The 72,089-nt window shown below is 41.9% G+C and overlaps 2 pseudogenes; both read left to right on the plus strand.

The window, feature by feature from the left end:
* The first annotated feature begins 4,496 nt into the window (after window positions 1-4,496).
* On the plus strand, window positions 4,497-24,936 carry LOC134390197 (transport and Golgi organization protein 1 homolog; annotated as a pseudogene).
* Window positions 24,937-40,140: 15,204 nt separating this feature from the next.
* Window positions 40,141-41,046, plus strand: LOC134390198 (mortality factor 4-like protein 2; annotated as a pseudogene).
* Window positions 41,047-72,089: the final 31,043 nt, after the last annotated feature.

Consider the following 72,089-nt stretch of genomic DNA (forward strand, 5'->3'; position numbering starts at 1 on the left):
GGGCAGACAGAGACAGATGAAGAATCTCCAGCTGGCTTAAGGAACCTCACAAAATGGTGTTAGCTTAGCTGGAGCTGAGCTGGAGCAAATTCCAAGATGAATTCTGCTTCCAGATTGCATGAGTAGATCTAAGCTTCACTGTCAGCTTTTACGTGGGGGCTCCACCCCCCTTCCATATACCTGTCCCACCACCCAACTCCCCAAGACAGCTTCAATAGCAAATACTATCTGTATTAGCTTGCTACAGTTATCATGGCAATGTTCCTCAAATGGGTGGCTTAGAACAACAGCGTAATTGTCTCCCAGTTCTGGAGGCTAAAAGTCCGAGGTCAATGTGTCAGCAGGGTTGGCTCCTCCTGAAGGCTGGGAGGGAGAATCTGTTCCATGTCTCTCCTGGCTTCTGATATCTGCCTGCAGGCCTTGGTTTTTAAATGTAGCACCCAATCTTTACCTTCATATTCACATGATGTTCTGCCTCTGTGTGTGCCTGTGTCCAAATTTCCCACTTTTATAAAACCACCAGTCGTATTGGATTAGGGTTACATCTTCAATAATCCTATTTCAAAAATAGGTTACATTCTGAATTACTGCACGTTATGACTACAACATATAAATTTGGGGGCGACATCATTCATGGGACCATAACAGGTCCCATGAGTAAACCATCAGAGACCACACTTCAACAACATGACTCTGAGGAGAGGAAGCACATTGGCTGGCTCAAAATTCACACTAAGGGTGAGCAAGTTTTGGAATGAGAGAGAAAAACCTAAGGTCCTTTGCCTCTAGAATTCAGCTGAGGTCCAGGAGAAAAGGTTGTAAGGAAAGAGAAGACGGAAGGAGAATAATAAACGCTCATTATAGAATATGGGAGTAAAAGAACACAGAAAAGAGTGAGAAAGCCACAAGACAGGCTTGCTAGCGCCACAGAAGGCCAGGCCCAGTCCTGAGGCTGCAGGAATAGGGACCGTTTCCAAAAAGTCACCCAGTCTGCTGTAACTTCACTGTCATTTTCTCAGTTTGGAAACTTAAACCAACACACACACACACACACACACACACACACACACACACACACAAACACACACACACACACCCCTATTGTCAAATAGCCAGTCCTCTCTAACAATCTTCCATTTGATGCAGCAAGAGCCAGTTTCTCTTCCAAATCCAGGTTCTTCCAAAAATGGGAACTTCATCTCCAACTCTGCCCAGGACTGAATCAATACTTCTTAACTATATTCAGCAAAATCCTGCAGCATCTGCAGGCCTGCATATCAGAACCCTCCTAATAAATAAGAAAACAAGCTGAAATTGCTACAACTTTCTGAAAAACAGCAATCGATTTAGAACATCTTCAAATATATTCCAGCATATAATAAAGTACATACAAAAAGGCAGATGGTATTTAAAATCCTATGAAGAGCCCCTGAATAAGTTATCACCAGTCAACCTCAGCACCTGTAATCTTGTCTACACTCCTGCTTCGGTAACCACCTGCTATGGTGTCAGCTAAGTGCTTGGATAGCAGAGGACAAAGTACATGCATGTTCCCATGGAAATCCATGTATTTATTAATGGCCCTAAATGTTCATCAAACTAGCAGACTTTAAAAATACATTAACGCTTCTGTTCTTTATCCATAGATTTGTTCTTTCATAAATGTGAGCTCGTAGTAAGGAGCTATTAGCATATCACAATTGCTGTTTGGAGGGATCTGGCAAAGTGATGAATTAGATGGGCTTTTACTTTTCTGAACCCATGTGAGTTGAAATCTTTGCAAGGCAAATTAACCAAGTTTTGTCCAGGTGTAGAGCATCATGGTTTTGAATGGCCCCAGCACTACAGAATAATAATTGCCATAAATAAATACTAAGTACTCTTTGAATCCTCCCAAATACTCTACAACATAGGTGCTATCATTATCCCCATTATATGGTCTTAGTTCCCAGGCATATTGGATTAGGGGCCCAACCTACCCCAATATGAACTTATCCTAACTTAACTAATTACATATTCAATGACTCCATTTCTAAATAAGCTCACATTCTGAGTTACTGCAGGCTCGCACTATGCTATGATTTGAATGCCCCTCCAAAACTCATGTTGAAATTTAACTGTCATTAAAATTGTATAAGGAGGTGGGACTGTTAAAAGGTGTTTAGGTCATGAGGGCTCCACCCACATGAATGGATTAATGCAAATTATAAAAGAGCCTGAGGCTGTGAGTCCAATCTCTTGCTTTGTCTTATACGTGCTCTTTTGCCCTTTCTCTCTCCTACCACAGTATGACACAGCAAGAAGGCCCTCGCAAGATACCAGCACCTGGATCTTGGACTTCCCAGCCTCCATAACTGTGAGAAATAAATGTCTCTACTTCATACATTACCCAGTGTATGATATTCTGTCATAGCAACATAAAATGACTGAGACAGACTACAGCATATGAATCCTGGCAGGACGCAATTCAACCCAATACAGGCCCATGAGTAGACCTTCAGAGGCTATGCAGTCACTAAGAAACTACAGCTGCAGAAAAACAGCTTGACTTCTGGATTACAGAGCAAGTTGCTACATGGAGGGAAAAAAAGAAAGATGAGGACATTTTTTTTTAAAAAAGGAGAAATGGAACTTTTATCCACTTTTCTTTACTGATGCCAAGTTAGAGAAGGAAAGGAGAAAAGGCAGTGGAGTTCCACTCCTTCTCATGGTCAGCATCTTTTAGCTGCTCCTCTTCTCATAGTCTCAAGTCCATTTCTTCATTTCTGAAATTACAGACTCATGAGAGATGCTGCTTTTATTCCCTGTACACATCTTCCTACTTGACAAGGACATTTTCAGTGTTGCTTTGCCTCACAAAGGGTGATGGAGATACAAAAAGGATAACTCAAAGCCCATCTCTTCTGAGCAGTGAGACACCCCAAAGGAGTTCATTTCCTGGAAACCTCAAGAGAGAGGCATTCCTCCTTTGGGAAATTAACCCTGAACTGGGGTTGTGCCTTGGTATTTATTCTCGAAGCCAGAAAGTTACATAAAAGGAACATAGGTGGAGTAATGGTTAAGTATAGTTTAACAATAGAAGCTGGTAACATAGGTGTAACAACAAAGTGACATTCCATAATGCAATTTGCAAAAGGTTAAGTTGATCCACCAACAAAAGCTTGTTCTTAGCAAATACTGTGTTTTCCTACAGCAGTTTCCTCAATATTTTTACATAACAAATGCCTGCTGACCCTCCCATCCTGCTGTTGAGTTTCTGACTCTACAAGTGAAGAAAACTATTTTATCACTTCCATATGGTTATCTAGATATGCCAATACCACATATTAAAAAGTCTGTTCTTTGAGCGGCCCCATGGCTCATTTGGGAGAGTGCGGCACTGGACGCACCGAGGCTATGGGTTCAGATCTTATACCGGGATGGCTGGTGCACTCGCTAGCTGAGCGTGGTGCAGAAAACACCGTGCGAAGGGTCACAATCCTCTTACCAGTCAAAAAAAGAAAAAGCCTATTTTTCTTCAGCTGATTTTTACTGTATCACAGATGTCCACTGCAGCGGGGTCTGTTTCTTGATTTCTGTCCCATCCCGTGGTTGGTCTGTGTCCTTGGGCTGGTACCCTACTGACTAATGAGAGGACCTGCCCTGCCCTCTCACTGTGCCCTTCATTGCTCTTCTCCTTAGGATTTCCCTGCTTCATGCTCATTCTTCTGAATTAACTTTATATTCACCTTGAAGACATCTCTTCAAAGATCTACAAATACTTTTTTTCTTTCTGCAGTGTAAATGTCCCCAGTTTTGTCAACTTTTGGAGTGATTTCCAGGCCATTCATTCTCCCTGTCTTTTTCCATGAGTCAAGTAACCTTAAAATGTGGGACCCAGAACTGGACCCACTAGCATAGGGGTGATGATGGCATAACTGTGGCAGGATAGGCTTTTTAAAGGGGTGTCACCAGAATGGGAGGCCGTGTGAGCAGCTGGAGCTTGGCCAGAGTTAGGAGAGGATGGAGGGCACGGGGAAGCTCCTTTTCTGTACGGACGGGAGGGTAGCCGGGGGTCTCGGCACTTTGTGACATAGGGGCCAGCTCTGAGCAGCTGGAGAGGCCTACCTTCTCCCTGTACCCCGGCCCCAGCCCATGGTCCTCTCCCGGTAGCGCACTGGCCGCCTCACTCCGGCCCCTTGCGTGGCCCATTCTCTCAGCTGCTACAGCAGGAGACCCCATTCATCGCTTCCCCCGCTTGGATGCTTCCGCTTGGCTGCCGCGCTCACCCCCGCGCCGCTCGGTGGTTGGTGCTTTCCACGCAGGCCCCGCCCTCGCGGTGTTCACAGTGTTCACTATCGTCACCATGGTAACAGGGCTCTTAGTGTTCCACAGCCGAAGAGCCGGCGGAGGAATAGACTTAGTTCAGTCTCCTCTGTGAGCCAGTCTTCATTAGAAGAGACGAGTCGTGTGCTGTTCCACAGCGAAGCGTCTCACCCGCTGCCTTTTAATACGCAATGGAGGCAGTCCCTGCCATTGTGCCTCCAGTCGCCACGTCAGACAGGGCGCTTTGGGGACCCCTGTCAGTGCTGTACACAGCCCTCACAGCCAAGCTGCTGGAGGTGACCATCTCCGTTCCCACGGAGGGACCCCAATTTTTGCAGGCGGGTGGATGAGTTCTGAAGGGAGTGGGTGCCCTGACCGACCTGGACAAGGAAATGGAGCGTGTCAGGCCTGGGGCGCACAGGATATTGCTGTGCTGTTTAGGGAGGCTACTGGGAGTGTATTTGAAGTTTCATCCCTTGCTCATTTCTTACTGAACAGTTCGAAGTGACAGACACTGTGTTGTGTTTAAAGCCACTATCCAAACACTGAGAGCCAGTGGGTCTTTTCCCAGTAACTGCTGGCACTGTTGGGGGATGGGGTCAGTATGGCAGTTAACTCAGGTACTTGTACAGGGCAGCAAAAACTGTGTGGAGCAGGCAGGTGTTTAATGGACTATCTCCCAGGAAACATTTGAAATTAAGGTGCCGAGTTTTATACAAGACAGTTAAATTCAGGATTGATCTAGACCAGTTACCAGGAGCTATCTGACTTAGCATGTGTCCTTCTTTATGTAAGAGTAGAATAAAATTAAAGTTTAAATTTTGAGAGGAATAACACATCCATTACCATCATATTGGTTTTATTTGCAGCCATGAAAGTTGATTACTTATACGATATTTAAATTTTTTGTCTTATGTGGGTTTTTTTTTTGTTTTTCTTTTTGTTTTTTTAAGTAATATAAACCACTTAACCAAGAGAAAAGTGTGATCCAGAGGGACTCTAGCCATGTGTTGGACAAAATGATGTGGCAGAGTCTCTGCTAAATGGAAATATATGCTCAACTTAAAGACATTTAGACTTGTAATACTTAAAAACACTACTAGTCAAAACAAGAAATGAGACTGCCAACATCCTGTCTTTCATGAAGCAGTAAGAGCTATTGAAGTTTTTTAGGGGGTAGTTATCTGGTGGAGTTTGGCATAGAATTTCTATGGCTGACTCTTTGTGAGTGCATTATTGCAAATTTCTTTAAGGCTTCCCATTATTTCTAATATGTCTATTTCAGTTTGTTGCTACATTGCCTGATGACGTTCAGCCTGGGCCAGATTTCTATGGACTGCCGTGGGAACCTGTACTTATAACAGCCTTCCTGGGAATTGTTTCATTTGGTGTATTCTTCTGGAGAACTGTCCTTCTTGTGAGTAAATTAATTTATACTTTAACTCATAAATGCAAGGGATGTTTTATAATCACTGGCGCTTTTCTTTGCTTCTTTTTCAGTAACATAAATGCTAATTAATGATTATAGTTCAAGCTATCCTTGTGAAATAGTGTAATCTTTCTGTTTTAGACTTAAGGGAAGAAGATAACATGTATAAATTCAAGTGGCAAAGTTCAATTTATGAATCCCTTCTATCAAAACCTAAAGATTAAGAATGAGGAGCGTGCATATATGCACTGTTAGTAGAATTGGGAATTCATACAGCCACTCTGAAAAGTAGTTTAGTGATATGTATAAGAAGCCTTACAAATGGTCATATCCTTTTATATAGTATAATATCATGTCAAATTATCTGTCCTAAAGAAATTACCAATCATGCATTAAAGATCAAACACAAGGGCATTCAGTGGAACAGTACTTATTAGAGTGAAAACTTGTCACAACCTAAATGATCCCTATGGTAGGGGAATTGTTAAATTATTGTATATCCATATAATTGGATATAAGGTGCTTTTACATATTTCAAAGACATTGGGGCACAGAAAGTGCTCACAATTTAACATGAAGTGGACAAAAGCAGAAACCAAGACTTCAAAGTATAGGTAAACTGTGCATTATATTAAACACATATGTACACTCGCACCCACCCAGAAAAAATAATGCAAGGAAATACAATAGAACGATAAAAATTCTTATATCTATGAGATGAAGTAAATTTTCAGGTTTTTCCCCTTACATATACAAGTGTTTGCCAGATTTTCTGATTAGATCATGTGCTCAGAAAATATCTTATTTGGAAATACAGATTATATAATTTTCAGACACCATTAAACTTTTGTATCCTTTTTTTCTGTACAGGATTTGACTTTCAGACATATATATGTATGTATATGTGTGTATACTCCTACATATTTTTATTGTACTGTATGTCATTCTGCTTCACACTTGTTTCACATAATTGGGGGAAATTATTCTGTGTAAATGAACTGTGCAAATGAAAAGTTTTCATTTGAAACTTAACAGTTAAAGTGGCCAAAAGCATTCAATGCAATTCTTTCTAAAACTTAGTACTGTATTGTTTTATTAATTTCTTAACTATATTATATTCAACATATTATTGTTAATAAGTTTCCTCCCCTTGCCCAATTGATTGTAAAATCACTCCTAAAAGAAGGATTTCTTTTGCCTGGATTCTCCAACCTCATGAGGTTTTTCCTCAGATAAAAGGAAAAGGGGAGAATAAAAGTGTGAACAGAAGGGGAAAAGGTGAAAACATTTTATATTTCCTACATTTCTCTCTCCCATTCATAAAAACCCTAACACCTGTTTTGATTTGCACAAGGTTATGTAGTCTCTTTGTTCTATTGCTTCTCAGCCTTAGCATTTGCCTTTTGGAAACCTGGTCCCAATGTGACTTTTAGTTTGGGTGAAAGGGAGCAAAGGAAGCTTACTCTCTCATTAGCTAGGCTGTGACAGTAAAGAAATAGTCATTTCTTTCCAAGTTGGAATTTTCTGAATGCATTTTTCTAGAACAGCATTCTTGTAAGTGGTTTTTAGATACTGTACTAATAATGAGATACCATGGATGATTTTGTGGACTGGTCTGAAAATCCTATCACCATTTATAACATTTGAAAGGAGAAACGTATTTGGAGTTCTAAAGAAATATAGTAGTATTTTTTTTAATTAGTTACTGCTTAGATTTTATTATCCTGAACATTTAGAGCGTCTTCAGGGGGTGATTTTGTTTTTGCCCGTTTAGAAAGATGTTAGCAGTTATTTCTCTTGTCTCATCTGCATTTTGCTCTAGCAGTCTTCCCTTCCCTTTCAGATATATGATCACTGTTTATAATGGCTTGGGAAAATTAAATGATCTAACTCATGAGATTTTTTTTTTTGTCTAAATGCCCTGTTTATTTGGCAGACAATGTTCAGAAATGTACAGACACAATTTATAGGCTGAGAAATCTCTGTGGAGTTGTTACTTCACAACTACAATTCACAAAAGCAGTAATGAGAGCTTCTCGGCACATTAACCAGTCATTTTTTGTTTGAAGTGAACACAGAGAGAATGGATTATAAGGCCTATTGCTCTAACTCAGCATCAACTTCTTTTGCTCTAATCTTTAAGAACAAGTGGAGCCTTCACTTGATCAGCCACCTCCTTGATGCTCAGCACCTCAACAATGGCAAGAATAAACTCAAATCAGGTCCCAGGACCTCGGCTTGTAAGAATCAGGCCGTCCTTTTCCACACAATTCTGAATGGCTGTAATGACTTCCATTCATCATTTTGTTTTTAGCAAGTGGGTATGTTGTAACTTTGCTTTCAAAACCTATTTGATGAGCCAACAGAGCAGTAGGACCTGCACAGATGGCAGCTATGAGGCCCTTCCTCTTTTCTTGTTCCTTCAGTGTCTCTTTCACAGCAGCAGACTCAGATAAATTCTGTGCACCCAGACTACCTAGTGGAGAACCACCACATTATATGGTCCTTGTTTTTTTTTGCACCTTCAAGACTGGCATCAGGACAAATGACAACATCATGGCTACACTGTACGGGGTCTTTTCCAGCCAGACCTGCAATGGTGACCTTAATCCCAACGTGTCTCATGACATCTACAGGGATGACTGTCTCCATTTCCTCTGCTCCCTTAGCCAGGATGACCAGAGCTCTTTTTGAAGTTCCAGAAATATTTTTAGGTCATATTTTTTAAAGACCCAAACCTGATTGAAAGGGACCACATGCCCAGAAGTATTTCTAAATTCAGCCAATATCCAACTTTGAATAAGATTTCAAAGATGTTTTCTGGTGAATGAAATAGGCATATCTTAGTACAAGGATTATACCTTAATTTTGTTTCCTCAGACTCTTTTTGAACAGTCATTGTTTCTAGACCTCATCTTGGCTATTTTTGGTTATTAAATAAATGATTTTAGGTAAATAAGCATTAGCATAATATGAAATATTAGCCATATCTGTTGTTAAAATGATGTTCATTTTGTTAGATTGGTACTCATTTCATAGATATATAAACATATCTTTAGCTGCAAGGTATATTTACCTTAGTGCTTTTGTCTATTGAGACTATTTATGAAGTATCGCCACCAATTATATTTGAAATTCTTTCTAACCTTTTCTTTTTTTTAATCCTTTGAATTCATTAGGCTGAATCAAACCATTATTAAACTCTCACTTGGTTGTGATTTTTCACCGTTATATTACGAACTATATATTTTTATTAATAAAATGTTTAACATCAAATTTAATTATATTTCTCTCTCTTCCAGGTAAAGAGTAGAGTTTATCAAGGTAAAATTTTAGAATTATTTTATCTATGGTAGTGTTTCCTCTGTATTGGTGTTTGTCATGAGTTTTATATAAGCTAGAAGTAGATATAATGACTTCTTATGTCTGATTGACTTATTAGCTCCTGAAAGTTTTAGTTTTCCTGAGTTGCTAGGTTGGATGATGGAGTAGATGGTGGTGATACCAATGGAGAGGAGATGAGGATGAGTTAATTGTGGGACTAGAGAGAAGATGATTAGTTTAATTTGGGGCAGCCTGACTTTAAATGTTGATGCAATGCAGATTTATTACAGGTGAACAACGTTCCTGTGCTAATGATTTAATCAATACATGAAACATTTATTCAACTAGATAATTTGAGGAATAGAAATATCAATCAATATATTTGCATTTTCATTCTGTTTCTTTTTGTAAATAACATGTATTTGAAGGGATCCCATTTTCTGAGAAGAAATGTGCTTCATGCAGAAAGGAACATCAAGCTATAACGTTTTACTATATTTCCCATTTTTGAAATATATTTAAACTAGAATCTCATTTAAATAGCCATTCTATTATAAGAATATTTTTCTTAAATTTTAATAATATTTTTATATCCTTATTGCTGTTTACTACAGATTGCTCTTTAAGTCATAAAACTTTTGAAAAGAAGTAATTTTTCCTCATAGTGCCAAATAACATGTCTTTGCTGCTAATACATTGGGTAACAATTTTATTTAGTGACGTATTGATTTTTGCCCCCTTTTTAGTCACTGAACAGCAAATTTCTGACAAGGTGAAAAACATCACAAGAGAAAATAGAGAACTTGTTCAAAAGTTGTCAGAGTATGAACAGAAGGTATAATGATTTTTTAAGTTTTGTTCCCCATTGTTCCCGCTTGAATTATTTCTGCCTGTTTTACAGTTACTATAAATTTAGTTATTATAGTATTGTTAAATCATATTTTCTTATTATTTGCTACCAACCATTCAGATCTTAAGCAGTCATCATATGTGTAAAGCACTGCTTCATTCTGGAAGGGGTCACTTATTTGGAATTAAGTTTTGGTAGAACTATAATTTATATTTTTGAATTCTGAATGCTTTATTTTATATAGATCAAGGAATCGAAGAAACATATTCAAGAAACCAAGAAACAAAATATGATTCTTCGTAACGAAGCGATTAAATATAAGGTAAAATTCCCTTCTTGGGATTACATTCTGAAAACAGAAGTAAAAGTAATGAGTAATTATTACCAATCTTAATATCTTTTTTTGTAGGATAAAATCAAGACACTTGAAAAAACTAGTAAAATTCTGGATGACACAGCTAAAAGTCTTCGTGTTATGTTAGAACATGAGAGAGAACATACTGTCAGGAATCAGGACTTGGTAAGAGTTTTGCTGCTAAGTGTCACTGTAGTGTAACACTTTTAAATATTTTGTATACTGCATGAGCTGAACACGATATTTTCCATGCTGTTATCTAAAGTAAGAGTGGGAGTCAGAGAAGTTGAACCTACTTCTGTCCATTTTTGAGGAATTTTAAGGACTAATATAATTTAAAGTGGTTTTATGGAATTATTTTTGTCCTCAGCTCTGTGTAATTTTCATATTACTTGGTTCTGTCCTCTGAAGCATGTAGAGCAACCAAGAAACTGTAACTGTGATAACCATAACAGTCCTTACATTTGGTTCTGTAAGTTCTTTTTCAATAAAATTTTTACTTTAGTTTTAGAATTACATGAAAGTTGCAAAGACAGTAGAGAGGCTTCCTCTATGTCATACACCCAGTTGAGCTTGACCACCTAGCAAAGGTAGTCTTGCCAAGTTTTTCTGTTATGAAATTACTCTTTTTCCACCTTCTATATACTGGACTCTTTCGAAGGAAGTTACCCACAGTCCAAGAGGGGAGAGTTATGCCCCACCTCCTTGAAGAGCCAGTATCTTCATAAATTGTTTGGAATTTCTTCTGTATGTGAAATTTATCTTATCTCCCTCAAATCCTGCCATTTTTAATTCAGGCAAGAGAATTTTTAAAGTGTTCTTGGGTTTGTTTCTTTGTTTGTTTGTTTTCTCTGCCATTAGAAAAAAATTACTGATTTGAATTGGTTTACTTGAAAGTTTGTTCATTTTCTTTGCTTTCACCTTTCTGTCTGGTCATCTAGTACATTATCTCTTAACCAGGAAGGTTGTGGATGTCATGAAATATTTGTGCACTCAATTATGGTTCCTCTTTAAGTTCTTGATTTTTCCCCTATGCCAAAATTGGTTCACATGCTTTTACATGAAACATACAGGATGGCAGGGGGATATGTTTTGTTATTGTTTCTTCTTTTTGGCACATATTCTGATGTGTCTACCAAAATTCTAATATATGTTTTGTGTTCTGTTTCCACATGGCAGATATTAGAAAACAGGAAATCTATAGAGAAGTTAAACAATGTTATCTCCATGAACGCTTCAGAATTTGCAGAGGTAAAGCTGACTACACTTCCTACGGAATAGTTATACTATGTTTTAGTTTTGTTGAGGAGCAAAAATGTGATGTGTGCTAAAATATACAGAAAATGAAAACTACATTATTTCTGGTTGGGAAATTGTAACGTGCTTGTCCTTTCGAATTAATTCACTGATAGGAATGTTTTCACATTAGGTTCAAATTGCTCTTAAAGAAGATAAGCTTAGTGAAGAGAAGATGAAGTCTGAATGCCACCGGGTTCAAGAAGAAAATGCTAGGCTTAAGAAGAAGAAAGAGCAGGTAAAAAAAAAATAATGGATGTCTAAGGTCATGTAATCTAGACAACCAAATACCATTACCTCATGAATATTTTTTCTCAGATTGGTTTTTAAGGTAATGAAATGAGCATGCAGAATTCTGTACCTGGATATGCAAAGTTAAAACTCTGCTTCCAGAACTGAGTGCATGTCTACATTCTTATCTGTTCCAGAGCTCCTGTTCTTCTGTACAATTTATGATCAGAGTGTTTAGACTTTGTCTTATCAAACATTAACCAACTACTAACTTGAGTAACTTCAAAGGTTTAATAGATTGGCTTTTTAGACCAAAGAAGTAGGTATTTTTTAACCCTTCTTCGAGTAATTAACTGCTTCATTGGCCAAGGGAAGGTTACATAATCAAGAGTCTGGACTTGGGAGACGATAGGACATGCTCTTCCATTCCTACTGGAAGTGAGTTATTTGAATTGGCCCCAATTTTCTGAAGGATACAGTGAACTGGATCAACTTCCTTGACAGATCTGGTGTTCATGCTATAGCTCTGAATGTTAAGACCACTCTCCACTTTCCTTTAGCAAGGGTTTTAACCCATAGTCACAGGTCAGGGAGGGGCTTAGTTTCTTACTTCCCAGTCTCATTCACATAGTTCTCATGTCTTCAGTGCAAAAGCCCTAACCTGTGGGAATTCACATGTTTGACCTTTCAGTTGCAGCAGGAAATCAGAGACTGGAGTAAATCACATGATGAACTCAGTGAGCAAATCCAATCCTTTAAGAAGTCTCAGAAAGATTTACAAGTAGCTCTTACTCACAAAGATGATAATATTAATGTAAGTTCATTCTCATGAATACATGCTTAATTCTCATGAATTCTCATGAAATTTGCTGGATTAAAATTGAGAGGCTCTTACGGATCCCCTTTTGCTTCTTTTCTAGGCTTTGACTAATTGCATTACACAGTTGAATCAGTTAGAGTATGAGTCTGAATCTGAGAGTCAAAATAAAGGAGGAAAGGAGTCAGATGAATTAGCAAATGGAGAGGTGGGAGGTAAGATCAGTCTCAGGAAGTTGGACCCCTTGTTGCCTTCCTGTCTTTAATTTAGTACACTGATGCTTCTTCTCCGCTGGCAGAATTTCCTCTTAAGCTTTACAGTCATAGAAAGATATCATTCGATTTCTATATATGTCTGTCTGCATTGGGTAGAGGTGGTCTGCTGGGTTGTGATATAGCAATTGGAATGCAAAGAACACTGAACTTTTTTTTCCAGCCCATTGAGAACTAGTTGACATGCATTAGAACGGTACGGGTCATGTTTTATACCTCTAAGTATTGAACACATGCAATAGGAGAAACCTGTTTCTCAGCTTCACAGAGATGACATATTGTTTTAATACTCGTCTCTGTAGCTGTGCGGTTTTAAGCCTTACAACCAGTTTTAAGAGTACTGAGGTGGTTGGAGCTATAAACTAACTTAGGCTGTGACAGTGGAGGCTATAGGGTAGCAGTGTTTGCTGATGAAGAAAATGTTTCTAAACACAGTTTCCCAAGTTGGCTATTGCTTGCATTAGTGGTTGTTTTAAACCACACCTGATAACAGATTCTGGGGGAGAACAGAGGAGTGACTCTTTCTAAAATAAGACACTTACCCAAGCAGAGATCTGAGAGAGAAGACAGAGCTTCGTCTCAGATATTTCTTCTTGCTCAAAAACAGCATGGATAACATTTTTATTGTACATACTAGGAATTTACTTTTTAAATTATATTTCTAATTCTCTTAAAAGTCAATTAGTCTCCTTAGTTCTGTTGGTTAATTTGCTTTTTTCTTTTAGTATTTGAACACGATAATTTTGTAGTTTTGAGGAAGTCAAGAAAATATATACTTAAAAAAGCAAGGGAAGAAAAAGCAATTAAAACCTTCTGTTTTATAGGTAACCAAAATGGGAAAATGAAAACTCGAATTAAGCAGATGATGGGCATCTCTCAGGTATAATCCTTTTTATAGAGTCCCATAAGTGCTTGTGAATACTAACGATGACTCACTTTTAAGAATACTTCTCTCTTCTGCACTTTTTAGACACAAACTACAATATCAGTAGTTGAAGAAGATCTAAAACTCTTACAATTTAAGCTAAGAGCCTCCATGTCCACAAAATGGAACCTGCAAGGTAGGTTGCTTCTTCAAAAGAAAGCACCACATATTGGAAAGATACAAAATATCATTGGGAAGATGAGGAATGGCTTATTGCTTTGCCCTTCTCATTCCTGTCGGCACCACCTTCTCAACCACGTTCTGAAGTCCTTGTGCACACACATAGAGCTCAACTGTTTTATCCTTTACAGATGGAATAAAGCAATTAGAAAAGGACTGCAGTTCACTGCAGTCTGCCAAAGCTGGACTGGAGGATGAATGTAAAACGCTGAGGCAGAAAGTGGAGATTTTGAGTGAAATATACCAGCAGAATGAGATGGCTCTGCAAAAGTAAGATTTTCATTGTTAGTTGTTAACACAATTGTCATGACTAAATATGTATACTAATGTAGATAATTTTATCTTAAAGATTATTTATGGTTTTTTCCATCTTTGATGGGTATGTGTTGTCTTTACTTCTTTGCATTTTTTTCCCCAGAACTTGCATTTTTCTTTCTGTTCTGACCAGCCATCAGGAATTGTTGCCTGTAATTCATGTGAGGGGAGTGGTTTACTGGTAGCAGCGGCTGCTGCTGCACACGTGCTTCTTTTCTGCAGATGCACACCCTGTCTGTAGTCCACCACTTACTCCATTGGCCTTTCTTTGTGGTCATTTATGTAATTCGGATTAGTCTTACATTTGTTTTACTAGTGCTTGATATAGTCTTTTCAAATTCCAGGTGATTTTTACGACATGTTTTTTAGTAGAATAAGAACTTCAAAAGGAATATATAGTTACTGAAAGTATAGGACTTAATAAAATCAAATATTCAGACTAATCATGATGTAATTATGGTAAGGATGTTAGGAGTTTTGAATACAGAAATATCTGTTTGGTGTGTATATTTAGGTATTAATCTTTTGAAATATACATCTCAAATTTGGAGCTAAGTATCTCTCAAAAGATGTATTTTTGTAGTCAATTTTGAGGTTTTTCTCCACAAAAATATTTGAATTCCTAAAAATAGCTTGTCTGTGGCATTGCTATTTGTGTTTACTCTTACACTTTACTCAGTCTGGGAGAAGGCCTGTATTGCTGAATAAAGGTAACTTCTTAAAAAGTGCTTATACTGCCTGATTCCATTAAACACTGAAAGCACACCGTTAACTTTCTCTAATTCTGCGCTCATCTAGCAACCAATTTAGATTTCCGAATTTTGTTCAGGCGAGATCTAACAACTGGGCCCACTTGAGAGAAACATTCCTCTTTTTATTACCTTTTCTAAGAATAAGCATGTCTCTGCCCTAATAGTAGTGTGAATCATGTAAGTGACAGTTTTTCTTCAGGACTCGGGCACTGTGGCTCTATTTTATTCAGCTCCTCCAGCCTCCTTTCAGTCACCATGTCTGGTCTGTATTCTACTGTCCTCTCTCAAAGCCACTATGTTAGTTCAGGCACATGTCATCTTTTCTGCCAGTCCCCTAACTAATCACCTGTCTTCAGTCTCCCTTTCTTATGCAACTTCCTCCACACTCTGATCAATTTTCTTGAAGCTCCAAGAGTGTATATTCTAAAATACAAGTGGGTCCATTTCATTATGTGCCTAAACTCTGTCAAGGATACCCCATTCTCTTCAGTATCCATGTTGGACTCCTCAGCAGGTATAGAGGGTGCTCCCCTTACATGGCCCCGAGCTGCCTCTCCAGGTCCATTTCCTGTAGCTCCTTCGGATGCTTCCTGACCTACAGCCACACACAGTACAGTCCCTTCATACCACTCCATGCCTCCTTGTCATCATGTGTGTGGTTTTCTCCGTGGCAAAACTGTATTCTAACTCTATTTCCACCTGCCAATCTCCTGCTTACTCAAATGTTTATGCTCCTTAAAATCTTTTCTGGAGGGAGTGGTGGCATAAATAGCCATAGACACTGGGTGAGTACTCATTTTTTTCTTATAATGTAACTGCTAAATATGTGTTTAAGTTTAAATCTACATATTGGTATTTGCTTTCCGTTTGTTGGTTTGTACTGTGTTTCTTTTCTTCTTCCTCTTGAATTGTTTGAACATTTTAAATTATTCTCTTCCCTTGTTTAAGCTTGGTAGTTAGTTACAGGTCATCTTGCTCATCTTGCAATGACATTTTGGTCAATGATGCACCACATGTATGATGGCAGGCCCACAGATTATAGATGTGTAGTAGGCTATAGCATTTAGGTTTGTGTACGTACACAGTCTGGTGTTTATACAGTGATGAAATCACTTAGCAATGCATTTATCAGAATGTATCCCCATTAACTGACACGTGACCATAGCTTAAAAGACCACAAAATTATATCCCAGACTTATCAAAAAGTCTGACATAAATTAATAGATTTACCTCTTTCTGGGCTTTATTTCCTTCCCGACTTAGGTGCTTTTGTGCTAGTGTATATTAATATTCTGTATACCTCAAACTCCACAAGACTTTTTATTGTCTTTCACAGTGCTGTCCTGCAGTGTTCATTCAATTTACACACATATTTATTGTCCCTGTAGTTCTTTATTCACCTACATCTTTGGTCTTACATTTGGGATCACTTTCATTCTACTGGAACATCCTTTAGTAACAGATTCGATGAGTTTACCTTTGTATCAGATGTCTTTATTTTGATTCCATTTTTAAATATCTTTCTGCTGCCTCTAGAATTTTTCAGTTATTGAATTTCAGCACTTTAAAGATAACCAATTGCTTATTTTCTGGTTTTAAAGTTTCCCTGAGGAATCTGTTATCATTCTTATTTCCCCTCTTTCAAATGTTTCACCCCTGTCCTAGCACCTTCAGTCATATTTCTTTTTGGTTTTCAGCAGTTTTATGGGGAGGTGCCCAAGAGTGGGGTTTTCATTTTTCCCCTTTCTCTGTCTCTCTTTTCCATTTATGCTGCTTGGATGATGAACACCTCTTGAATTTGGAGGTATTTTTTTTTTTCCGTATTAACTTTGCCTCAGTTTGTCTTCTCCTGAGATACCAATTAAACATGTCAGGCTTTGTAAAAATTATTTCCTCTATCTCCTGCATTCTCAATTTGCTTCATTCTGGATGTTTTCTTTAGACCTGTCTTCCAATGTACTAAAATATCACTTCAGTTATGAAACCTGCTGCTAAAGTCAGTCATTGAGTTCTTAATTTCAATTACTATTATTCATTTTATAATTTCTAATCCACTGCTGAAATTCTTGATCTTCATTTTCACTTCCTTGAATATGTAAGGCACAATAATTTAAAAAATCTGTGTAAAACTAATTCCATTATGAGAAGCCATTGAGTCCATTTCTCTTGTATTTTAGATTTTGATCACATTGTCTTGTCTTGTGGAGTGCCTGCTCAGTTTAGATTGAGTGACAATTATGATAATGATAAAGGAAATTTGAGGCCTAGGAGGGTGTGATCTTCCCACCGGAAATATTTGAGGTTATTTCTAGCAAGTCATCATCAAATAATCCAGTCAGCAGTTAAGGTCATTCAGAAATGTCATAGTTTCTTCAAAGGACAGTGTATTACCAGTTTAATATTCCACATATCCAGCACTTTCTACTCTCAGCTCAAAGCCCAGGGCTTTTAATAGAGTTCCTCCATCTCCAGCAGCCCAGAACTCCACCTCTTTTTTATTTGAACCAGAGACCTGTTGGAAGCTTTGTTCAGCCTCCTTATCTCTCTGCACTGTCTTCAATGTGTGGATGAACCTAGGGGAAGAGTGGCTTAAAATGCCAGTCTTACTTGTAATTGTGAGATTCTTTTTCCTACAGGATCTTGGCCATACACATGTATCTTTCATGCCTTATCAGCTCTCTGATGCCTTCAAGCACATTCTTTCTATTTTTGTCAAGATTTTCTCATTGTTCTCAGACTAACTCATCCACTATTGGAAGCAAAATTCTCTCTGGTCTTTCTTCAAGTCTCAGTTTTTTCACATTTCTTACTAAACCAGAGTTAGGGAGGGATTGTTCAGTTCTTATATATATCTTTTACATATTAAACTGTGAGCTCCTTTTTTTTAATGTGGGTATAGTACTTCACCCATACTTTTATCTAAGCACCTTACAAGGTGACTGCTGTATTATAGCCACACGTAAAATATTTCCTAAAGTACTGAATGAGCAGTTATAAAAAAATACGTAAACCTTTTTCTTTGGTGTTAGGAAACTTTTTTTACTATAGCTCTTCTAATTTTGCTTCTGATTCATAGAAAGTTAAGTTTCAATTTAAGTATCATGAATCAGAACTATGGGTAAAGAAGTACAAGGGTTACTATAAAAGGGCATTTTTAAATCATTAAATGTTGCTCCCTTTACAATCTATGTTATACTAGATTGAAATCATGAACTTGAAGGTTATTAGGTTGAAACCAGTTTCTAGTAGATATCACCCTGACCATTTGGATTTTTTTTCTGTTCAATAAACATTGCCAATACTCAGATTGGCCTCTTTCCTTAATCATGATTCCATCGAAGTAGGTAGTAGGAGTTCCACACCTGACATGTGAAAATGTTCTCCCGTTAATTGCACAGTTACATGACATGTTCCAAGGGCTCTTTCGCTGACTACCTTTATCATGTCTTGGTTTCAGAAACAGTTCATCCATAACAAAATAAGAAAAGTAACTAGTGGTCTTTCCATGGTAGAAGTAAGAGAAGTAATTCTCCCTTGCTTATCCCAAATAAGCTTAGCTATGCTCGGTTGATTCAGCTGGGTCTCCACACTGAAGTAACGTGAGCTTTCTTCATGTCCAGCACAAGAGATTGCCCACTGTGTTTTTACATCTGTTTCGTTCATTACTGAGCAGAGAATTATGAGTTAGAAAATGCAGGTGATTCTCAAACAGGCCATAGTTTGATTTTTATCCCTAAATGGCAGGTTTGAATTCCTTCTTAGACTCTGTATGTCTGTGTATTTTTGGGAGTAGGATGGGAAGTGACATTTGAATAGAGATTTCAGCTAGACTGCTGGGAAGAAAGAGAAACACTTTCACTTGACAACCCATTTTATCTTAGGAAATTGAGTGAAGAAGAGTATGAGCGGCAAGAAAGAGAGCAGCAGCTGTCAACTGCAGATGAGAAGGTGGTTTTGGCCGCAGAGGAAGTAAAAACTTACAAGTGAGTTCAGCTTCTAAAGGTGGTGTCAATGGCTAATGAAACTAGTGTTAGTTTTTTTATAACCATCTTTACATTTTGTAGAAGAAAATAATTGAACAGAAGCATAAATATCAGTGGGCATGAATACCTTCAGATCTCACAAGAGAAAAAGTAAATTTTATACCCAGTGCTGGCAAGACTGTATGTAAGGGAACTTGGTTAATGCAAACAGTTTGGGGGAGAGGGGAGTATATATTGCAGTGATTCTTTAAGAGACCAATTTGTTATAGGATGTATCAAAAGCCATTAAAGTTACTGTGCCATTTGATAGATGCAGTAGTCATAATTTTCGGAAGTTTTCTGATAATGGGGGTAAAAAAGCTTTACCAAGGAAGATATTAAAAGGATTATTTGGGAACATATTGAAGAACATATAAGGAAACTATAATTTATCAACTCATAATCTCCATCGACTCAGAATTTCTAGCCATTAAATAATAAGGAAATTATGTAGCATTAGCTTTCAACATTCTTGTACTCTATTTATATAACCATGTAAATATGTTTTTATATGTATGGATGAATTCTTTTAGGGTACAGTTGTTAAGAGTATTGGGAATGTGGCCAGGTTGTTTGAATTTTTATCCAGTTGTGCTTTAACTGGTAAAAACAAGTGTAATTCTTAGGCGCAGAATTGAAGAAATGGAGGAAGAATTGCAGAAATCAGAGCGCTCATTTAAAGATCAGGTAATAATTATACTGCCCTACAGTTGCAGAATTTTTTGGTATTGAGTACAGACTGTTCTAATGGCTATTATAATGAGTTCCAAAACATATTTTTTGATGTATCTTTTCAGATTGCTGCTCAGGAAAAAAAAGTGCATGCTAACTGGGTAAGCTTTTCTTTCTTTCCTTTACTTTGTGTGTAATCTACCACAACTGAATTTAAATATATTTTCTCCAACAGATAAGAATTCACAATGCAGAAAGGGCTTTAGCTGAAGAGAAAAGGGAAGCCGCTGACCTGAGATACAAGTCAGTGATTTTGATATCTCTATTTTCAATGCAGTTTAATTTTTTAAAGGCTGAACTATGTGGTCTCTAATAAGGAATTGATTTCTATTTCATATTTAAGTCCATGCTTTCTCTATATTCAAGATTATTGGAAATAACTCAGAAGGTGGCACTGCTGAAAGAAGAGCCTGTGACTGTAAAACCAATGCCAGGAAGACCAAACACACAAAACCCTCCACGGAGAGGTGGGAAACATTTCGTAAAACGCAGCATTCTGTTTTTTGGTGTAAAGCGTATATAAATTACTTTTTATTTTGTGTGTAATAGTTATGATGCCCTAGAAATAATTCCAAGAACTTACCAAAGAAAATTAAGGTCTTAAAGTGGTAACAAGACGCTGTCTTCTTCAGGTCCTTTGAGCCACAACGGCTCGTTTGGCCCATCCCCTGTGAGTGGTGGACAATGCTCCCCTCCACTGGCAGCACAGCCACCCGGGAGGCCTCTCTCCGATACTCTCAACCCAAGAGATATGCCTAGAAGAGAATTTGGTGAGCATTCACATGTGACCTTGAAATAAACTTTTCAAGAGTGCTCTTTCCCTCTTATTCAAGATTTCTAATGCAAATAACATTTTAGAATTTTGGATCGATCCAGTAGACAGAAGCAAATTTCTTCATTTGTGTTGGTGGATAGTCTACTGAAGATCTACTTTAGAACAGAAAGCATTTATTTATTATTTCTGTGGAGGTCCTTTTCTTGTTTTTGGTTTCTTTTAACTTTTTACTGGGAAGTATCACCCTACATCTTTAAATTTGAGGTTCCTCTCCTGAATATTATAAAACTAGCCTTAAAACTTTATAGTTTATGCAGTATATATACTTCTATATATCACCACTATAATCTGAAATACTATAAGTTTGTTTTAAAAATCCTAAATATGTCTATAATGCTAGGTAAAATATTGAAGTCCGATTATATAGTGAAACAAATCAGCCTATAGAATTTATATCAAGCTTAAATGAATTACAGGACCAGTGCTACTAATGTGCAGGGTTTATTGCTGTTATTTCAATCCACAACAGTTCTTATTTTAATTCTTTAAGCCCGTGCATAAATTACAAGTGATTTCCCTTAATTGTATTGGGAGTCCCGTTTCTAATGCCGCTTTTTAGCTAGAGTTGAACCCAGGTCTGTCCACAATTGGTTTATTTCTTCTGAAAAAATACATTCAAGGGCTCAGTTATCTCTTTCTCAAGGGTCAGTGGACAGGCCTCTGTCTCATCCTCAATGGTCTTCTGAGGTGTCTGGGAAAACCTCTGCCTCTGGAAAGAGACCTAAGTGTGTTCAAAGAGTCTAAAGTCATGGTGGAAGGTGAGTGGAGGATTTTTTTCACAGTGTACAAGTCAAAATCAGTCTAAATAAATACTCTGGCCTTTCACAGACCCAGGATCTGGTGCAGCTGCCATGATGAACAGCAACTCAAGAAGCTCTTCCCCTTCTAAGGTGATGGACGGGGACAAGGTAAATGCTGCAGCTGTTGTGAATTACAATTAGGTATTTCAGGAACATTCAGCTTTTCCTACAGCACTCTCTCTTTGCCTCATCTCCTCTTTGAGTGTTCGATTGTTTTTTTTTTTTTTTTTTAAATCAAACTGTTCCCCAAGAGCCTGAAGGCCCTTCAGTTCCCAGCATTACTTCATTGGCTGAGCATCTAGGAGCAGTAAGTACATAGAGTTCGAGGACTGGACTGAGCTTGTACTTGGTGTATTTCTGGAAAGGATATGAGGAGTACTAGTGTACTTGGCTTTAAATTGCACTGCAGTACTGATCTCACTCTTGTCCTTGATTTGGGAATGTTGCTGAAATCTGACTAGTTGGTTGGCTGTTTTTTTCTCCTCTTGCCTGTTTTGGTTAGACAATTAACCTGTTCAGAGCATCTGCTATAATTGTAATTACTCTTAAAAATGTGAAAAGTCATCATTTCAACTATATTGTGTGATTCAGTGTTGAATGCTCTTAGGGAAAGTAAATTCATTTTAAGTTGCAAGACCCATAGTTCTTATATTTTCATTTGGAAGACTGCTATTTAAAAATTTCTCCACTTGTACACTAACCAAAGCCCACTATGTTTTTGGGGTTTTTTTTTAAAAGATGACCGGTAAGGGGATCTTAACACTTTACTTGTTGTTGTCAGCACCATGCTCTCCAAGTGAGCTAACCGGCCATCCCTACATAGGGATCCGAACCCATGGCCTTGGTGTTATCAGCACCACACTCTCCTAATTGAACCACAGGCTGGCCCTGGGAAAGCCTACTTTGAATGATCTGAAATTACAGATTGATAACAGAAGAACCTTTGCTGCAAGTGAAATAGTAGTGAAAATCTGTAATTACCTGTTGATTCCATTCCCAGCAATGGCTTTAAATTATGTTCACATAACTGTATTCTCTTGTTACTTCTGTTGCTGTTATAGCTGGTAAGTCTTCTGATCATACCTCATAGGGCTTCTCTATGTTGAAATCAAAGTAAGTTTAAATATTTAGAGTTTCCAAGCCAGTTTAACATAGGAAATGATTAGTCAGTATCTTATAATATATAGAATTTCTAATGAATGAAGGTAAATATTAGAGCTGTGCCTGCCTAATCGTATATATAACATTGTTTCTGTTGGAAGATACTTCTGAGTTCCAGGGCAGGACTCCAGGAACACATATCTCTTGAGAGATCTCTTTATTGAAGGGAAGCTTGGGTTAGACCCAAAAGCCCTTTGAGGTGGAAGACTTTAGAGAGAGTAGAGACCCCTTTGTTATAGATGAGAAGCAGAGGTGGAAAGAGCAAGGGCTTGGAGGCAAACCTGGTATTGAATTGTAGCTTGGCCTCTTCCATGCTGGGGGACCTTCAGCAAATTATCTAAAACTCTGTTCTCCCATAATGAAAATAAGATGTTCATACTTAGAGATTTAGAGATCTGAGAATTCAAGATATACAAAAGCCCTTCTGAAAGTACTCTGACTAGTAGCTATTAGGACATGTGTAGAGAATGGAATTTTTATTCCTTTTTATTCTCTGCATTCTTAATATGAAAATAAAGAGCTATTGTGGTGAATGGAGAGAGTGACTGCCTTAGAGGGACATCACAGTGTGTGTGGTGTGGCTTCTTCATTAATCAGGAGTCATCTCCACTGATAACCTTTGACAGTCCTCCAGGTTTTCCCTTCCATTCGCAGACACAAACAGTAATATGCTTACAGTGAGACCGTTCACTCCTGTGGCATCCCTATAACCTCTCTAAGCTGTCATTGAGAACAAACAGGGGAGGGACAGAATTTTGTTGCACTGATTCTGTTCTTTGGACAGGTGTCTGACATCTGCTTCTTTGGGATTTACCTTTTACTGGTGTTGGTGCTTTTGTCTGTCCTACCGAAGTATTTTCAAAACTTGAATTGCTTCTATTCTGCAGGTTAATATGGCTCCTAAAGGCCCCCCACCTCCTTTTCCGGGTGTGCCACCCATGAGCTCCCTCGTTGGAGGCCCCATCCCACCACCCATTCGATATGGACCACCTCCTCTCCTCTGCGGGCCTTTCTGGCCTCGGCCATTTCCTCCACCATTCGGTATGATGATTTCAATAGTAGTAACTGACTTGTAAAGCATATTCATCTTTTCTCTCTGTTCCTCGCTAAAACAGTTGCTATTGCAGGGCTTTGCAATACAAGGATAAAGCTGACTGTGTAGATTTTAATTTTGGCTCAAGTTCTTAGGACACATGGAGTGCTACACAGTCTCCCTGTACTAAGATGGCAGTAACTATCCCTTCTAGACAAGAAAAGGAGCTCTTGATGGACAGATATATTATTTCTGCAGCTGTTTATTAAACACTCATGGCTATGTACCAGGCTCTGCAATGGATAGAAAGGTGGTTAAGACACATCCCTGAACTCAAGGTGTCCTGTTGGTCACAGAAACATAGATTCTACAACATAAAGCTTGTGATCACCCATAACAGAAGCATAAGAAATGGGTCACAGAACACAAAAGAAGGAAAGGTTAAAGCCTCACTCCTCACTTGGGAATAGATGAGGAGTTTTGAAAGAGAAGGTAGGATGTAATAGCTATCCAGTGAATGTTGCTGATTTTAATTGGATGAAGCTAGAATGTCTTCTCCAGGAGAGCAAGCACCTTGAATTTGATGGTGTACGTTAGTTCTATGCTGAGCTATTGCATGAATTTTTACAGTAGTACACAATGGGGTTTCATTTCTCTAAATTTCTTTGTTGCAGGGAAGACCTATTTCATAATCTGTCACTTTTGGTATGGCATTATGGTATGTCCAAGTACAAATTGAGCTCTTATGAGAAAAAGAAGGCAAGACTGTATAGTGGAAAGAATGCAGGTGTGGAGCTAGGTACAGCCATGTTTAAATCCTGCCCATGCTCTTTCGTGGCTGGCCGGCCAAAGGCATGTAACTTAAAAATGCTGAGTCTCATTTTGCCTCATCTATAAAACCGGGATGCCACCACTTGACGTTCTAGGGTTGTGAGAAATTAGAGAATATGTTAATGTACATGGAATCATCTTAATTTAGATATGTTCATAGGTATCTTTACATGACTGAATGTTTGTTTTCCAGGTCCTGGTATGCGTCCACCACTGGACTGAAGAGAATATGCACCAGGCGTTCCACCTGGAAGATGGGACCTGCCTTTTGACCCTTGGGGATTTGGACCAGGACATACACCATTTAGACTTTTTGGCTCTCTTGGCCCGAGAGAGTACTTTATTCCTGGTAGCCGATTGCCACCCCCAACCCATGGCCCCCAGGATTACCCACCACCCCCTGCTGCAAGAGACTTACTACCTTCAGGCTCGAGAGAGGAGCCTTTACCGGCCTCTCAAAGCAGCATTTAAGAACATGTATTTCCATTATCTTGTTTTTAGTATGCACCAGATAAATACATAACAATGGTGTTTATAAGACTGTTATGCTAAAAATGTTTAGTAAAAGATCAGTAAACTTTATCTCCCCTCTTGCTGAAGTTCTCTGTAGTAATAGTTAATAAAGATTTGTTTTATTAATATTTCCCAAGTGTCTGTTTCACTTGATTATCATGATACTTGTGACATTTGGGGAACATGTAAATCAAACTCTTCAGAACTAAAGATGGTGACTTGGCAGCACACTCCCTGTTGCTTACTGCTAAGGATTCAACCTATAAGTCACCTGTGAATTCCCTCTGGCAGGTCCAAAACACAACACAGGGATGGGGCCGAGCAACCTCACCAGCCACATGAATCATTCCTTCCCTGGGGTAGAGAGAATGAAGCGAAGCCAGGAGTACTACTTGGGTGGGAAAGTGGACTCCAGCCTCCTGGCCCCCACTGCCTGAGAGTAGTCATCACTCGAGGTTGACACAGGAGCCCCTCTAGACCCAAAATGAACTTGGAGTTATGTCTGTCAGTAGCATGGTAAGAGTTTGCTCTTGTGCCACTTGGTTAGAGACACATTAATCTTTTTCTTCCCTTACAGGAGACAGATTTTGTTTGTTTTGATGGCAGAAGAGACGATTTTGAGAATTATAATGTAGAAGAACTTTTAGGGTTTTTGGAATTATACAATTCTGCAACTGGAGTTTCTGAGAAAGCTATAGAAAAAACTTCTCTGCATGTGCATGTGGAAAACACTCCTGAAGTATCTAAGGAAAATGAACCTGAACCTAAACCAGAAGAACCTGACTCAGGGGAAAACAAGTGTGTTTCTAGAAAACACTAATGATCTCAAGGAATGGTTTATAGCTGAGGAGAAACATGCAAACAGTCAAATGCGAGATGCTAAGGGAGAGTAGTCTTTGTTTCAACTTCTTGAAGAAATGCTGCAAGATCAATTAAATTTAAACAAAGTGAAAACAACAAAACCAGCAATAGCTCTCAGATTTCCAGTGAACAGGAGAAGATTGATGTTTATAAACTTTTGCAAAAGGACATGACTCTGGAGTTGAAAACCACATTTGGCTCAACTGCTGATGCACTTGTATCTGACGATGAGACAAGCAGACTTTTTACTTGTTTAGAAGATAACTTTGATGAGGAATTGGATGCTGAGTATTACACATTTGAAAAAGAAGAGGAGAATAAAGAAAACTTTGATGAGCTACCATTACTAATCTTTACAAGTGAAGAAGATATAAAAACTCCAATGACGTCTGGAGTTGAGAAATATTCAACAGAGAAAGAGCAGAATTCAAATGGAGAGGATAAGGTTGAGATAACTTTGCCTCCTGCCATCAAAAAGGGTGATAAAACTATACTAACAACTTGGGGGATACTATATTCTCTATTGTCACGGGAGGTGAAGAGAAAACAGGTGTGATGGATTTAGAGTCCTTCTTCAGAGGAAGAAAAGGAAGGTGATGATTCATTCATCCCAAATATCAAACAGGAGACACCAAGATCAGCCATAGAGTATACTGACACTGAAAATGTAGAAGACTGTCTTTTGATTGTAGAAGTCCCTGAAAGAAATAATGGGAAGACCCAGAAGTGGACACAGAATTTTCACATTAGAGGCAAAAGGAGGGAAGTTCAAGAACCTGAGAGGGGCCTGGTACAAAGTGAGAGTGAATTACACGGTGAGAGCCAGGAGGAGATGGCTGTGCACAGCTCTACTCCAGACAGTAACCCTGACTCTTTATTAGCTGCTGAAAAGCATAAAGACACATTAAAATCCACCTCTGGTGACAGAGAAAATGACCAGAAAGGAGCAGCTATTCATGTCTCAGAAGGCACACTCCACGGAGAAAAGCCTGGGGAGCAGATTTTGGAAGATGGCTCAGAGAGTGGATCTGTACATAACGCTGCAGGGAATCAAATGAGTGAAGGAAAGATTAAATGGGAATCCTTGGACATTGTGCCACTTTCGGGAGATAGTCCACATAATGCATCCAGAGACAGTGTGGCAGAAGTGAATGTTTTGGTAAGTGAACCAGAACAACACATGCCTTCAATGGAGCATTAACATGAGGAATTTAAAGAGCAAGTATTTCATAAAACTCAAAATCAGCCTAGATTCTCCTCTTCAAATAAAATCGGTTTGCCGAGAGAACAAAAAGCAGAGGCTCCCTCTCTGGGAAGAAGTCTTTCCGAGCAACGAGGAAGAGCTGTGGCCGCTGCAGGCAGCGAGCGTGTGAGTGAGAAGACGAGGCCCGCTGCGGCAGAGGTCAGCGAGGACTCCTCCGGCACGCGGGAGGCAGACCAGACTGACAGCACACGAGGGCCAGGTTCCCATGTGGAAAATCCAGAAGCAGCAGAGGATGACTATCCCCCTGAAGAGCTACTGGAAAATGAAAATGCTGTCACTGCAAAACAGTCTAGAGAGAAGAGCCCTGGGACTCAAGACAGGCAGGCAGACATAAATGTGCAAGTCACCGAAAGAGCAATTTTAGGAACCATTAATCCTGAGCTGGAAACTGAAGAAAACAAACAAGAAACCAGTATGATTTGGGTTACTAAAAGAAAAAGGTGAACCCATGGCCGAAGGAGTAGACACAATAGGCAGGGACCCAGGCGGTATGGTGGTGGGAAAAGAAGAGAGCCCTCTGGTAGATAAGAAAGCACAGAATCCATCTGACATAACTGATTTCCCGAACAAGGAGAAAACTAGGACTCCAGAGCAAGGCAAAGCATTTCAGAATAGAGATGATCTGAAGAAAGACAACCCACAGGAACCCCTCGGGGTTGCAGAGAATCCTGGGGGAGAACTCTTAAAAGAGGACCACGAGGATATAGAGAAATTCATGGACACAGAATACCAGGGGTCTGTTTCTGAAGAACTTGAAGATGACCTGTCCACTGGACTCCACATACACCTGTAGATGTACACATACATCAGCACAGTGACCATAGGGAGGACTTGCGTATAATAAGCAGCTTCTTTAAAAGAAGAGCAGTGCTTGCAGTGGTTCCAGAAGTACTTCGATGTCCGTGAGCTGGAAGCCATACTACAAGAAATGTCATTAAAGCTGAAGTCAGCACAGTGGGAGAGCCTGCCCGACAATGTAGAAAAAGTCCTAGATAAAATCTTCCGTGCTTCTGAGTCGCAAATTCTGAACGTAGCAGAGAACATGCTCGATACATGTGTGTCCAAGAACGGTGATGTGGGAATGAAGGGAGATAATATATTTGAAGAGGCTGCGGTGCTAGATGACATTCAAGACCTGATCTATTTTGTCAGGTACCAGCACTCTACAGTGGACGAGACTGCCCCACTGGTAATGGCACCACCCCTAGAGGAGGGCTGGTGCAGACCCATGGAAGGTAAAGTACCTGCCTGTGGCCTCGTAGAGCAGGCCTGGAGAAGAAGGTGGGGAAAGGGGTCACTGAAGTGCCTCATACCTTCTCCATAAAGCTCTGTTCACATATCCAGGGTGCGTGAAGGACAGAGACAACACAAGGGACCACATGTTCCTTCCTGCCATCTTTTGTTTAGGCTGGAGTATGGAGAAGAATTTCTTACTTTTCCTGGACAGTTGAGGCTGATTAACATTTCAATATGAAACTTTATAGAAAGCTAAAGAGAAAGACATAAATAAGAAAATGATATACGAGTTGCACTTGTTAACGAAGTACAGATATCATGTAAAATTCTGAAAGGGCTTTACTGAGTACAATTTCTTATTCGAGTTACCTGCACTCTAACTGATCCTTGCCTGTGTTCCTGCATTTCCCCCAAAGTTCGTCTTTTGTGGATGTCATGTTCTTTTGTGCCTCTTGGCAGCAGTCACTTTCTCCAGTTAAACTAGGGCTCCTGCATCCGATTAATCAAGGGTGGAACCAGTATGAGGAGCCCCTAACACAGCCCTTGACACATAGAAGTCATTCAGTAAGTATTTGCTGAATTGATCCCAAGCCAGTATCCTGATATAAACTTTCTGATTCCTGGTTCCATGCACTGTTCTTTGTATCCAGGCTTTTCAAATGGAGGTATTTGAACTGAAGATATAAGTTAGAGTAACAGGAGGACACAAAGCCTCAGAATAACATATCTCCCCAGGATGCCAGTTATTCCTGAGAATTAGGGGAGGAAAACGTTTTTGCATTTAATCAAAGCAGATATATTTTGGGTGGGAATAAAAAATTCAAATGAGTTTTCAGGGTAAATTGTGAGGCGGCAAAGAAATTTGTCTTTGCCATGGATCACATTGCACCATGACTTGAGTGTCTTAGGGAAAGGGATGGGTGTACTCTTTTGGCTCCTTGAGATACTTTGAGAATATTTGAAAGACACTTCAGCCACCTGCTTCGTGTGGAATGCCTTCCTCTGTACTAGCTCTGTGAGACAAGCGTGACTGTGCATGAAATTCTGTATTACTCTTTATAGAAGAGGCATTTCACACTTTTGCTCTTGATTGAAGTTCCCTTCTACACATTTCTTTGTGTGCATATATGTTGGTTTTCCAAGGGGAGTTAAATTATTGAAGTCCCTACTATAAATCTATTTATTTATGTAATACTAGGGAATACAGGCTTCTTTGTAAGTTGTATTATGTAGATTAGTCATCCTTGAAGTGGAATAAAAGAAACTGAAACTCCTATTTCCCGCCCAGCTGGGCTCCATGGGATGGCCCTGCATGGTGGGCGTGCAGGAGAGAATGCTGAGATGGGGGTGGGCTTGAGGTGCAGATGGGCTGCACAGGTGGTGTCAAGCTGTGCTAGCCTGGTGCACTCTCCTCTTCCCTCCCTGTAGAGAAGCAACCACCACGAGAAGATCTCCCACAAGAGAGTAAGGAAGACCTTAGTATTCAGGGAACTGCAGCGCTCAGCAACTTGGATCAGCCCACAACTGATGACACAGGAGCCTCAGAGGTATCACAGAAGCCAGATACTGAGAACAACTTAGACCCAGGTAAAACATGCTCATTTTTCTACACGAAGCAGAGGCACGTCATAGAGAAAATGTTCTAGGAGATTTGTAGTCAAAGGTGGGAAATAGAGGGGAAGATAATGCAGATACATAAGAGGTGTGTGTGTGTGTGTGTTTTTTTTAAGAGATCCCAGAGCTAATTGAGAGAAAGGCAGGAGTTTAAAAATATGGTGTGAGGAAAGTCAAGACAGACTGGTTGGGCTCCCTCACCTCGTACCTGGCTGACCACAAGAGCATGTCTGTTGTAAATACGTTAACTGCACATGTGCGCCAAAGTGTTCCTTGGCTATCTGACTCGCACCCATGTGTTACTTGGCTATCTGACTCTAGTATAAAAGACAATGGCTCTGATCCATGAGGGGCTGAGCTCGCATCTGAATAAAGCATGTCATCCTTGCCAATGGCTCCCAGGATCTTTCCAATTACCTAGCTCATGACCTGCATATGAGGGGTCTGTGCCCTGTCTGCACAGGATGGGTTTGAAGGATCTGTGACTCAGTCTAGCAGGTGGAAAATAAAAAATAGGAGAGGCCAGGGGCCATAACTAACCTACAAACCAATGTTTGGCTATCACTAACCTGTGTAGATCATTTTAATCTAAAGTATTATTCTTAAAAGGACTTATACTCTCAAATAGTAGTTTTCAACCAAAACAATAGCATCAGAAACTCTGGTGATGGCAACCAGCAGTCTGTGTCTAACAAGCCCTTCAGCAAGTTCTTGCCTGATGCTAGTTAGAGTTTGAGAACCACTACTCTAAACCTCAAGAATTCTGTGGTTTTTTTCCCACCTTAACCCCCTTTTCCATAAATAGGATACAATGTAGTACAGTTCTTTTTCTGATTTGCTACCTAGACATGGTAAAACCAAAAAAAAAAAAAAAAAAAAACAGGACAAACTTTAAAATACAGGGAAGGGTCCAGCTATCTGTATACTATGTGCTCATAGGAAGTAGTCAGAACTTTGCAGCATGTGACAGTCCGTTGTAGGCTGTCATTTGTCATTGCAGCACACAGTAAACTTCCAGTGGGAGATGAGAAAGTTTAAAATATTTTTTTAAAAACTCAATAATGGTATCAACAGCTAATGCTTGCATAGCTCACATTTAACCAGTGAATCAGAGAACAGCTGATTGTGTTATTTTGTCTGTCCAGTACGGGGGCATGATGACATTGTTACTGTTTTTTGTGTTTTTAGAGTTTCTGATCTCTGAGCACAGGTGCAGCATTACCCAGTGACACTGCAGGGCTGGGAAGCACTGGGCTGACACCTGCCCACCCCTGGCACACACACAAAGTATAGGAGGTCACAGCAGGGAAAGGAATAAAGCTAATTTGCAAAGGAATGACATCACAGAGGCCCCCCCCCATGTTCCAGAGAACATTGCATTCATATATAATACTCTCTACTTCTAAACTTGTTTAACTCAAAATGTTCTGCTGCTGAAGATGAGCTATGCACATTAAAACTTGTTACTCTCTTGCTCCGAAACTTTCAGGATTACGCAAAGTTCTGCTTCCAGAGTTAACAAATACTTTGCCCTATCTTTTATGTCCCACCACAAAATAACATCATTAACCTTCACAGGCAAGTCTTCCTAAATGCGTCTCCGTGCATTGCAGGCACTGAGGTGCTGACTTGATTGGGAAAACTTCACCAGAGGTTTCATAGATCCATAGTGGGTGGAACCTTCAGGTTGGGAGGGACCTTAGAGGCAACTAGTCCTACCCCTCACTAATTGATCAGCATTTTGGACTCCTAGCTGTTTGTAAGACATGCCCCAGGCTCATATAACACATACTGAATCCCACGCCCCCACCGCCTCCTCACGTGGAGATACTTTCAGGTGTAAGTATCTACCACTTCCTCAGAGGCCTGAGGCAGTTCTCTGCCCTGTAAGCGATTCCCTTTGGTCTCTCTTGGTATTTACCCTCTTCTCTTTATGGAGCTGCCATTCATTCACAGAGAGGATACTTACTGCACACCTGCCGGGTGCCAGACCCTGTGGTGAGCACGAGTGCATTCTGCCTACATCTGCAAGCCAGGACGCACTCTTTTTCACTCCTCGTTTTTCTGAAGTTTTTACTAATTTGCTTCACCAGCACTAAACAAATGTTTGTTGAATGTGACTGTCTATATGGAGAAAGCTTAAAATTCTTGTTTTTCTCAATTCCCATGAGTAAATACTCCTATTGTTCCCGTAGTGGTTGTGTTGCCAGGGAGGTGATGGGGGACTGGTGGGTGTAGGGTGGGTTGGAGATTGTAAAGCTACACAACTATGCCAGTTGTTGGGTTAAGGCAATAGCTACACTAATTGTATGGCTAGGCATTTCCTAATTAAAGCAAAAACATTTCATTATTTTAGTTATACTAAGTTTCCATTTTGTATTGTCAAGGCTAGGGCTCAGACCATTCAAACCCATTGTACAGACTGGATCATAGACCCCTCACATGCAGGTCCATGCTAGGTAATTGGGAAAGATGCCAGGAGCCATTGGCAGATGACACGAGCTCAGTCCTCAGCAGTAGCAGTAGCAGCTTACAGCAGCAGCGGCGGTCGCCTCTCAGGGCATCCCAGGGGCACTGGCAGCAACAGCCTCCAGCAGCAGTAGCGGCCTCCCCCTGGCCCCGCAGGGGCATTCCGGGTTGGGGGCCCCCGTGGATCAGAGCCTCTTGTCCTTTATACTTATGTCCATAACCCAGGACACCTGGATGCACATATGCAATTACATTGGACAATAACCAAGGAATACCTGGGTGCACGTGCATATTTACATCAAATGCTCAGCAAGATTCTGAACATTTGAGGGGCCCTGAACATTTTCGTATATTTTCCCAACGGAGATATGTTCATTTTATAATTAAAGGGTTCGAAGGCTCCAATGGGGATTCTAAAGATTTTTCCTCTGTGCAATTGTCTTTAGGAGAAACACTTACTCAAGGCACAGTGACTAATACTTACTGCATACTCAGTAAATATTTAAACTGAAGAGAATCCTTATTCTAAAGTGTAAAATAAAATACTTGTTTTTCCCTCAATTTAGGGGAAAAACAATAGAAGGCACTAACAATAGAAGGCACTCCTGTCACTGCTGTTGATGCAAGAAAGCAACTAGAGACAAATGCTGAAGAGCCAGCAAGTGTTAATCCTTTGAAAAACACAATTCTTTCACTATTTTCATACATGGATTTATTTAACTAAGAGAGCAAGTTTGATACATACAGTTTCTTATAAACACAGTAGAATGTTGATTCTTACAGTTTTTAAGTTGATTTTGAGCATGAGCTGAAGACCTTAAAATATCTTTATGAAAATGCTACTGATCCTTTGAAGATAGCCCCTGAAATGAGCCATAGGTGTATGGCTTTGATGGGTTCCTAGTTCAGCACAAGAGGAGGATTTGCTGCTTGCCAGGGCTGGGCACACATGTAAGAAATGGTTCTTCCCCTCAGGGATCTTTCAGTCTCGCTGGGAGATAAAGACAATCACTTGAAACATAATATGATACAGGCAGAAAGAAGTATTTACCTGAAGGTAGAACAGTATATTGAATAAATTGGATCATTGTGGTGGGACGATGCTGAGACAGGCTTGAAGCAGAGTCAAATGGCAGTTTGACATGTAGTTTGTGGTTGAACAGAAGGGCTGGGGGGGGGGGGAGACGGGGGCAGCATTCAGCCAGACAGGAAATTACATGTTCAGAGAAATGGAGGCCTGAAGACGAGGTTACTTGATCAAGCCAGGGGAACGTGGGTGGTTGGTGGTGGTAGTGTGTGGGACCAGAGGGGGATGGTCTGTGAAGGGAGGCAGGGTGAGTCATGTGTGCCGTGAAGAGTGGCATTAGGCCACTCATTTTAAGTGGGAAAGGGATTGGTCAGATGTGTTTCTTAGAAATAGTCATTTTGGCAGAATGTTTATTCAGATTGATCTTTCTGAAGAGAGTCATGACCCAAATGAGGCATTTAATCTGTTTAGAAGTTTATCTAAGCTTTTTAGGATTTAGCTCCCCCTTGTGGTATTTGCGGAAATTGGACATTTCTTTAGAAAATTATGGAAATGTACAAGCTTTCAGAAGTTGAAGGCTAAGTTGCCTTTAGGGCTGTGGAGAAAGTATCCTTTTCAACAAATGTACAGTATTTTCCTCTAGGTTTTATTATTGCAAGATATCTATAGGGAAGAGGGTTTTTGTTTTTTGTAGTTGCTGTTATCGTTCTATAAAATGCATGGGTTTTGAACCAGGATGATCTGGTTTCCAATCCCAAAGCCATCATTTAGAAGTTTGGTCAAATCACGAAACTTTGAATCTCAGCTTCCTCATCTGATAAATGAAGACAAACCCTACAGCAGTTGTTGTGCAAACTCAATGATTAGACAATGTTAAGTGTGGTGCAGTGCCTGGAATTTCATAGGATCCCGTTCTCCACCTGATTCCCACTTGCAGGGCTAGAGGGCAGTGTAAAAACATTGAATACCTGGGGAATTCAGGAGAAAGACCACCAAGATGGGAAAGATGGAGAAAATAATCAAACCATTTTTCAATTTTCTCCATGGTCGTGGTGGTAGCAGCTGCCTGGATGAAGGTGTGTGTGATCCATGCAGTTAGCATGATGAAATCTTCAGTGATGGAGGCAGTCTCAGAACTCAGAATTTAATTATCAGAATGAATCGTCATCACTTGAAAAAGTTATCCACCTCCAGATGTGGGGAAGATTCTTTTTTATTGTATGTCTAGATATGAACAGTGCCCTCTTGTAGGCCTGTGTGACACGATGCGTTGTAGGACACGTCTGTGATTGGTTGTGACAAGGGAAGACACAGCCATGAATCGTAAGATAGAAGTGCTGGCTCCGTGTTACAGATGCTGATGTGAAAGGGATTGTCAAAAAAGGATTTTGATGGCCCAATATGTACAAGACATTGTGCTAGTAACAAAAGATTCCAAGAGGTATAAAGCATAGTTCTGATTTTTGAAAGGCTTAAGAAAATGTCTTAGCAAATATCTACAAAAACCGGGAAATGTGAAGAATATGGGAAATAGTTTATCTTAAATGTCCAATAGATCATGTAGATAATTACTCGACAGGGCTTAGGGAGTAATGGGATGCTGATGTGATTGGGAAACCTGCACCAGAGGTCAGATTCATTGATCAATATTTAGTAAAACCTTATGTAAGAGGTCTCAGAAGGCTACTAGTCCAACTTCTCACTAGTTGCAGTTATTTCTTCTACTCCAGCCCTGACAAGTGATTTTTAGTTCTGTGCATCATCAGTTCCTGGTAGAGCCACCTACATTCCAAGGCTACGCACTCCTCTGCTGGCTAGTTCATTCTTATATTGACTCCAAATTTTCTTCCACATGATTTCCTCTTTAGAATCTAATTCCCTTTTTACATAGTGAACCCTTAAACATTTGAAGTTATGTCTTAATTCTTTTAGCATCTTATCATGGGACATTTCAAACATGCTAAAGCAGAGAAGCCATGGGCCCATCATCCAACTTAACAATAATTCCTTAATATCACCCAATATTTGGCATATTTAAAATCCCTTTTCCTCCTTTTTTTCCTGCCTCCATTTTTTTTAACTTTGGTAAAATATACATAACATAAAATTTACTCTCTTAACCATTTTGAAGTGTGCAGCTAAGTGGTATTAAATATATTCATAATATTGGTAACCATCATGCTCTCCTTTTAAAAATTGTTCTTGTTCAAATTAGGATCCTTCTGAGGTCCTGGTGTTGTAATAGATTGATATGTATCTTAACTCAACTTTAATCACATATAAATTACATATAATTAAAATGTACCTATTGATATAAGTAATTACCCTACACAGGTATTGCTTAAAATTCAGCCCAGAACTGAAGAACCCCTTGCAGAAGTCTGAAACTCTGTTCCTTTGTAGTCCTATCTTTCTCTTGCCTTTCCCTGTGTATTTCAGGTACCTTAGTCTCCCCAAACTCCGATTGCTGCCTCCACAGTGGGATTGATGTATTCTGCCTGCGTTTTCCCTCCCTGCACTGAGGTCTAGAAAGTGCCTCCAGGGAGAAAGCTGGGTGGTCCCAGGGCTTGTCAATTTGTTTTCTTTATCTCAGGGATCACAGGTGTGCTGCCTGTTCTCTATCTGAAAAACAGTTGATTTCATATATTTTATCAAGTTTTCTAGTCACTTTCAGTCGGAGGATTGAAAGTAGTTAGGTGCAAATTCAATTTTGTTTGGCAAGAATCAGGAAACATTTAACATCTGGGTGTTACTCTTTTACTTTTTTTTTTTTCTGATGTCAATCATCATCGGTGACATTAACTAGACCTGTCACTATATTACAGGCTGCAAAATGATGATAGTCTCATTGTATTGTTCCTTCTTCATTTAAAGTCTGGGACAATTCTACAAAGAGAAACTACGATCAACTATTCTTTACACTGAGATTTGGTATGTATAGTTAAGGCAGGGTAATTTTTTTTTTTTCTTAACTTAAACGGTTTTCAAAACAATGAGTTGTCTTTCCAGCATTATCCAGTGATGCCCAAAAGGTGGTTTTGTTTGTTTTTTCTTATGTTTATTTTGTTGTTATGGATTTAAAAATATTTGGTGTGTTTCAGTCCAATCAAGGATATTGATCATTCTGAGTGATGCTCAATTTCTCTCATCTTTGGCTACTGCGAGACTCCTCAGCTTGGCTCTTGGGACCTGTTTTGTCACCATCTACTGGTCATTGTAACCTTCCTTGCCTCCTAGCATGACAAAGTGATCACAGCTCATCTTGTACATTTCCTACCAAGATCTTGAAGGAACTGTTTCTCTAAACAGCCCTTGTTCCTTTTAATGGATAATTGTATTTAGAGACTACATTCTGGTGCTGAGATTGCTTATTGCTTTTGAGTTGGCCATCATTTCTAGGCCTTTTCAGAGGACAAAGCTAGGAAATATGTGGGATTTTTTATGTGAATATTCATCAGAATGTCATATGGTTACTCCCAATCAAAATTCAGGATGCCAGAGAGATTTTTCTTTCATCTAACATTTGTTTTTCCTCTGATGATGGAAATCCCAGTTTTCAATGACATCAACATATATTTACCTTATTTTACAATAGTCATATGAGCATTAAAAATACACATATCAGCACTACCACAAACAGTAATTGATTGAAAATATTTTAAGACTGTTTAGCAGTTCCTTTGTCTTTAAGGTATATCCCACTAGGGTGACTTTGAAAAACACTCTTTTATGTGGTCTTGCTACCAACTTGATACATAGGTGGTTTCATTTTTCTTTCAAGTTTTAGAGCCTACTTTTAAAGGTTTTTGTTTGTTTGTTTAATAATTATCTAAGATGTTTACAGGATCCAAAGTCAGTTTGTAAAACAAGGTGTATTTGGAGAACTCTAGCTTTTGTCCCAGTCCCATTCAGTCTGTTCTAACCCTTCTCTATAGGTAACTTTTAAAATTAATTTTAAAATAAGCAAATGATTTCCATATCCAGCCATGATAGCTTTACAACTACTGGCTTTACCCTCCCAAATGAAACTACTAAAAAGAAAATACCAGGCAAAATAAATAACATAACATTTTTTCAGCCACTGGACATCAGGCAACAAAGGACAGTAATGTCTGAATGATAAGGAAAAAATGCTGTGAGTACAGTTGTCCCAGCTTACAGTGTTAAGAACGTTCCCAGGCTGTGGCACAGAAGGGAAGAACCAAGTGGAGCCAGTGGACACCCTGAGCTGAGAGAGTGGTCAGAGTCCATAGAGAAGAGGGCAGCTGGAATTCACAGGATGGAGAACCAGGAGGAGAGAGCTACATGCCGAGAAAACTCTGGAGATCCATTAAGAGTCCCCTTCATTCATCACAGTACTGATCAGCTCAAGAGTATGACAAAACTACTGGGAGTCCGAGCTGTGGGACACTTTTAAGCAACTAAATGTAACTGGAGAGTAGAGACAGTACCTATAAAGCTATCGTGGCTGGATATGGAATCCAACCTACATGTAACTGGGATCCCTGTAGAAGAGGAGACAAGAGGTATTCAGAAAAATATTTGAAGGAAAAATGGCTGAAAGACTTCCAAAATTTATGAAAACTATAAACCCATAGATCTAAGAAGCTCAATGAAACCCAAGCACAAGACGCATGAAGAAAACTACACCAAGGTTTATCATAATCAGATTGCTCAAAACAAGTGATAAAGAGCAATCTCAAAAACAGCCAAAGAAGAAAGACATTTTACATAGAGAGGAACTAAGATAAGGATTACTTTGGGTTTCTCGTCATAAACAAGGCATGAGAGAATACAGTGGAGTAATATCTTTAGTATATTTGAAGAACGATATTATTGACCTAAAGTATCATACCCAGCGAAATATCTTTCAAAACCAAAGTTGAGACAAAGAATATTACAACATCTAATAGTGGAAAGAATTCCGTAGCACACTTGCCATAAGAAATGTTAAAGGACATATGGGGCAGTCACCAAGAAAAAAGAAATGTTAAAGGAAGTTCTTTAGGCATAAGGGAAATAACAACAGATGGAAGTTATGGAGCTACACAAAGGAGTGAAGAATGCCGGAAATGAGGACCACATGGGTAAATATATAAAACCGTTTTCATATTATTTAAATATCAGTGTAAATGGGATTTAGAAAATACATAAAAGTAAAACATATGCCCATAGTATAAAGGTCAGAAGGGGGGAAAATGGTATTAACTATCATCAAGTGTTGCTTTGTGTTGCTTCGCCCCCACGGAATTGTCACCTCACTTCCCCTGGGTGACGGAGATGCAAAGGACTACTCAAAGCCCATCTCTACTGTGCAGTGAGAGGCCCCAAAGTGGTTAATCTCCCTTTGGGACCCTCAAGAGAGAGGCATCCCTTCCTTGGGAAATTAACACTGACATGGGGTTCTCTTCCTGCATTTATTTTCCAGACCAGGAAGTTACAGGAAGAGACATAGGTGGGGTTATAGTTTAACAGTATAGGCTGGTAACTTTCAGTGAAACAAGCCAGATGACATTCCAGTAGACAAGTAAATGGTCCTAGCAACAAGTTTGATCTTAGCAAACATTCCTTCTTAACAGCAATCTCTCAGTATCCTTACATAACCATCAGTAACTAGTCTGTCTTTTGAGCCAGCAAACTGCTGTGCCACAATCCCTATTTTGCAACAGAGAATTATACCCTGAGGAAAATTTCCTGTCCTTGCAAGGTCAATATTTGAAACTGCAAGGCTTTGGAAAACCAGGCCCTGTGAAGTATATATACTCTATATAGTATATTCCACAATCAAGTTCTTATTATAGACATGAAGTAGTGCAGTGTCATTTGAAGGAGGACTATGATTAAGTTAAAGATGTATATACTATAAACCCTAAAACAACCACAAAATAACAATACAGGAAGTTATAGCTACTAAGCCCACAAAGGAAATAAGTTAGAGTCTTTAAAAAGACTCAACTGATCCAAAGGAAGGCAGAATAAGAGGGAAAAGGGAACAGAGAACAAATGGGATAAATGGAAGAAAAGGTGATGCTGAGTTTAAACTTAACCATATCAATAATCACAGTAAGTGGAAATTGTCTAAATACCCCAATTAAAAGGCAGAGATTGTCAGGTTGGGTAAAGAAGCATGACTCAACTACATGTCTACCAGGATCACCCTTCAAATAAAAAAACATATCCCACACTCATCCTAGTCCATTGAAAGCTGGAGTGACTATATTAAACCAGACAAAGGAGATTCCAGAGCAAAGTATATTACCAGGGATAAAGAAAGTTATTTCTTTAAGGAGTCAGTGAATTAAGACAATATAACAATTCTAAATACTTGTGCTCCTAATAATAGACCTTCAAAATACATGAAGCAGGCTATGGCAGTTGTAGGAACAGCAGAGATCACACATCAGCTGCTGGGAAGAACTGGATTTCAGGTCACCATCAGAAAAGCTAAGTTTGTTGTACAGTAAGGATCAGATTGGATCTTGATTGCAGAACCGTCCCTGATTGCAGAATCTTGGATGATTTCACAAAAGTTCTTCAACTTTGCAGAACCTGCTTTCCTTTCCAGGTTATGTCTCCTACTTCACCCTTTGAGACCATCCCAGAAGATCTATAAGAGTCCATCTGGGAACTCACTAGGCGTTCTTGGGAGGAAAAAAAGGAAGATTGTTGGTTGGAATAAATACAGGGTTGAATGAGTTCCAGAAAGCAGGGTTCTCAAACTCATGGACAACAATTTGTGGAACAAAACAACTTCAAAAAACCAACTAGAAGCAACACTCAGAGAAGTAAGATGAGAGGGTCCTGTTCAGGAAAGAAGACAGCTGGTCCACAGCAGAAGAATCTTGAACCAGCTCTCCCAGGATGTTGGGGGGTCGCTCAGCAGACAACCTCCCTTCAGAATCCATTAGGAACACAAAAAAACAAACAAACAGAAGACTCCTGGAAATGGAGATGGTGGCAGTGCCAGCAAAGCACTTCAGCCCCCTCGGAAGAAAAGGGCCCATGCAGACCATACTGTTGAAAGTGAAGTGGTATTTAAGAACAGGATGGAAGTTAAAGTGAAGATTCTTGTAGAATTAAAACCATGGCTTGCTGAGGACTGGGACTTAGTTACAAGGCAGAAGCAGCTCTTTCAACTCCTAAGAGAAACATATATGCCATTCTGGAGGAGTATGTGAATTGCAAGAAATCACAGAGAAACATCAATAGTAATGAATACCCAGTTAATGAAATTGCTGCAGGAATAAAAGAATATTTCAACATGGTGTTGGGCACTCAGCTGCTTGACAAATTTGAGAGGCTCTAGTATGCTGCAATCCTCTCAGCTCACCCTGATGCACCAATGTCATAGTTTTACAGAGCGCTACACCTACTGAGATTATTTACAAGAATCGGAGCAATGTTGGCATATACACCCCTTGGTGAGAAGAGCCTTCTGTTATTGTTGGGCTATTTACATGATTTCCAAAAATATCTGGCAAGGAATTCCACAAGGATTGCAAGCTTTTTTTCTCATTTCAAAGTTGCTGCTAGTATATGCAGTAATACGCCAAAGAATAAACATTCAGTAAAACATTTTGTTGCCTACACTAGTTGACCATATTCCTTGAAGGCTGGTGGTTCTATCCCTTTGACACTACACAATTTTCTATATGTGTTAATGCTACTGACTTAATGTCCTGATCAATCATGCTTATTAATGCACGATTAATCCCAGTTACTACCCTGATTCCTAGTGCCAAATGATTCAACTTAATGTACATACTTGAAAACCCATGCATTTGTGCTCTTTTTTTTAAATGGTGCTTGAAGTGAAACAGCCCATCCTGTCTGCTAGTCCATCTATGCTGTTTCTTAGGTATACTATCTTTAAGTTGCTGAAGGATGGTGGTTTGTTTAATGGTTTTTGTATTTGATTCTAATGCACATTCTAACATGATAGAGGCAATGCATTATTGTGTAACCAAGCTTTTGGGGAAAAGTTGATATTTTAGGAATTGTATTTCAGATCTTCAATAAAATTTGTTTCTAAATTTCAAAGCAGCAAAAAACTAATATACATGAAGTAAAAATTGATAGAACTACCAGGAAAAAATGAATTTACAATTATAATTAGAGATTTCAATACTCACCTCTCAATAATTAATAGAACAGTAAGAATCTAGAAGGTGTGAACATCATCAACCATCTTATTACTATTGACATTTACAGAAGAGTGAAAAGCATATTCTTTTTAGTGTACATGGAGCTTTTACCAAAATAAACCCTATTCTGGCCATAAAACAGGTCTCAATAAATGTGAAAGGATTCAAAGCATACTAAGTACGTTCTGTGACCATAACAAAATTAAATTAGAAATCAATGAAAAAATCTGGAAAATCCTCAAATATTTGGAAACTAAATGATACACTTTAAATAACTTATGAGTTAAAGTCAATGGGGAAATTAGTATTTTGAGCTGAATGAGAGTGAAATCACAACATGTCAAATTTGTACAATGCCACTAAAGCACTGCTTGGAAATTTATAGCACTACCTATATTAGGTAAAAAGAAAATCTCAAATCAGTGACCTCAGTTTTCACCAAAGCAGACTAGAAAAAGAAGCATAAAGTGATTCCCAAGTAAGGAGAAGAAAAGAAATAATACAGATAAGAGCATAAGTCAATGGAATAGAAAACAAAAGGAACATAGAGAAAATCAATGAAACCAAAAGCTGGTTCTTTGAGAGTAATAAAATTGATCAACTTCTAGCCAAAGTGATCAGGAAAAGGAGAGGCGACACAGATTACCAATATCAGCAGTCACTGAGGAGCATCACCCTAGGTTCTACCGATATTCAATGATAACAAGGGAACGCTACGAACAACTTAGGCCAATTAACTTGACAATTTAGATGAAGGAATTCCATCTAATACACAAATTGGAAACGCTCACTCATGAAGAAATAGGCGACCTCAGTAACCTTGTAAGTATAAAAGAAATTGAATTCATACTTAAAAACTTTTCCACAAAGAAAACTCCAGCGCATATGGCTTCACTGGTAAATTCTATTAAACCTATAAGGAAGAAATAATACTAATTCTACACAAACTCTTCTAGAAAATTGAAGAACAGAAAATACTTCCTATCTAAGTGAAACCAGTGTTATGATATGAAAACAAGACAAACAAGAAAAAAAAACACAGACCAGTATCTCTCATGAACATAGGAACAAAAAGTCTAAACAAAATTTTAGCAGATCAAATTTAACAGTATATAAAAAGGAAAATACATTATGATCACATAGGTTTTATCCCAAGAATGCAAGTTTCATCTAACATTTGAAAAGTTACAGTTAGGTAGGAGGAATAAGTTCTACTGTTCCATTACACAGTAGGGTGACTCTAGTTAACAGTAATATATTATATATTTCAAAATAGCTAGAATTTGAATGCTCTCACCTCAAGGAAATGATAAATGTCTGAGGTGCTAATTATCATAATTTAATTACTACATACTTTATACATGTATTAAAACATCACACTGTGCTCCATAAATATGTACAAATGTGTCTAAATTAAAAATAAATTAATTAAACTGGCTAGCCAGTTAGTTCAGTTGGATAAAGCATGTTGTTATAACACTGAGGTCAAGGGTTCAGAGCCCTGTACCAAGCAGCTGCAAAAAAAAAAAAAAAAAAAAGACAAAACAAAATCAGTGTAATTCACCATGATGACAAACTTAGAAAAGACAATCCATATGTACAGCTCAATAGACACAGAAAAAGAATTTGAAAAAATAATCCAACATGCATTACTGCTGGAAAAAGAAAGTCAACAAACTAGGAATAGAAGAGAACTTAAATAGGCTCTATGAAAATCTTATGATAATATCATATTTAATGGTGAATGATTGAATGCTTTTTCCCACAATCAGAAAGCAAAACATGGATGTCTACTCTCATCACATCTATTAGACATCATGCTGAGGTTCAGTAAGGCAAGAGCCAGTACATTAAGGTAAGAAAAAGAAATAAAATGCATCCAGATTGGGGAGGAAGAAGTAAAATTGTTTATTTACAGAAAACATGAACATCTATGCATAAAATATGGTGTGACCTACAAAAAAGCTACTAGAGCTAATAAAGGAGTTTTGTAAAGTTGCCAGAAAAAGATTTACATCTAAAGCAATTTTATTTCTACATACTAGCAATAAATAATTGGGAATTGAAATTTTAAGAAATTTCCAAGTACAACAGTATAAAAAGAATGCAGTACCTAAAGATAAGTATGTCAAAAAATGTGTAAGACATATACATTGAAAACTATAAAATACTGCTGAAATTAAGGAAGACCGAAATTTATAGAGAAATATATCTTGTTTATAATTCAGAAGACTAAATATGTTGTTAAGTTGTCAGTTATCCAGTTTGATCACTAGAATCAACATAATTACATTCAAATTCCCCGCAGGATTTTTTTTTTTTTATAGAAAATGTGGGGCCGAGCCTGTGGCGCACTCGGGAGAGTGCGGCGCAGGGAGCGCAGCGACACTCCTGCCGCTGGTTTGGATCTTATATAGGAATGGCCGGTGCACTCACTGGCTGAGGACTGGTCACAAAAAAGACAAAAAAAAAAAAAAATGTGAAGCTGATTCTACAGTTCTTATGGAAAATAGAAAGGTCCTAGAGTAGACCAAACATTACATAATTTCAAGACTTTATAAGTAATCAGGACAGCTGACAAATAGATCAATGAAACAGAACAGAGAATCCAGAAATAGATCCACACATATCTGGCAATAAACTTCTGACAAAGGTGGAAAGAAAATTAAATGGAGAAAAGAATGTCTTTTCAACAAATGGAACTATTGGCTATTTCTGTGCAAACAATCACCGATACCTCGTGTCATATTCATAAACTCATTCAAAATGGGTTATAGACTTTAATGTAAAACCTAAAACTATAAAAGTTGTAGGCAAAACAAGAGAAAATTTCTGTTGAACTTGGGTTAGGCAAAGATTTCTTAGATTTGACATCAGAAGCATGATTCATGAAAGTGAAAGTTGATAATTTGGACTTTATCAAAACAAACACTTTTCAAACTAAATGATAAATACAAACCACAGACTGGGAAAAATTCACTACAGAGCATCTGTTTAATAAAGGGCTTGTATCCAAAATATATAAAGAACTCTTAAAGCTCATTTGAGAAAAAAGCCCAGAAAAACACAACAGTAAAATAAACACTTTACCAAAGATTTGTGGGTAGCAAAGAAGCACATTTTAAAATGCTCAGCATCATTAATTGTCCAATTTAAACCACAATGAGTTACCACTACACATTTATTAGAATAGCTAAAATTTGAAAGACTGATTATACCAAGTGCCACGTTTTGTTTTGTTTTTTAATATTCTGGAAACCATATTTTATATATAACAGTATAAAAATTATTTTGTTTCTTTTTTATAGCTGCACAGTATTCTTTGGTTTATTCAATGTCTCTTTTATTGATGGACATTTTATTTCCACTCTTGTTACTATAAATAATACTGGATTAACATAGTTTTGTGCATATATATTTTCAACATTCGTTGTTCTCCAATATCTTTGAGATAGAGCTTTAGAAGTGGGATTGTTGAGTCAATGGGTAAATACACACTTAACTTTGGGCGATGTTGCAAAATTCCCATTCTTAGGGGTTGTATCATTTTGCATAGTGACCAGCAATGCATGAGAGTGGCTATTTTCACCACATTCAGTCACCAGCAGAGTACAAGGTATTTCAAAAAGCTTATGGAAAGATTCGTATTATCTTTTAATTCTGTTTTTCCACAGACTTTTTGAAGTATCCTCATATGTGGTCACAGATTTGGATCTGGCCAAGGTAAGTGAGAAATGGCATCTCAGTGTAGGCTTTATTTGTATTTCTTTTATTATGAACAGGGCAGAGTGTGTTTCCTTATGTCTACAAGCTATTTATATTTCTTTACCCAGATCCGTTCATTCTTTCAGCCCATTTTTCCATAGGTTTGCTGGCCACTTTCTTCTCTATTTGTGAAGCTTTTTATATTTTAGAAATATTAATCCCTTTTAATTTGTTACAAATATATTTTCTCAGGTTGTCACCGTCAAATTTTGCTTATTTTGCAATTTTTGGGGTGGGGGACTGGGCAAGTTTTTTTATATTTAAGTAATCAAGTTTACAAATCTCTTCCCTTGTTGCTCCTAGATTTTGAGACATAATTAGGATTTCTCAATGCATGAGACATAGAAATTATTTTCTAGTACACCGCTTTTTCATTTTCATTTTTTCCATTCAGGTTTCTGGTCCATTTGGAACTTATCCTTGTGAACAATGAGAAAAAGATCAATTTTATCGTTTTCCATATAGTTATCTAGATATGCCAATACCACGTATTAAAAAGGCTGTTTTTCAGGCCAGCCCCTTGGCTCACTCGGGAGAGTGCGGTGCTGGTAGCGCCGAGGCCGCGGGTTCAGATCCTATACATGGATGGCTGGGGCGCTCGCTGGCTGAGCGTGTTGCCAACAACACCGTGCTGAGGGTCGCGATCTCCTTACCGGGCAAAAAAAAAAAAAAGTCTTTTTCTTCAGCTGCCTTTTATTGTATCCCCGATATCCACTGCACTGGGGTCTGAATCTGGATTTCTGTCCCATCCTGTGGTTGGTCTGTGTCCTTGGGCTGGTACCCTACTGAGTAATGACAGGGCTTGCCCTGCCCTCTCACTGCGCCCTTCATTGCTCTTCTCCTTAAGCTTTCCCTGCTTCATGCTTGATTGTTCTTCTGAATTGACTTTAGATTCAACTCAAAGACATCTCTTTAAAGTTCTACAAATGCTTTCCTTTTCTTTCTGCAGTTCAGTAATGTTCCCAGTTTCCTCAACTTTTGGAAAGTGATTTCCAGACCATTCATTCTCCCTGTTTATTTCCATGAGTCAAGTAACCTTAACATGTGGGACCTAGAACTGGACCCACTGGCATAGGGGTGATGATGGCATGACTGCACAGGATAAGGTTTTTTAGAGGGGTGTCACCAGAATGGGAGGCCGCGTGAGCAGCTGGAGCTTGGGCGGGGCGGAGTAAGCAGAGGATGGAGGGCACGGGGCCACTCCTTTCCTGTCCAGATGGGAGGGTGGCCAGGGGTCTCAGCACTTTGTGACATACGGGGCCAGCTCTGAGCAGCTGAAGAGGCCTGCCTTCCTCCTGTCCCCCGTCCCTGGCCCATGGTTCTCTCCCAGTAGCCAACTGGCCGCCTCACTCCAGCCCCTTGTGTCATCCTTTCTCTTAGCTCCTACGGTGAGTGAGCCCCATTCTTCACCTCCCCCTGCTTGGATGCTTCTGCTCCGCTGCCCACGCAGGCCCCGTCCACGCAGCGCCGTCTGACTTGTGCACAGTGTTCACTATCATCTCATTGATTACAGTGTTCTCAGTGTTCGGTGGCCGAAGAGCCGGCCACGGGACAGACGGATTTCAGTCTACTCCGTGAGCCGGACGGTCTCCATTAGAGGAGATGGTGAAGGAGACGAGTCCTTTGCCATGAGACAGACGGTCTCCATTAAAGGAGATGGTGAAGGAGACAAGTCCTGTGCCTTGGGCTGGATGATCTCTGTGAGAGGAGAAGGTGAAGGAGATGAGTCCTATGCTGTAAGAAGGATATTGTTCATGAGAGGAGATGATGAAAAAGAAGAGTTCTGTGCCTTGAGCGAGACAGTCACCGTGAGAAGAAGCAGTGAAGGAGACAAGTCCTGTGCCGTTCAGCAGGGAAGCGTCTCACCCCCTACCTGTCCATACGTGATGTTGGCAGTCGCTGCCATTGTGCCTTCTGTTGCCACGTCGGACAGGGCGCTTTGGGGACCCCTGTCGGTGCTGTACACAGCCCTCACAGCCAAGCTGCTGGAGATGACGATCCCCGTTCCCACAGAGGGACCCTAGTTCTGGCAGGAAAGTGGATGAGTTCTGAGCGGAGTGGATGCCCTGACCGACCTGGCCAAGGAAATGGAGTGTGTCAGGCCCGAGGCACGCAGGATGTTGCTGTGCTGTTTAGGGAGGCTAGTGGGAGTGTATTTGAAGTGTCATCACTTGCTCATTTCTTACAGAACAGTTAGAAGTGACAGGTGCTGTGTTATCTTTAAAGCCACTATCCAAACACTGAGAGCCAGCGTGTCTTTTCCCAGTGGCCCCTGGCACTGTTGAGGGATGGAGTCAGTATGGTAGTTAACTCGGGTACTTGTAGAGGGCAGCAAAAACAGTGTGCAGCTGGCAGGTGTTCAATGGACTACAACCCAGGAAACATTTAAAATTAAGGCACCAAGTTTTATAGAAGACAGTTAAATTCAGGGATTATCTAGACCAGTTACCATGAGCTATCTGATTTAGTATGTGCCCTTGTTTACATAAGAGTAGACCAAAATTAAAGTTTAAATTTTTAGAGGAATAAGACATCCATTACCATCATATTGGTTTTATTTGCAGCCATGAAACTTGATTACTTATACTATATTTAAATTTTTTGTCTTACGTGGTTTTTTTTTTAAAGTAATAAGAACCAATTTACCAAGAGAAAAGTATGATCCAGAGGGACTCTAGCTATGTGTTGGACAAAATGATGTGGAAGGGTCTCTGTTAACTGGAAATATATGCCCAACTTAAAGATGTTTAGACTGGTAATATTTAAAAACACTATGAGTCAAACAAGAAAGGAGACTGCCAACATCCTGTCTTTCTTGAAGCAGTAAGAGCTATTGAAGCTTTTTAGGGGGTAGTTATCTGGTGGAGTTTGGCATAGAATTTCTATGGCTGACTCTTTGTGAGTGCATTATTGCAAATTTCTTTAAGGCTTCCCATTATTTCTAATATGTCTATTTCAGTTTGTTCATACATTGCCTGATGATGTTCAGCCTGGGTCGGATTTCTATGGACTGCCATGGGAACCTGTACTTATAACAGCCTTCCTGGGAATTGTTTCATTTGGTGTATTATTCTCGAGAACTGTCCTTGTTGTGAGTAAATTAATTTATACTTTAACTCATAAATGCAAGGGATGTTTTATAATCACTGGCCCTTTTATTTGCTTCTTTTTCAGTAACATAAGTGCAAATTAATGATTATACTTCAATCTAACCTTATAAAATAGTGTTCTAAAATTTGTCTTTTAGACTTAAGTGAATAAGATAACATGTATAAACTCAATAGGAAAAGTTCAATTTATGAATCCCTTATATCAAAACCTAAAGATTAAGAATGAGGAGGGTGCACATATGCACTATTAGAATTGGGAATTCATACAGCCACTCTGAAAAGTCGTTTAGTGATATGTATAAGAAGCCTTACAAATGGTCATATCCTTTTATATAGTATAATATCATGTCTAATTATCTGTCCTAAAGAAATTACCAATCATATATTAAAGATCAAATACAAGGGCATTCAGTGGAAAAGTACTTATTAGACTGAAAACCTGTCACAACCTAAATGATCCCTATGGTAGGGGAATTGTTAAATTATTGTATATCCATATAATGGGATATAAGGTGGCTTTACATATTTCAAAGACACTGGAGCACAGAAAGTGCTCTCAATTTAACGTGAAGTGGAAAAAAGCAGAAACCAAAACTTTAAAGTACAGGTAAGCTGTGTGTTATATAAGACACATATGTATACACACACACACACACACAGAAAAAATGCTGCAAGGAAATACAATAGAAGGATAAAAATTCTCATATCTACGAGATGAAGTAAGTTTTCAGTTTTTTCCCCTTACATATACAAGTGTTTGCCAGATTTTCTGATTTGATCACGTGCTCAGAAAATATCTTATTTGGAAACACAGGTTATATAATTTTCAGACACTATTAAATTTTTTTATCCTTTTTTTTCTATACAGAATTTAACTTTCAGACATATATATGTATGTATATGTGTGTATACTCCTACATACATTTTCTCATACTGTATGTCGTTCTGCTTCACACTTGTTTCACATAATTGGGGGAATTATTCTGTGTAAATGAACTGTGCAAATGAAAAGCTTTCATTTGAAACTTAACAGTTAATGTGGCCAAAAGCACTGAATGCAATTCTTTCTAAAACTGGGTACTGTATTGTTTTATTAATTTCTTAATTATATTACATTGGACATATTATTATTAATAAGTTTCCTCTCCTTGCCTAATTGATTGTAAAATCACTCCTAAAAGAAGGATTTCTTTTGCCTGGATTCTCTAGCCTCATGAGGTTTTTCTGTAGATAAAAGGAAAAGGGGAGAATAAAAGTGTGAACAGAAGGGGAAAAGGTGAAAACATTTTATATTTCCTACTTTTCTCTCTCCCATTTATAAAAACCCTAACACCTGTTTTGATTTGCACAAGGTTATGTAGTCTCTTTATCCTGTTGCTTCTCAGCCTTAGCATTTGCCTTTTTGAAGCCTGGTCCCTATGTGACTTTTAGTTTGGGTGAAAGGGAACAAAGGAAGCTTACTCTCTCATTAGCTAGGCTGTGACAGTAGAGAAATAGTCATTTCTTTCCATGTTGGAATTTTCTGAATGCATTTTCCTGGAACAGCATTATTGTAAGTGGTGTTTAGATACTGTAGTAATAATGAGATACTATCGATGATTTTGTGGACTGGTCTGAAAATCCCATCACCATTTATAACATTTGAAAGGGGAAATGTATTTGGAGTTCTAAAGAAATGTAGTAGTATTTTTTTTTTTTTTTGATTAGTTACTGCTTGGATTTTATTATGCTGTAAATTTTCAGCTGTCTTCAGGGGGTGATTTAGTTTTTGCCCTTTTAGAAAGACGTTACCTGTTATTTCTCTTGTCTCTTGTGCATTATGCTCTAGCAGTCTTCCCTTCCCTGTCAGATGTATGATCACTGTTTATAGTGGCCTGGGAAAATTAAACGATCTAACTCATGAGAAGTATTTCTTCTTCTTTTTTTTTTTTTTTGCTAAATGCCCTGTTTATTTGGCAGACAATTTCAGAAATGTACAGTCACAATTTGTAGGCTGAGAAATCTCTGTGGAGTCGTTACTTCACAACTAAACTTCACAAAAGCAGTAATGACAGCTTCTCAGCACATTAACCAGTCATTTTTGTTTGAAGTGAACACAGTAAGAATGAATTTTTCATTCCTTTTTATTCTCTGCATTTTAAATATGGAAATAAAGAGCTACTGTGGTGAATGGAGGGAGTGACTGCCTTAGAGGGACATCACAGTGTGTGTGGTGTGGCTTCTTTATTAATCAGGAGTCATCTCCATTGATAACCTTTGACAGTCCTCTTACTTTTCCCTTCCATTCGCAGACACAAGTTTCACTCGCTGTCACTGTCACATGGAGAGGCCACAGCCAGGAGAAGATGGCTGGCCTTGGAAGATGGAACATGCCCAGCCCACAAGCTCCAGCGAATGACACCATTAGTCACCTAATTAGCACAACACTAACAGTGTTTGGAAGAGCTGTGCCTGGTGGGTACTGGGGTCCAAACCCTTGACCTCTACAGGCATCTTCTAGAGGTGATGCTGCCTGGTGCAGGTGGATGCCCCCTACCCACCTGCACATGCACCAACTTGACCCCAAGCCCACGTCAGGGACGCAGCCTGATCAGATTCACGCATGTGCAAAGGTGCTCGCTGTGGCATGTAGGGAACATGGCAGCCACTGAGACCAGGGGCCAGAGCCCATGGTGCCAGCCCAAGATTCTGACAGGCTTTCTCCCAGAGTGTGGGCTGAGGGTCAGGTAAGGCAGCATCCCAACCACAACCAGCCAGTGACCACATGTGCACGAGGCGCCAGCAGTGCCTAGAAACCCGACTTCAGGAGCCTCAGTGTCATGGCAAAACGCACTGGTGTGGTCAGTGAGGCATAGTGAGCCCACCGCAGCCCCTGACCATGCAGCGCCAGGCAGGCCATGGCCTCCACAGACCAGCGGCAGGGGTCCTGGCCCTCCACACGGGCAAGATTCGCTAATGCAAGCCAAGAGAGCCCATGGTTCTGGCCAAGCCCCAACCAGGACCTGCAATCTCACCATGGATTTGTCACTTCCCCCTGGATATTCTCGCAGTCTGCTTGCCAGTCACCCAACCTGGGGACCCCACACTTGTGTCACCCCACTCAGGCACTGAAGAGGCCATCCTGAGGACTGGGGTCATGGGCATCCAAGGGCTCAAGTTCATGAGAGGAAGCAGGGCTGGGGCTTTGTCACCACCACAGGCAGAAGAGCGAGGACGGGATCCGCACCACCTGTCCCTGGCCCTGGGCTCCCAAGGACCCTGGAAGGAGTGCCCCCTTTCTGCTGAGGTCCCAGGCGCCAGCTGCAGAGGGACATGCCAAGCAGTACGTGGGACCAGAGAACAGAGACTCTGCCCAGGCACACTTCCCAGGACCCAGCACCAGGCAGGACAGAGCGGGGAGGCCAGCAGCAGCACCGACAACAGGAGAGGCAGAGCCTCCCGCGCCTGAGGCTGCCCCAGGTGGGGCTCGAGCACCACCAAACAGACCTCCCTCATCTGTTACCAAGATGAAGGGCCAAATGGCTTTGGGGTCAACTCAGAAAGAAAGAGCACTGTGACATTTGCACTTTGAATACTGGTAGCAACATAAAAAATGTCTTTATGGAGAAGGCAAAGAGCCTGTGTTTTTGGGTGCTCTTTCAGGGCAGCTGGTTATTTTTACTACTGTCAGGACAGTTTTCCTGGTTTAAGACCTGGTGTTCCTGCCCCCTGACCATCTCCCTGGGTAGACGCACACCCCCAGCATTTAGCTCCAGCAGCAGAAAGGCTCAGCGACACATGGGGGCAAGGGAGGGCTTCATAGGAGCGAAATATCTTACCTGCTCCAGGGTCCAGAGAAACAGGCCAGCACATGCAAAGAAGGGAAAAGGGAAAAAGAAATTAGATTCACATGCACACCAACAGAATACTGGAGTAGCAACAGGAAAGTTTGGGTTCTGACAAAACGTACAATTACATTAAGGACAACATTTACAAGACATGGTTGTATTTAAGGGCTTTTTGGCCAATGGCAATGCAAAAATATGAACCAACTCACTCTCTATTATGTAAAAAAGTCACAAAGCGCTTCCCCGTGCCTCGGCTGGGAAAGGGGGCTTGTGTGGGTCTGTGGGAAGGGGGCCCACACACTGCTGGCGAGTGCAGATGCAGAGCCACAGCCGCCCCTTCGGACGTCGTGTGGAAAAGGCCCTCTTCCCACTGCTTTCCGAATCACTTCTGTTTTAGGAGGTGGCACAGTCTCCAGTAGCTCTGGTCCGTGTTCACCTTAAACTTGGAGATGCATGTGTATTTTTGCTTAATTTTTAGCACTATTTTGTGCTACTGTAACATTTAACCTTGGTGGCTCACCATTCAGACCTTTCAGTAGCTTTTTAATCCCATGAAAGGCCGGGGCCCTCCTTGAAGCTCCAGTCCCACCCGTCAGTGTGCAAGGCAAGAGGTCGTGAGAACACAAGAGGCAGCAATGAAAATCAGAGCAGTGACCTTTTGAACTGGTCCCTTTGCAGGGTGAGAGCCAGGAGAGGGTGACAGGCAGGTGGGGGCCCCAAGAACCTCAGCTCGGCAGCCCCTGCACCTGCCCAGGAAGAGAGCACCCTGTGGAGAAAAAGGAATGAAGGAAACAGCAATCATGGGCCACCCTTCCCGTCCCAGCACCCTGCCTCTTGTTTAAGGGACCAGGTGTGCCTTGAAAAGCCACTTTCTGCAAACACCACCAGCCGGGCCTCCCCGGGGTGTCAGCGTCTGGAACCATCAGCACAAATGTTGTCAGAAACCTCCTGGTCCTTCAGCAATTGGCCTGGATGTGAGGGAAGGGGTGGCAGGGGCGCCCTCGACCACCAGAAGCTGCTCTAGGGCAGAAGGGCCACAATCTCTGCCCAGGTAAGGCCTGCGGGTACAGCAAGGGGCCCCAGGCGCTGGCAGGGCTCAAAGAGACAAAGGTTTTCATGGGCGAGAGCAGCTGAGCATAAAAGGTGAGCGTCTGGCGTCAGCCCGGGTCAGGGTGGCCCACACAAAGACCCCGTGAGGAGCAGCCTTCTGGTGTGCCTCCCAAAATGTGCCATTAACCTCAGACTTTAACCTTGCAACTGCAAACTGTGTGAGTGATGGGACCTTAAATAGGTCCTCTTAAAAGGAAAGCTCAAAAGGGGGATGTACAACAGTCACATGCTCACTAAGTCCGAGACGGACGCCACGCAGCCCCTCCGTCAGGCTCGGGCAACAGGGCAGAGCCAACTCCCAGCAGGGGAGGCCACCATGTTCCCACAGCTCCCGACCACAATGGACTTCTGTGGACAGGTGCCAAGTTTCCTCTGTTCAACAAACACCTGAGAATACATGCTCCTGAGCACCTGGAGCCACCGGGGAAGGAGCTGCTGGGGCAGGGGGGCAGCGGTGATGACCAGCCTGGCTGGAAAGTGCAGGGTCTGTTCTCAGGGACTGTCCTGGGCACCCACAGTCCCCCATTACCCAAGCTAGCACAAAGCCCGCCTTGGCTCACAAATGCCCTCACTCCCATCGGGTGACCCAAGTGCTGGGTGTGCTGAAGGGCATGACCCTCCAGTCCTCAAGGGCCCTGCAGTGTACCCACAGCCCCATCCCAGGGCCAGGTGCTTGCTGGGGCCATCAGGTTGGTTCATTCACACGGAGATGCCCACCCTGTGATGTGGGCACCCAATCCAGCCTATAGCAGCCCAGGATGGGGAAAAGTGCTCTTGATCTGGAGAGGCACTCCAGCGAACTTGTCTGTCCCACGGCTGGCCCAACTGGAGAGTCCTGCAAAATACCACCTGGGACTTCGACAACCACACAGTCTGTACCCCGCCCCCCAGGCCAGGGTACCAAAAGGAAGGGAACTGAGGAACATCCGGCCAGATCCAGCCTCTGCGTTCCTGTCCCACCTCCGGCCCCTCTGGGGAGACAGGACAGCCTGAACTTTTCACCTTGGGAACAGACACCCAGAGAAAGGCCACAGAGGTGTCTGCCTAGGAAGCAGGGTAGGGCAGCCTCCTGACCGTCTGCAGCTTTTCCCCTACCATTCCCCCCTCCAAAAATGTGTATTGCCCGTTGTACAATCACCAGATGGCACCCCAGGAACTGCAGGCCTCTCATCGCCCGCTGTGACCACCTGACCTCTCATAAACAGGACAAAGCCCAGGACCTGTTGCCACACCCCCGGGCCCGCAGTGGACCAAAACAGGACGCTTCAGGTCAGCAGGGCTGCATCTTGGGCACCAGAGCCTGGGACCACCATGGGAGGGAGCTGGAAGCTGAGGATTCTGTGCACAGGACCATACACGAGCCCATCCCAGGGCTAGCACAGGCGCCACAGACAATCTTCTCTCAGCTCAAGGAAGGAAGGAGGACCGTGTCCAGGACCAACCACAGAGGCTGCTTCCCCAGAGCTTATTTTTATCAGCAAAGCACCTTCAGCCCACCACGAGGCCCCCACCCCTCATGAGTGCCATGCTTTAGGGCAGCAAAGCTCATTGTCATGACCAAAGAACAAGACATTGTTACATCCTTTAAGCACAGACGCCACCACCTGTAACATGGCTTCACTTGAGGAAAGGCCACAGAGAGCTGAGCCGGGCCTGGGATGCAGGGCATCCGTGCCCCCAGGTCTAAGTTTACACTCATGTACCTGCCAAATCCACTGTCACCATCCCGCTCACTCTACCCAAGGCATGGCCATGACAAGGCCCTTCCCTCCCTCCTGGAGCTGAACATGCAGAACGACATCACAACACAGCAGTTGGGGCTCCCAGGCCCTGCCATGCTGCCCCACCAGTCCCCACACCCCTCCTGCTGCAGCTTCTCTTCAGCTGTGCTCACAGCCTCTCATCCCTCTGCTGTGCAGCCCTCATGAGCCAGAGGGACACTGGAAGTCTCACCTGTGCCAAGGAAGAAAATTAGGTAAAACTCTCCACTTGGCTAGAGAAAAGAAACCCACTGCAAGCCCAAGAACCAAACAAAACACGGCCCCGTGGCTGCCGTGCAGTTAGCTCAGCACTGCCTGGGGAGGCCGATGAGTCCCTGTCCACCTGGATGCACCTTGCCAGGTGATGTGTGAGCTCTAGGGGACCTGGCTCACACTGAGAAGCCCCCTTGTCAAGAAGCCCGCGTCAAGAGGCCACTTGTCCGTCAACGACAAGTACAGCAAAGCACCTTGGCAGGAAGCAAAATGCCCCTCAGCAGCAGTGACACTGCCACAGTCTCCTCTCCACTCCCACATGCACAGCACTTTATTCCACACTTGGGTGCATTCCGTGGCCAAGGATGCGTGGCTCGATCCACCCCTGGCCCACCTCCAGAGCCCCAGCCCCTCACTCCATACCTGACCATAGCTTGTCTAGTGGCCTCCAAGGAGGAATCTGAGGGGTGAGAAACATGCACACTGGGCCACAGCACTAAGGTCTCAATGGCCACCAGGAAAGCCCCAGAAAGCAGCAGCAACACAGAGGCCCACCGGTGAGGGTCCAGCCACATGACATGCTCTATGCCACAGCTCCAAGACCTGGAGGCATCTGGCCCAAGGCTATGGAGTGAGACCAATTCCAGAACACAAGCACCAGCTCCATGTAGGACTCTCACAAAGTTCCTGAGCCCTGGCCCATGGGAATGTGACATCCACAGGGGGTGGCCGCCACCTGGCCTGCAAGACCTCTGCCCGATGCCCAGGCAGCCACAGCCACCGGGGCAGCCACAGAGTGAAGGGCTCCAGGCTGCTGGGAAGTTCTCCAGGCTCCCATCAGAGACAGCGTTGGGTTCAAGCTGTGACCTGGACCTTCTAGCATGTCTTGCAGGAGATGCAGGGTGCTTCCATTCAATTGAACCTACTCACAGGCAGCATCACCACAGACCTGTGTCCTGGAACAGTCTGGAAGCAGAAAGCCCATGAGTCAACCCACCACCCAAGACACCAGGCCACCAGGGCAGCCATGTTCTCTGCAGCTGACTGTGTCCCAGAAAGCAGGCTCGGGAGTGGGGATGGCAACACTGAGAGCCTCCCAGGTACTGCCCTCCTCTGAACCATCCTCTCCCGGTGCCCAGCCACCACCTGACTTCAGATGACAATGGAATGCAGCACTGAATGCGTGGTCCCCAAAACCCTCATGGCCCACACCCCCCGGCACTACCCTCAGGCCTGGCCAAATCCCAAAGCCATGCACCAGGCCTTCTGCCCTAGAGGAAGTCCCTAGAACAAATGGGATATTTAACTGGGAAGAGTTTGTCTCAAGACAACACGATAAGGTACAGGCTGTTCTCAGTGCTATGCTCCAGCCGGAACAGCACTGTGAACATGCCCCTTCCTCACTCTTAAAGGGATCAGACTGCCTGAAAGTTTTGCAGACAAACAAAAAATTCAATCTTCTCTCAGCTCAAGCCAAATTCTGAGTGGCATGTGGCAGTCCCCCTTCCTAACGGCCAGCATCGCCCACTCACACAGATGTTCCTGAGAGTGCAGGGACATCAAGCTCACTGCAGAGCTGCACGGTACCAGCTTGATGGGGTCCCAAGTCTGAATAGTCAAAATCAGTGCACTATGTTCGCCGTTGCTCCCAATGGAAATGAAAAGGCGGTAAGGAAGATGCACACAAAACGAACCCAATGTAGCCAAAATTATTGCAAAAAGAAACACATCCTCTCACAATGGATATGCCAGTCAGCACAATTCAGCAGCTTTTCAAGTCTGCCACCACAGAGCACGATTTGCTCACATTCCCCCTGAACTCGAGACACTCCCAAAGACCTGTCATCTCAAAGTCTCAAGTTATTCTTGCTTTTTGCAGCTTTCAGTCCTAGAGTGACTGAGCAACATGCGCACGACCACAGCCGCGGTCTGGGGAGGAAAGCCTCTGTGCTCCGCAGGTCAGGCCAGGCAAATGGGCAGCAGCGCCGCTGTTTTTTTTTTTATCCCATCTCTCCAATGTAGTTTACGAAGAGGGTGCCTGGTTAGAGAAGCTGGAAGTCATTAACAGACGTGGCAAAAACCACACTGTGATGAGAGGGCCCACTCGCAGCCAAGTTAGAACTACGGGCACCCACCACCCTCCCACCTGGGACAGTGAAAACCCAGACAAGATACAGGAGGCAATGGCCCTCAAGACCCTGGACGTCAGGTGGCAAAGCATGGTGATCCCCAAGAGACAGACAACCCCGCTGAGCCCTCCACACCCCAGCTCACAGCCTGAGAGTTTCCTGGCAGGGAGGGGATCTAGGAGGGACCCAGTGGACCCCCGGAGTTCACAGGAGGGAGCAGCATAGAGGAAAGCATGGCACAGGGGGAGCCCCGGGTCCACAGGGCCCCCCGAGGATTCAGCAGAACCAGATAAGGGCTTGTGAGTGAGGAAACTCCACCAGTCACTGAGAGGACTGCAGGGAATAGGCCTGGGGTTCACATCCAGCTGGCAGTGGCCCCATTGCCCACTGGGCAGACAAGAAAACCCAAAAATCCCTGGGGAAGTGGTAGAGAACTCAAAAGAGCCTTGCCTCAGTGGTGGGTAAAAACTAACCCAACAGGGCCGAGCCCGTGGTGCTCTCGGGAGAGTGCAGCGCTGGGAGCGCAGCAACGCTCCCGCCGCAGGTACGGATCCTATATGGGAACAGCTGGTGCACTCACTGGCTGAGTGCCAGTCACGAAAATGACAAAAAAAAAAACTAGCCCTAGAATGAACCCTGCTCCGGAACCACCTAAGAAAGCTAAAGGTAGACCCAAGAGGGTCAAAATGTCTCCAACTAACTTAACTGCACCTCAGAACAAAGCTCAGGAAGATTGAAAGACACACAAAAACATTCAGCACCCAAACAGGTAAATTTCAAAATGTCTGGCATCCAAAAAGCAGGAAAATATGAACTGTAGTGAGGAGACTCATTGCTCAATTGAAACTGACCAGAACTGTCACAGACAAAAGAACTCACAGAGGACATTGGAACTGTTATTACAGCTGTATTCTGCATGTTTAAAAAGCTGAATAGAGACATAAAAGATATGATCGAGTCCCAATTCAAACTTCTGGAGATGAAAACTACAATTCATGAGATGAAAAATGCACGAGGTAGGATTAATGGCAAAGTAGACACAGCAAAAGAGATGTGTGGACTTGAATACACAGTAATAAACTGCCCAAAAAGAAACACACAAAAAAGAACCCAAAAGATGGAAAAGAGCACTGTGAGCCAGGTACTGCAGTACTTCAAAAGGCCCAACATATGGGTAACTGGGGGGCCCAGAGGAGACAGGGGGTAGAAAAAACATCTTTAGAAATCATGGCCAAAAATTTCCTAGACGTAACAAAAACTGTAAACCCCAAATGTTCAGTAAATCCCAAACACATGAAACATGAAGAAAACTACAGTGTGCATCATGATCAAGTGGCTGAAAAAAGTGACAAAGAGAAAATCTTAAGGGAAGACATGCTATGTAAAGAGGAACAAAAGTTCGTGAGCAGATTTCTCTTTGGAAACAACACAAGCAAAAAGATAGTGGAGCAGCATCTTTAATTAAAGTTCTGAAACTTTTGTTTAAAAAAGCTACAATGCATTACCAGCAGACTTGCACTACAAGGAACATTAAAGGACATCCTTCAGTCAGAAGAAAAACAATACCAGATGGAATTCTATACCAAGAAAAGGAATAAATAGTGGGAGAATTGATAACTAATTGGTAAATATACAAGGTTGTTTTGCACTAAAGTCCCTTTAAAAGATAGCTGTTTAATCATAAACAATAACAATGCCTTACAAGCTTATAACATATGTAAAAGTAAACTGCACGATAACAAGAAGCCAGGAGGGGAAAACGGAAATATCCTATAGCAAAGTTCCTATAAGACAAAAGAAGTGCTATAGTATCATTTGAAGGTAGGCCATTGTATGTTAAAGGTAATAAGTATAAAGGTGTTATCAATCAGCCCTAGAGAAATCACATAGATAGAAAGTATTTGATTAATCCAAAAGAAAAGAGAAATCATTCAAAAAGGAATGAAGAACAGATGGAACAAACAGAAAATAACCAGCAAGACAAAAGACTCAAACCGAATCTTATCAATAATCACATTAAATGTGACTGGAGTTAACACCCCAATGAAAAGGCCAAGATTGTCAGATTGGTTTTAAAAAGCCATATGTGGCCTACAAAAAAACCCTCATTTTAAATATAAGGACACAGATAGGTTAAAAGTAAACAGGTGGAAAAAAATATACCATGCTAACAATAGTCAAAACAAAGCTATTAAAATACTAATATCAGACAAAGTAGATTTCAGAGCAAAAAATATTAACCAGAGACAAAGGGAGACATTTTATGATAAGAGTCAAAGAACCAAAAAAGAAAAAAGAAAATGACAACAACAACAACAACAAAAAAACTATAAACTATGATGCACCTAATAACAAAGCCACAGAACACATGAAGCAAGAACTGACAGAACAGCAAGGAGACAAATCTACAGGTGGAACAGATGTCAGCACCCTTCCCTAAGTAACGGACAGAACAGTAGACAGAAAACCAGCAAAGATATAGCAGATTTAAAGCACTGTCAACAACTTCACCTCATCAACATTTCTATAACACTCCCCACAACAATGGGAGAATACACATTCTTCTCAAGTGCACATTCTTCTCTTTACTGAGATAGACCATGCTTTGGGTCATAGAACAGGTCTCAACAAATTCAAAAGGACTCATATCATACAAAGCAAGTTCTCTCACTACAATGAAATTCAATTAGAATTAAGTAACAGAAATATCTCTGGAAAAATCCCAAAGGTTTGAAAACTAAATAACAAACTTTTAAATAACCCACACATGAAAGAAGAGATCAAAAGTCAATTATTATGAACTGAATAAAAATAAAAACAACATATCAGAATTTGTGGGATACCACTAAAACAAAACTTAGGAGAAAACTCAAAGCACTGAATGCTTACATTGGAAAAAAAAGACTCCAAATAAATGATTCAACTTCCAACTTAACTAGAAAAAGGGCAAATTCAACCCAAAGTAAGCCAAAGGAAATCATAAAGACCAAGATGTAAATAAATGAAAGAGAAAACATAAAAAATAATAGAGACAATCAATGAAACAAAAAGCTGGCTCTTTGAGAAGAACAATAATAAAATTGATAAACTTCAAACAGATAGATCTGGGGGAAAAAAGAGAGAGAGAAATACCAGCATCAGGAATGTGAGGTGTGGCATCACTACTGATTTCTAGGCTATTAAGCAAATAGAGGAATACTATGAACAACCTTATGCCAATTAATTAAACGACTTAGACAAGTTGGGCAAATTACATGTGTAACACAAACTAGCAACTCAAACTCAATAAACAGCAGACAACCTGTCAGCCTATGCCTGCAGAGTTAAAAACCTTCCACAAAAAACACACTTGGCCCAAGTAGGCTTCCATGGTAACTTACACCAAACATTTTAAAGAGAAATAGTAATTCTTTCAGAAAATATAAGACGAGGGAACACTTGCCAAATCATCCCATAAGGCCAGCATAATTCTGATACCAAAACCAAAGATATTACATAGGGAAAAACAAAACACAGCAAAATGAGATACAGACCAATCACTGCCCCTCGTGAACAGAAATGCAAAAATTCTAAATAACACTTTAGCAAATGAAATTCAACAATATTCTAAAAGAACAATTCATCATGAATAACAGGGAGTTTATCCCAGGAATGAAAGGCTGGCTTAACATTCAAAAATCAGTGACTATAATTCACCATGTTAATAAACCAAAAAAGAAAGATATTTACCATATTAGTCATCTCAATGAATGCAGAAAAAGCATTTGACAAAACCCAACACCCATTCCTGATTAAAGTAAACTACTAGAAATAGAATTCTAGGGACCTCCTCAGCCTACTAAAGGGCTGACAAAAACACAACAAGTAACATCATATCAGTGGTGGGGACTGCATGTTCTCCCCATTCTAGTTAGCGCCATCCCAGAGGTTCCAGCTGGTACAGTCAGGCAAGACAAAAGGCATCCAGATTGAAAAGAAAAAAATAAAACTGTCTTAATTTGAAGATGACATAATCATCTATGTAGAAATCTGATGGAATCTTCAAAAATGCTACTAAAACTAAGTGAGTTCAGCAAGGTTGCAGGCTGCAGGTTCAATACACAAAAGTCAACTGTACTGGCAACTTGTAATCAGGAACAGAATCTTTAAAACAATACTGTTACAATAACAACAAAAAAAGGAAAACAAATAAATCAAAAAGTCTGACAAAAGATATGAAAGACCTGTGCGCTGAAAACTACAAAACATCGCTGAGAGAAATTTAAAACAAACCAAGTGGAGAGCAGTACTATAATCATGGGTTGGAAAACTCAATATTGTTAAGATGTCTGTTCTTCCCAAATTGATCTACAGAGCCAGTGCAATCACAAACAAAATTTCAGCAAGATTTTTTTCATGGAAATTAACAAACTGATTTTAAAACTCATATGGAAATGCAGCGGACCTAGCATAGCCGTAACAGCTGTGAGAAAGAAAAGTTAGAGAGCCAATGTTACCTAACTTTAAGAACTGATATAAAGCTACAGGGATCAAAAACTGTGGGTTTTGATACAAACAGATCAACTGGACTCACACATGGAGAGCTGATTTTTGACAAAGGCACAAAGACAATCCAGTGGAGGAATGATCTTCATAGCAAATGGTGCTGAAACACTGAACACCCTATGCAAAAGATAAATGAAGTTGGATCCACACTTTGCAACATTCACAAAAATTAACTCAAAACGGGTCACAGACTTAAAGCTTAAAGGTATAAAATTTCTAACAGAAAACAGGAGATAATCTTTGTGACCTTGATTTAAGGAAGGTTTTCTCAGCTAGGAAACCAAAGTCCAATCCAAAAGTACAAACTGAAAAATTGGACTAGATAAAAATTTTAAAATTCTATTCTTCATAAGACACTGTTAAGAAAACAGCCAGACAGGGAGAAAGTCTTTGCAAAGTATAAATGTGAAAAAAAAAGACTTAAATCCAGAATATATAAAGAATGTAAAACTCAACAAGACAACAACACAATTTAAATCAGTGGGTAAAAAGTTGAACAGACACCTCACCAAAGATGTATGGATGGCAAATAAGCACATAAAAGGATGCTCAGCATCGTTAGGTAAATGCAAATTAAAACTACAATGAGATACCACTACACACCTATTAGAATGTCTAAATTGCAAAGACTGACCACACCACATGCTGGCGAGGATGTGGAGGAGCTACACTGCCGGTGGGAACGTGAAATGGTATAACCACTTTGGAAGACAGTTCAGCAGTTTCTAAAAAGTTAATCATGAACACAATGTATTATCCAGCCATTCCACACCTAGGTATCTATCCAAGAGAACAAAACTTGTTATGTCACCACTAGAACTTGCACATGAATGTTCATAGCACCTCTCTGTGTAATAGTCAGGAACTGGCAATAACCCAATGTCCTAACGGGTGAGCAGATAAATGGAGTGCGGCATCCATATGAGGGAGCACTACCCAGCCGTTAGAAGGAAGAGCTACCGACACACAACCACACAGGAGAGTCTCAAAATAACTACACTGTGAGAGAAGCCAGACCAAAAAAAGAACACATTGTATGATTTCATTTACATAAAGCTGTAGGGAAGTTTCTGTGGCTGCCTGAGCAAGGGTGGGGCAGGCAGGGTGCTCACTACGGGTTGAAGACACTTCTGGATGATGGATAGGTTCATGATGTCCAAGCAGTGATGGTTTCACAAGTGCATACACACATCGAAAGTTACCAAACTGTATGCTTTAAATACATGAGTTTACTGTATGTTAATTATACCTCAAAAAAGCTGCTTTAAAAAACAACCATACAGCAATTATCCCACCTAGACCCTTTGTATTCCAGGATTTGTTTGTTCTCTTGCTTTAAACAATCTCCACAGGTCAACACAAATGTGAACTAGCAACGTAAGACCACCATTTCTTCTGTGGTTACCCCAAATATATCCTTTTCCATCCCAGAAAGTTTCACAAAAATTGTGTAGCACTGCATTACAATCATTTCTTTCTCTAGATCAGGAATCTTCAAGCTTTCCTTGGAAGAGCCAAATAATGAATATTTTTGGCTTTTCAGGCCGTGTGATCTCACAACTACTCAGTCTGCTGCTGTAGTGCAAAAGCAGCCATAGACGTGTAATTATGGGCACATTCGTGTGTCAATAAAACTTTATTCAAAAAACAGGTGGGAGCTGGATTTGGCGCACAGCCACAGTTGGCGGAGCTGTAGATCTGGGGTTCCTGGAGCAGCAGCAGCAGCCACGTCACCTGGGTTTTGTTATAAATGCGCATTCTCAGACCTGGGAGTCGAAGCTCTGGGAACAGGACCCACAAACATGTTGTTTAAGAAGGTACCCCATGATTCCAAAGCCCCAGTTTGACTCACTGGTCCAGAAAACTTGCAGAATGATGGACTAATCCAAAACCCAAAAGGAACAAAGCTTAGGTAAACTCTCAGCAGCTAAAAGCTACAGACCACACTCCCAGCAGAAACACTGGGCCATGGGAAGTCTGGTTTAAAAACAGAAGTCAAGAACACTCACGGGGGTGGGGGTGGGGGCAGTGAAAAAGGAGGGAGGGGATGAGCCTCACTGAGCAACCTCCATTACTAATGGCTGGTGTTCCTTCCACTTCTGGACTGACCAGAGTTTCAAACCTTTGCAAAAAGCAACCCCAAATGCTTCCCCTCACGTTCTTCCTTGACTCTGTGTCACTCAACAGAATTCATCCTTTAATCATGCCGTGGGGATGATTAAACCTTAAAATCTCAGAATTGGAGTATCTGGGTCATTCCTTCAAACATCAGTCAAGACTATACTATGCTGCAGACACTGAATGTAAGGATTCAAGGACCATGAGTCCTGCATGTACATACACAAATGCATTCACACACCCACACTAGCATGAAATAAGTAGGACACTCCAAGAAAATAAAACCTGATGATCTGAGCATTACTTCTGGCTAAAGTCAAAAAAAATTGGCCTTACTCTATTTTCCTTCTTTTAAATTTTATTTTATTTTTAAAAATACAAAAACTATTGCTTACAATTTCAGAGGCTAGGAAGTCCAAAGTCCAGGGAAACACAGCTGGTGAATGTCTTGGTGGTGGTGACAGTGATGGCAGGTTATTGCATTGTGAAAATGGTGGAGCAGAGAGAAAGCGTATTTTCCTTTTTAAAGCAGTTCTTTATGCTCTCTCTTCCTCAATGCTTAAAATGCAAACACTTACCTAAAAACTTTCAAATCCACTGAAACATGTCAAGAAGATATAATAACTCAAAAGCATCATGAGGAAAGAAAAGCAGTTTCAAGATGGAAGAATGAAAACACTTCAATCCCATTCTCCTCTCAAAAATCACAAAAGCCCTGCTCTTCAATGGAGGAGGAACAGTCTTGACCTGGAGCACACACAGGGCAGGAGGCACTGGGGAGGAGGCTGCGGCTGAGCCGCTGCAGAGGCAGGGGCCAGAGAACCATGCGCAAGAGTCCAGGGAGCAAAGACACAGCTACCACAGCAGGTGGAAAGGAAGTTTCCAGGGAGTGAAATCAGGGACTGGTATGAAAGTCTGCATGGGCAACAGTTGGGGGGAGGGGCTCCCTGGGGCCTTGCCGCCCCCCTGCTGCCCAACAGCATTTCAGTTTTGACGTGACCCGTCAAGAATTGCCAACCCAGGGAAAGCTGCCCCTTTAAAGCCAAGGTCTGAAACCAACCAGAGAAGAGAATTCAGGAGAAGCAACAGAAGACACTGTCAATATAAACATCATTAATAGCTGTGGCAGTAACAGGCAAGACATGCATCCAAAAACAAAGCAGGTGGGGACTTTTACAAAATACACAAAGAACAAAAAAGGACATCTTAGAAACTAAAAAGACATCAAAGAAACTAACACACAGAGGGAGAAAGCAGGGCAGCTATGGCAGTTAGAGGACCAGCCATCCAAGTGGAACACAATCCAGCCAGGAGGGGCTCCAAAGGAAAACAGAGGAACAGAACAGCAAAGAAGCACCACCAACATGATCCTGAAAATGGGGGCACGAGCCTCCTGGGTCCAGTGGGTGCCCAGCACAGGACCAAAAACAACTGGCCTTGAGGTCAGACACGGGGATCAACAGAAGGTCCTGAAAGCTCCCACAGGACAGAGGCAGGTTACATGCCATGGCCTGAATCAGAGGGTATTGGAATTCTCCACTAGGACACTGGAGGCAAAATGCTGAGAGCAAGGTCAACTGAACATCCTGCTCTTAAACCAAAAACCATAGGGTGGAAAATTAAACATTCAGCTGTGCAAGATCCAAAGTACCAACCTCCCAGGCACCTGTTCTTACACATGCTGTGGTCGTTCAGATGAGGGAATGAACCCTGGAGGGGGGCTCCTGGAACCCCACACTGGGCAGAGGCCCAGAGACACCAAGAGCAAAGAAAAACCCAGGAGCAGCAACTAGCAACAAGAGGGCAGGCGGAGGGGACCAGCAGGCCATGTGGCTGCTGGATCACACAAACAATTGTGCAAAGAGGCAGGGGATAGCACCGGAGCAAGCACGTAGCCAGAGATCCTGAGAAAGCCAAGCAAGTGAGCAAAAGCATGAGGACCAACTCCATAACACAAAGTGGAGAGGAAATAAGGTCAGACACGTAACTTCAGGGCAGAGTGTTCCCAACAGGAAATGAGGGCAGGACATACAGCAGTATCTAGACAGGAAATGAGATCAGGACACACACTGCTCTGGACAGGAAATGAGATCAGGACACACAGTGGTCTGGACAGGAAATGAGGTCAGGACACACAGTGGTCTGGACAGGAAATGAGGTCAGGACACACAGTGGTCTGGACAGGAAATGAGGTCAGGACACACAGTGGTCTACACAGGAAATGAGGTCAGGACACATAGTAGTCTAGACAGGAAATGAGGCCAGGACATACAGTGATCTACACAGGAAATGATGTCGGGACACACAGTGGTCTAGACAGGAAATGAGGTCAGGACGTGCAGTGGCCTGAAAGGCAATGCGGTCAGGACACACTGTGGTCCAGAAGGAAACGAGGTCAGGACACACAGTAGTCTAGACAGGAAATGAGGTCAGGACACACTGTGGTGCAGACAGGAAATGAGGTCAGGATGTGCAGTGGCCCAGAAGGAAGTGAGGTCAGGACACACAGTGGTCCAAAAGGAAACAAGGTCAGGATACCCAGTAGTCTCAACAGGAAATGAGGTTAGGACACACCATGGTCTAGATGGGAAATGAGGTCAGGACACACCATTGTGCAGACAGGAAATGAAGTCAGGACACAGAGTGGCCCAGACAGGAAATAAGGTCACGACACACAGTGGCTCAGAAAAAAATGAGATCAGGACACACAGTGGCCCAGAGAGGATATTAGGTCACGACACACAGTAGCCCAGAAAGAAATGAGATCAGGACACACAGTGGCCCAGAAGGAAATGAGGTCAGGACACACAGTGGCCCAGACAGGAAATTAGGTCAGGACACACAGTGGCCCAGAAAGAAATGAGATCAGGACACACAGTGGCCCAGAAGGAAATGAGGTCAGGACACACAGTGGCCCAGACAGGAAATTAGGTCAGGACACACAGTGGCCCAGAAAGAAATGAGATCAGGACACACAGTGGCCCAGAAAGAAATGAGGTCAGGACACATAGTGGCCCAGAAGGAAATGAGGTCAGGACACATAGTGGCCCAGAAGGAAATGAGGTCAGGACACACAGTGGCCCAGACAGGAAATAAGGTCATGACACACAGTGGCCCAGAAAGAAATGAGATCAGGACACATAGTGACCCAGATAGGAAATGAGGTCAGGACACACAATGGCTCAAAAGGAAATGAGGTCATGACACACAGTGGCCCAGACAGGAAATGATGTGAGAAGATGCCACTGAGTCCTAGTAATCAGCAGAAAGAATGGATTTATCAAAACTGGAGATGCAGTGACGTTGGCATGTGGGAGCTCTGAACAGCTGAACTGGAGGTCAAGCAGCACCGTGCTGGTCCCTCAGAGACATGGGGTTGACAGAAGAATACTCAGCAAGAATGGAAAAGTACCTGCCTGTAGCTGATTTGAGGAGGAGAGGATGGGGACACCTGCATGTTGTCATTTGACTTCTGGCACTCTGACTCTAGCTACTGTCCATGGATTCCTTAACTGACTACAAAAGAGAAGAAGAAACCCTGTATAATGGTATGACAGACCAAACAAAGAGAGAAGTGGACTGAACTTGGCTCGTGGGTGTGCAGGTGGGGCAGCCAGTCCGAACCAAGCGTCACACAACTAAGAGGTGACACTGCTGGGCAGCACCAGGCTGCCATCACCTGAAGGCCAGCTGTGCCCAACTGGATGGCACAGGCATCTAGAGGAAAAGAACTACCATCTTGGTCCCTTCTCTCCATTCTCAAAAACTGATCTAGAGCTCACTGAGACCCTAGGGACCCCACAGGTATGCAGCAGAGGGGCCACATGCATCAAGTGAATGTGTTGATGGCCTGTACTGTCCTATCACAAATGCTCAGAGTCACATCCAAACAGCCTAGCCAACTGTGATGTCGTCAAGCACAAATAACATTCCAAGTCAGCTCCCACCTCCAGGTCTACTTCACCTATGCCCAGGCACAGCACCAGGCAGGCAAGATACCGATCACATGTGCACGAGGACAGACCAACAGCCAGTGGGCCGCAATTTCAATATGTCCAGAGTGAATACTGAGTAAATGAAGAGGAAATGCAGCCAAATCAACATCAAAATAGGATCTTCAGCTTTCACAATCAGCAATTCCTAGAATCAGGCAGAACTGAGACAGCTGCAGGGCTGCTCAAGGGACAGGGCATAACAACACGGGAGGCCACAGGGAGGAGGGCAGAGCCAAGTCGTCCTGCCCCTTGGTCAGCTCCAATGTGGGGGACGCAGGCCCAGGCCAGCACTTCCAGCAGGTGCACCCAGGCAGGCCACCACCTCTTCCACACAGAGGCCTCCTAGACCCTTCAGAATCAACGTCTCCAGGTGAACAGCAATTCCTATGTGTGCCAGACACTTCGCAGGGGCAGCACCAGCCCAGAGTGTCATAACTGTGAACCTGCCAGGAGCACCTGCAGCAACGATTCTGACAGAGAACAATGTGGTGCAGCTTGGGACAGCTGAGCACCCATAAGGACGCTTGAGCACTTGAGCCCTGAACACTGGCTCAGAACCACGGCCTTGAAAGGCTGCACGGCCCTCGCCTCCTCCTCCTGCTACAAGGGCAAGGCTGCAGCCAGGGAACAGTTCTTCCACCAAAGCAGACGCTGACAGCTCAGCAGGGTGCCCGCAGGAAGATGCTAGGCATGCTGTTTTGAGGTTTTTTCTCTCATGAGATGAGCATCTAGAACACAGAACTTTCTCCTCCTGCACTGAGAGCTCCATGGGCAGCACCCTGTACCTAGGTGTCCATGAGCCACCAGGGCTGAACCCCCAGCAAGGCCTTTGCTTACGCTGCCACCCCAGCACACTCCTCACTGTATCAGTCACCATGGATGTCTTCAGACAGGTCTCAGAATCACACGCACCTCGTCTGCTCCTGCGTGGAGCACAAAGAGCATACGTACATGTGGGCCTCGTGCCAGGTCCGTACGGAGGGGTGCATGGCCTTGCCTCCCCGGGCCTCTGCAGATACAGTGGACAGGGACATCAGAGCCGGCACACAGACTCACTAGAAAGCATCAGCCAGTTCTTGCCTCCTAGTCCTTTCAAAGTGATGTTTTTTCCTTTGCTTCGTACCATTTCTAACTGCTAGCAGTAGGGAGCATGTGGCTAATTTACAAATAAATGCACCTGTGCAGGGAACATGTCCTCAAGAAGAGAAGCGAAGCACCCGGGGACGCCAGCATCCTCTGGGACGTGCGTGTGCACGGGGGGGGGGTTATTGAGAGAACACATGTGTGTGCTCTGTACACTGATTCCTCACAGTGCCTGTCTGAGGACAGACCAGGGCTCACATGCTCCTTTGCCCCCAAGAAGGCCTGGATGGGCCTCTCTCTGGGTGTAAACAAACAAAGGGATACATCAAAATTAAAATAAAAAGACGACTCTCAGGACACCTCTTTAAGGATGACTCCAGACTCCCCAGGCCTGTGGAGCCTCCAGGCTTTTCCCCCATGACACCCACTTTTGTTAAATGTGGTGGCTGATGTTAGAGATGGTGGTTCCAGCCCAAGTCTGGGTGTTTTGGATTCAGATCACGGAGGCAGTGTGTGGAGAGCTATATTCACAAGGCGTGACTCATGTCACAAAATATTGATTCCAGGTCAGTAATCCTCACTTCCTTCCTGTAACGCTCAAAATTTCCAGCCTTCTGCTGATGAACTGGAACCCCTGGAGGTTCTTAAAGACGAGCTGAGCACCAGCCTGGCGCTGGTCCAAAGGAAGAGCCCACAACCGAGCTCAGGAGCGGCTGTGGGGATGCCGGCCTGACTCTCTGGAGGACCACATTAGACAGCCATTCACTTCTCCAAGCTCCATCCTCTCTTTGGCCCTGATCACTGAGTCACTTGAGGTTTAAAGTCATGGCTTTGCTTTGAGGTCAGCAGCTCGAGCAGACAAAAGCCTGCAGTAGGGAGAAAACACAGAACCATGTGGGGACCCTTCAGGGAATCCCAGATAGGACCACAGGCCCAGGATGCTCCCAGAAAGGGGAGTGCAGCCCAGCACCAGGACCTCCGGGACATGGGCAGCCCCCAGCTGCCACAGGCACCAGCTCAGGAGCCCTGTGGGGCCTAAAGGACCCATCAGCTTTGCCAAAGTTGAGCCCCATCGTACAACAACAGCCACTCCAGTCAAGACTTTCCTGCTTTTCCTAGAGCAGCTGGAAATGAACTGAGCTAGTCATTACCTCATAGGACTTCCAAAAATTAAAAGTGGGATAAGGTTTGTTTTAAAACTGGACAAGAAAGGACAGTTTTCAGTCCTCAGTATCTGAAGGAGCCACCATCCACCCCAATCCGCTTTTCTCCCTCCAACCCCATTCACCCAGATGGGGCCACACAACCCCGGGGGAGGACCTCGGGAGGCCTTGCAGTCAGGTGCGCAAAGCACAGCAAGAGGAGCATGAGTCCCCGCGTGCCTCGGCCTGTCTGGGCACAGACACTGCCGGGGACAGTGAAATGTCAATGGGGCACAACAGCAGGGAGGCCTCCGGAGACAGGGCCAGATAAGCTGCACTCACCATGCTGTGCCCACAGCTAAGGAGCAGAGAGGGAGTCCAGCAAAGAGAGGAAGGTGTTCGGTTGTAAATGATCAATGACAATGAGGCCTGGAAAAATGGCCAATGTTCATGTGCAGAAAAATGCCTTGCTGCTCATTTTTCTAGAAAAGCCGTCTTGTGCAGACACAACTTTGTGATTCAGACTTGAGAATCTGTCAGATAAACTGGGCTTTGCCAGTGACATGTGGGACCTCAGCTGCCTGGCACCAGAGCCACAGATGCCGTCCACTTCCAGGTGGGCATCTGCTCATCACGCAGCTCTGGCTGAAGGGTGTCCACAAATCCACATACCAGGTCCTGCGGGTCAGGAACAAGCCACACAGCACTGCCACGAGACATGAGGGCGCCCGAGGGACTGCAGGAAAAGCTCTGCTCGCTCTCAAAAAAGACACCAGCGAGGACTGACACCAGCAAACAGCCAAAATGACAATTTGGGCATCAAAATAATGACAAGAACAGATCGTACTGATGATGCTTTAAAAAGCAGGGTCCACAGTGATACCAGTCAGCAAGAGGCAGGAGAGGAGAGGAAGCGCTCTACAGCCAAGGAGGGAAACTCCACAGTCTCCAAGGCCGAGCCCGGCAGAATCCCCAGAGGACCCTGAACCCACAGGGAGAAAGTTCACGGGGTCAGAGACGTTACAGGTTCTAAAGTCTTCCTGTGGATTACTCATTAATTACCGAGGGAAAAGGCTCCTGAGGACAAAGCATGGATGCCAGGCGCCTACCCAAAACACCTCCCATGCATCCAACCATGGACCACTGGGCACAGCCAGGCTGGAGGTGCTCCACACGACGGCCCCCGGTGCCCTTCAAATGTGCCAGCATCGTGAAGGACAAAGGGCAACTGAGGGACTGCCCAGGTACAACAGGGCTCAGGAGAGTCATCGGCTGCACTGCAAGGCAGGGCTTGGGCAGAAGTAAGTGGTGGAAAAGGACCGGGACAGCAGGCAAGCAGGCTGATGGCTGCGGCCCAGCCACAGGTGGTCATGGGGTCAGCTTCCCAGATATAGTGACCACAATGCCCTAGCTTTTAAGAGATTCACACAGAAGAGCTTGAGAGAAGAACCGAAACATGTTCTCAAAGGATCTGCAAAAAACTACAAGACCTCTCACATGGAGACAGGAAGCCAACATGGCAAGCATCGGCGATGGTGCATCTAGGTGAACAGGGCCGCCACACTGCTTGATTCTCACAACATTACCATACATCTGAAGATTTCTCCAAACATCAAGTCCTAACCCAAGGAGAGGCAGCAGGCTTCCACACAGGCTCATTTCTGCTCCCCCATCAGCCATGGACCGCGGCACACCTGGG

This window comes from Cynocephalus volans, chromosome 11 (assembly GCF_027409185.1).
Source record: "Cynocephalus volans isolate mCynVol1 chromosome 11, mCynVol1.pri, whole genome shotgun sequence".
NCBI classification, from domain to species: domain Eukaryota; kingdom Metazoa; phylum Chordata; class Mammalia; order Dermoptera; family Cynocephalidae; genus Cynocephalus; species Cynocephalus volans.